Source organism: Diorhabda sublineata, chromosome 3, assembly GCF_026230105.1.
Source record: "Diorhabda sublineata isolate icDioSubl1.1 chromosome 3, icDioSubl1.1, whole genome shotgun sequence".
Lineage (NCBI taxonomy): Eukaryota > Metazoa > Arthropoda > Insecta > Coleoptera > Chrysomelidae > Diorhabda > Diorhabda sublineata.
In genome coordinates this window covers 23,730,623-23,801,549 of record NC_079476.1, presented here as the reverse complement: position 1 = coordinate 23,801,549, position 70,927 = coordinate 23,730,623, and the positions used below count along the sequence as shown (strand labels likewise).

Sequence of the window (70,927 nt, the reverse complement as noted above, 5' to 3'; positions counted from 1 at the left end):
TGGTAATTTTGTGGTGGTATGTTTAACTGGGAATTATTGTTAAAGTTTTGTCTCTGTACAGGTCTAGTCTTAGAATTATCAAAGTTTTGTCTTTGTAAATATCTTATATTATTTTCTGAAATGATTTGTTGTCTGGCTTCGGCTATTGTATTAGGTTTCACAGCACGAATAGTTTACCTTGTCTTTATTGATCTAAATCAAAAAGCAAGCCATTTTCATCACGTTGATCACCAAAATGTGCAACTAATGCTTCTTTAACAGATTTCCAAATTTTATCGATACAAACACTATATACTTCTTTTGCATCACCTACTAATTTTGAATAAATTCCACAAATAAGACTTATATTTTGAACACAAGCAGAATTGACAGGATCCCAATACGTATTTATTAAAGTATTACTAATATCTTTGAAAGAAGATAGTTCCAAAGGATTCCCATCGAATCTTGGAACAATATCCAAAAGTTTAGTATCAAATTTCGGAGTTGACATTATTAAATTACTTATATTACTTGTATTCGATATGAAGGAATTACTAATTGAATCTTCAATAGACAAATTACTGAATTCCTTTTCTGGATCAAAAGATATATCGTTTTCTATATTACTTATATTAAAACTATTCACACTAAGGCGATTTTCTTCTATAGATAGTGCAATAGGTGAGGAGAATGACATAAATTAAAAGGAATGAGCAGCTTACAGAATTGTGGTTATCTTCATTTCTTCTTTTTTTCTTTCTTGTTGCGTAGATTCTTCTTAACACTGAACTAATGGTTGATACCAAAGGGTTATTTACTATAAAATCCCTTTCAGTATCCTACTGACTGCGCCAACTTTATATTTTTGAAATCACAAAATATATTTTTTTAAAAAATTTTATCTAATTTATTTTACCCAGATTTTTATGTTACTACCATGAAGTCTAAAGTCATTCTGCTTAATTTTATTATAGTTAACATTAAAGAAATATCGTATTGCTGACACAGCTGACTAGCAACCTCATACAAATAGAGTCAAATTTGTTATATTTAATAATAAGGAAATGTCGTATTGCTGATACAGCAGACCAACGACCTCATACAAATAAAACATTGATATTGTTGATTATAGGTAAATTTCATTCCATAACTACCCAAGTTGTTGAAAGGTTTATCTTGCAGTGTCCATTTATCAGTATTAACTTCATGTCGTGTAAGCGTATTTTTATCATAAAAAATTACTTCAGTGTACATACTGTTGAATAATTCAAAAGAAATAAAGCTGGAACGTTATAAATAATCCAAAACTCTACACTGAAAGAGCCATGTTGTTTTTGTTTACTTTGGGAATTGAAAAACGTTTGGTATATCACACGACATGAGATTTTGTTGGCTAGAATTCTTCACAAAAATTGACTATCATACTACTACAGTGAAACCTTTAGTAACCAAACTAAAATTGTAGAAAAATATTGGGGAAAAAATAATTGCAAATTTGGAATATTTCGATAAATATAATGTGATACGAGAGCTGTTACTTAAGATTTAAGATAGACAAATAAATAGTACAAGGGACGAAAGTTGAATTTTCAGTGAGATTTCAAATTTCGGCCGATTTTTCATAATTTTATTTTCCTTCTTAAGTTTAAGTTTAAATGTTGATAAGCATGTTTTTGACGCCTGCCCCGAAATAATAGCATTAAAAATATGTTGTAGTGATAGAATAAATAGTCCCTAGTTACGACAAACGGAATTCAGAATTCTCTGACGAATAAAGAAAACTAAGTGTGTGCATTTTTACATAAAAGGCATTGACATTACTCAACATGAGGCTTTTAAGAGAATTAGACGCGAGAGGAGGATGGGACAACCTCCAGATGGATGGCACAACTATTATCTAATAGAACAACAGAAATAAACCTAGGGCAAGACACAATTTCTATTACTGCAAATAGAAGATGTTCACAAAAGGGAGTTGCACCCCCACTTATACACATAAGTTAGCTTAGTAGTAGATGAACTCTTATGGAAACTGACTAACTAATATATGTCATAGTCATCTACGTAAAAGGGGAGCTACAGGTGGAGGCTGGCAGATAATATTTGAGCGAGCATTATCAACAAACCACGTTATTTGTGTCGCGTGATGTAAAAAATGGCTTCTAGACAGAGAAAACTTTTTGTATGCCTGGTGATAGAAGATTTCAAGATGTTAGATTTTCTGGTTATAATACAAAGAATATTCATGCTATCATCTTCAGAATATAATGATTGTGAAGATCGATCTCATTGAGATGATTCCGTTGCATATGAAATTAGTCTCCTAGACTCAATTTGTGAAGAATCAAATGCTTTTGAATACCTAAATAGTATTGTTAGAGTTGAAGCAGGTATTCAGAGTCGGTCTATAAATAAAGAAAATAATACTCAGTGAAGAATTTAGAGAGCTACTAAACGCAGTGATGGCAAGAACAGTGAACAACTTTATCAATTTAAAGAGTTAAATATGCTTAAACGGAAACAAAATATAGTTTGAAGAAACTATAGAAAAATCACGCTTTTATCAATAATTAGCAATTGGCTATTTTAAAAAGCACTGCGACTAGTGTTCTGAAAATTTGCTTGCATGGGTTTTCGGAAATGCTGCTTCATCTAAAATAATTTCAGTCTTCTGAAATTTCCGTTTATACCGGAAGTGGACCCAAACTTCCTTATGCTATGGTTTTTATTAACTTATTGGAATCTACGCAAAATTTCAATATAACTCTATATAAGGCACAGTATAGCCCTCCGCTAAAAAAATATATTTCTAAGTTTAAGTGAGTCACGTCTAATATTTTTGAGATTTGGATAAATAACACTTACAAATTTCGAAATCTGAGAAAACCTTGATAAAAATTTATATAGGGTGTTTTAAAAAAAGATGCCGAATTTCGCTATCTAAAATCTTCGAAAACTTAATTTTTTCAAATGGCAACCCCCATTTTTCTCTTCACCAATGGATTCTACGCTTCAAATTAAAGGGACTTTGTTAGTAAATTTATATATCTCTAATTAACGGTTTTCGTAGAAACTTTTGTAGAAACTAGCGACCATATCAACAAACAAACAATGAAACAGCTTGACGTTTAAACGTTGCAAAAATGTTTCATAAAACTGAAATTATTTTAGCTGAAACGAGCACTTCGGAAAACCCACGCAAGCAAATTTTCAGAACACTAGTCGCAGTACTTTCCCATATACATATCGATTCAGCTCGTCGTGAAGGACCCTGTACAGTTCTGTTGATTGTTGCATGTTGATTTTGTAAAACTGGGAATGCATACTTACGTAGTTCGCTCTCTAGTTCTATCGATCTATCTTATTTAGTTTCATACAAAGGATACAAACAGAAATCTAATCAGGAAAATCGGATATTTTGATCAAATTATTACAAACATTCAACTGATATAAGCGCGTTAAAAATCGTTCTTTGTGCACCTTTTTATGCATTTAGAGACTTATCTGTATTTGTAAATAAAAGTGATTAACATATAAATAGTTTTTTTCTTCATTTGAGATCCTCTTAATATTTAAAAATCCGTTATGATTGCTACAAAATCATTAATATTTCTTTAGTTAAACAGAATTATTCAAAATCAGCTCTACAACATTCAAACTAAAAAAAATTGGTACGGAATCATCGCTTCCTCGTAGATATACGCTGGATGTTATTAATTACCTAAAGTTCCCGTTTATGGAATCCTTTTGATCACGAGGTTGTCGAAGTGGATTCGCCCGAAGCATTTAATGTAGTTAGTTCGCATTTCATGTACACTATTAATACGGGTTACGGTGATTCGTGTATAGCCATCCATTAACTCTAACTCCTATTACTTGTTGTCTCTTCTATTACGTAACAGTATTAAATTTCATGGGAGTTTTATGTAATCGGTATTTTATTACAGAAGCGGTAACAGTTTGAGGTGTACAAGTTGTCCCAGGTAGATATGAACATTTTAAGTTGCTATATACTTTATAATCAAAATTTTTTTATTCAGTTACTCCGCTAACTAAACAACCAACTTTTGAAGGTTAGTTCGTATATGTGTGTACAAGCTTTAAATATTCGTAAAGAGGCTGTACATGATGATTATTCGAAATTTTATCTAGAAATAAATTATAATAAGAAAAGAACAGGTATGAAAGAGCAAAATCTGAGACAGCTGAATAATTATAAATGCTATGAAAAATATGGTGAAGGAATTAATAAAAGAAACTATGAAGTACCAGAATAAGAAAGTATCGAATGAAATTGAGAAAGTATAAAGTATAATAATGCAGCAGAAACAATGGTAGGTTAAAGACAGACATTTCTAATGGTGTTGTGGGTTGAGTACTCGAAATAAAACTGCCTAACAGTTAGAAATTATATCAAGAATGACTTCTTCATCTGGGTTTTTCAAGTCTATCGACAACTCATCTGGCACAGAGATAACTCGAATGTTGAAACCTTGGTGAAGATCAAATAAAAGATGTTGAGTATTTAACTTACAATACCATTTGAAACTTCACACTAGGAAGGACAATATTCATGCGTGAGAAAGAAGAGACTGAGGAAGATTCATAATACGACAATTACACGAAGTCAAGTTAAATATTTCATTTATAAAAAATGTGCGAACTACAGAGAAATAAACCCTTAAAACCCAACGTATTAAAGTTAAAATATTTTGGAAGATTGTACTCGGGGATGTTCTGGTTAATGTGAATTTTTTATGGGGTGTTTTCTGCTTTTCCAACTTTTTTTTCATTTGTACATCGTGTTTTGTTGAAAAGCTGGTGGCATGCAATTTAATATTAATTATTCACACCTTATGAATACTTTAACTGAGACTGTATACCATGAACAGAAAATTTCCAGCCACGGACACAAGATTACAATGTAAATTCAATCGTTTATCGTGGTGGATTAGTCCACAGGGTTTTCCGTTTTTCTTCTTGTTGTAGATCTTGGTGTGCTTTTGCTTTTGTAGCAACTTTCCATTATTTTTTTTATTTTTTCTTTTAAACGTTTCTAGTATTTGATTTTCTTTTTCTCGATTTATCAATGTCTGATTTTCCTTTTTCTTTGCATCTTAGCATGGTGATGTTTTCATAGACCATTTTCCCGAAATAATCATTTTAAAAATTTGTCTAAATGTATTTGTAGACTGGATTGATTAACATAAAGAATGAATAAATTAACTATAGTATTACTATTTATATAGACAAAAAATGAGTTTGTTACAAAAAATTGGATCAAAGTAATTGAAAGTTTCTAAATAAACATATTTAGTCAAAATTAATGGTGTTAACTCATTAGGACCTAGCGTTACATATAAATAAGTTCAAGCTACAAAAATCTTTCTAGAAAAAATTGGTCTCAAATAGGGATGGAGACTTTTTCCAAAAAAGACAGATTTTTAAATCGGTTCGAATCGTAACTTGATGTATCGATTCATAAAAAAATCTAGGACTTAAAAATCGATTTGTAACAAATCAATTTTTTTCAAGTTTTTAAATACAATGAAGATATGAATCCATTTTATTGAAAACAAGGAAGATACCATAATAAACAATCTATGGGATCTTTCATTTGTAAAATCAAGGATTGTTCAATTCAGGGAATTCGATAATAACAACTCTACTGGGATCTAAACATACAGCCATCTCGCGAGTTTTTGAATAATTAACCCTTTAACTGGCAACACTGTAATATGTCGAGTATAATCAGTTAAATATGAATAATGGTTTTTAGCAAAAGAGGAACAATCGAATGTCGATTTTCGGGGGTGAAATATCGATTCACTAAATTGATGTAGTACAACATATCGATATATTTGGTCTCAGGAACCGATTCTTCGATTAATTAAGTCTAGTCCCAATTACAAACTTCATTTTATAGAAAATGAATCTCGATCACAAATAAACTTGATAATATTGATCGTTTACGTCCTACTATGTGTAATGAAATAAATGGGTAGAGATAATAATTTATTGTGTTAATTCTACGATAAAATACTGTTACGTAAACTCGTGTTCCAAAGTCGTTAGAATAAATTTCTGGATATAAAGGATCAGATAAAGATCATCGTTTGAAGGAATGAAATATGAATAAAGCAATAAACAGTGTGGAGTTAGTTGGTGACAGAGGTGTTAATATGATTTTAACTTAAGGGAGTGCCTACACGGAACATGGAATTCTTTTTAACCGATTATAAAACATGATATTTACGATGTTTTTGATAAATTTGTTCCTTCAAGTAAATTGATTAAGCATAATAATAATTTATTTCAGCGAGGTCAAACAACTTCTCGAGCTTTACTAAGTTTGTAAATATGTTTTACTACAAAACAGATATTCATCTTAACAACTACATTTCTGTTATCGATAAATGTAAAAAACAAAATTTTATCTTCTTCTTTGTGAGTATATCCGAGACTTTTCTATAACATGAAACTTGTAGATGGCCTTAATATATAGTGCTTAGTTTCTGAAGAATAAGAACTTTCTTAAGGTAGTTGAATAGAAGACAACTCTTTTTATCTTAAACAAGTTTGATACTGAACACTGCATGACATGTTGTTTAGTGAAACAAAGAACCAAATGACAACAAGGGGTAGTGGAACTCATGAGTATCAGGGTGACAGTGATGGTGTAGCCATGTTCTGTATTGCAAAGCGGAATATTATGTAGCCTCCACAAATTTTTATATTTGAAATTTGCTTAATTAAACAAAGTTTATTGATGACAATAAAAGTTTCCAAATTAAAATAAATTTTGAGGTCATTGATTCCTAATAACTCCCCCTTGTCACGCCAATGGTTGGTGAAATAAAATGTGAGGATTAGGCATCGAATTTTGGCAACCAAATTGGATATTTCATCGATATCAGATAAGTGGTAGGCGTTTGCATGTTTCAGTTTCATAAAAAGTGAAATTATTTATACAATTTGGACTAGAAACTACGATTTTGTAATGTTGAATGCCAATATTTCCTAACGAAATTTAAATACTAGGGAATTTTTTCGTTTGTAAACCATAATAAAAAACTCAAATTTTGATTTTTTCTTTACCAACATTTCCAAAAAGAAGATTTTGTTGATAGACTATGAAATATCTAAAGTTGCCATCCATATCACATAGATCCATCTTAAGTAATAATACGAGGGTGGTTCAAATATAAACTGGATATTAAATTGGTCTGTTACCAATAGCTACTCGAGCTATGAGTGCCTCACCAACCGCAACATATCAGCCAGATGGGTACCAAGACTTCCTGAAGCATAAGCAGAAAATCATACACTGGGAAATTTATTTATTGCACCGACTATTCACCACAGACGAGACTTGTAGACCACTATATTCCAAACACTAAATGCGCGTCTATGGAGCGGAGAAAGAAAGAGAAGGCGCATCAGTTATGTGCGAAAGCGAAAGTTACACTGTCAGCGAAGAAGGTATTGTGTACCGAGGGATAATTGCGGTTGAGATTTTGTTGTAAGACAACGCAAAACCGCATAGAGCTCAGCTTACGATAGAAACGTTGGCCGGAAACACTGAAACACCCTCCTTATTGACTCAATTTAAAAGGCACTTGGCGTAGTGCAATTCGAAAGCAATGCAGAGGTAGAAACTTTTAGCGCGATTGGGTACGTGACAAGTCGAGAGATTTCTACAAAAAAGCATCTGACAGCTTCCGGAGATGTGTAGAGACTATCTAGAAAAACTGTGCAAAATTTTGGCTCTGTAATTTAATAATAAAATTTTTTATAGCGAAATTCCGGTTTGTATTTGAACCACCCTCGTATTTTCCTATTGGATTACAGTATTAGATGTTAAAGGTATATTACCTTTATCCGTTATATTATAACTATTACTTCCCGTAGTAGTAGCTATACGAGTACTTGTAACATTTTCATCATTTTCTGTAGTACAGTAAATCTTGCTTCCATAATTTTTTTCCTTGTTCTTTCGTTATTTATGTTGTCGTCGATGTAACCTACAACAACTGCGGTTTATTTAGACCCTTTTAGTTTTATCTGTGATATCGCCATCCCCGCTTAAAAAAATTGTTACCATCCATAGATGAAATGAAGGATCTGTGTGAAGTTCACGATCGTTCAGCTTTAGAAACATACTAATTTTATGAGTGTTTGTAATTTAAAAATGTAAATTGAAGCTTCTTGTACCAAAATAATGCATTATCATAAGAATAAGTGCTGCCATTACTTGTCAATATTCTTTTATATACATAGATTATGTAATAGTTGAAGATATAATTTCTATAGATTTCTTTTTCTCAGTGTATATGTCATAGACTTTACTCAGTTTCGTATAACTGAGATATTGTAGACTTTACATTGAGCCCGGCTTGTGTCGGTTGTAAAATTTATCATCATCAATTTGACATATTATTTTATGAGTACAATACAACGTTAATATCCACAAAATGACAGTGAATGGGTCTTTGAATTGAGTACGAAATACAGGCGTTTCCGTGAAGTATTACTTACGTTTCGCTGAATGATACCATGATATCATGAGCAAAATATAAACAACGATATTTAGCAGTATCCATTCGATTCTAAGAGAATACTGAAACATTTTTTGAAGAGGACACATTTTGACGATAAGTTTCCAGTTCTTGTATAGCATTTGGACAAAAAATTGGCCATAAAACCCATAAAATTTTATTAGAAAAATATATTAAGGCCGAGATTTTGAAAGAATTGAAAGAATATTTTGTATTTCTTAACATACTTGAACTCGATTTTTGTCCACTTCGAATCAATTTTTAATCTCATATAAAATCGATACCAATACAATAATTTCAATAACTTTAACGGTCGGTTTTATAATCTCACCCTAACTGGTTCCTTCAGATGAACTAGTCAAGACTCCTTTAAAACGTTAAAAGGAATTTGACAAGTTGTGTGCTATTCCAATATGTAGGGTATTAGAGGATGTACAATTTTTAATTCTACGACGTTCCTTGTTGTTATAATAAATTATTGAATGAATTTTCAGTGTTTGTATTCACGTTTTCCAATTTTGTCATGAGGTATCTCTGAATGCGTAATCCGCTGTCGCCCACTAAAATATGTCTTCCTTAAACTGCCTTCTCAAATCACAGTAAATTTTCTAACAATGTGAATTTAATTTATTTAATTGACGTGTTGAAAGAAAATATTTACTTATTCATTGTTATATTTTGCTGTAAAAACAGTATCAAATGTCCTCAACAGTTACAAATATTGAAACGAATGTTCTAAAAATGTAGGTCAGTCAATGATTTGGAATTTTGCCAAGACGTTCGTTGAAAATTAAGATGAGATGATGGAAAAGATATCAATAATGATTTTTTGTTGTGAATCTTAAAGCAGATAGAGCCATATTTCGTGAAGAATTAACACCAAAAATGAGGTTTTTGCTCTGTTTAACGTTATACATTTTAGGCACATTGAATAGCAGTTTATAAAATTTGACGTTTTCCAGAAAGTATTTTCTAATTCCTACTCAATTTTTGTATATAAATTAAGTGCCATTATTATGCTTGCGCTCTTGCCATTTCCCGGCTAGTTTTAGAATATATTTTGTAGTTTAATGGTAAAAAACTTCAATTTTCCACATAACTTTTATTGTCCAATGATTTTCCATAAATAAAGTTTCGCGAAGACAAAAAATTATATTCTTAAGATGTCGTATGATCTGTTGACTAGATTCGGACTCTTACTTTGAATTTTTCCTTATAATCTGGTCAATTGGCAGTATAGAACTATATAAACCGTTTGACATGTTTTTAGAATTCTATATTCTCATTACAGACATGGGTAGTCTGTAGTACTCTTTGCAGTCTTTTGTATCACTTTACAACGCATCTATGACAATAGTTTTAACCATATTTGCATTGAAATATTGATAAAACGCACACTATTTTATTTCTATATTTATTAATATATTTTTCTCAATGATAAGACATCAAAGAATTTCATTTGCTAAGCAACTATCACGAGAAAAATTGTTTTTACTCTACTAAGAGGTTAAAATGGCAAAAATAGGATGTTCATATCAGTTTTAGAAGAGATTTGGTGTAAGTTTTTGTTCCTGAATAGAAAAAAGTAAGCGAGACCAAACAGGTCGATTTATTACATAAAAATATTGGTATCTGGAGCTTAAACCAAACATTTGGTGTTATCAGTGAAAACCATTTGAAAATGTCTTCGAACTAACGAGCTTCTTATAGAGCCTTCAAAACAAAAACTATCAAATAAAACGCTACACAAGATGTTTGAATTCCATTTAAGAGGTGGGACTTTATAATTTAAATTTTGTAAGTGGATATAAACTATGCTAGTTATGTAAAATGGCATATGATTAACGACGTCTAAAACGACCTATTTTTTTATTGGTATGTATATATAATAAAAACTACCAGACTGATTTATTAGACAATTTCGAAGAAAAATCTGTCATAAAAACATGAATATATTATCAATATTGATGCCCTAAAGGGTTAGGTCATATATGGTTTTAAAAATAATTTGCTTCTGTGATTCAATCGGATTCAGAAAATCAATTCTGATCCTATTTTCACTAAAAATAAGAATATGAATACATTTCAAAATAGTTTTAACTGCATACATGATAAAAAGTGATGAAGAGGTGCAGTCTAATCATTTTTTTATATTAAAAGTCTTAAGAATTCTTTGAGAAAATTATTTCTTTCGATTCTCGCAGCGAATTGCAATTTCTTCTATTCGCTTTTCATGTTGATTTTTCATTTATAATGATTGAAAAAGTTTTGCCATTGATAGATTTAAAATTTAATACAGGGTCTTTTCTTTAAATTGACCATTGTGCCAAATCAGACACAAATGTTTCTAAAACAAGTAAACAATTTAAAATTGTTATAATATATATATATATATATATATATATATATATATATATATATATATAATATAAAATAATTCTTCTGAAAAAGTGATATTCTTGAAACGACATATCTTATTACAGATGGAATTAAACACTGTTTCTAGATTATATAAACAATTTCTTGATTACTAAATTATTATTATAATAATTATTTTTGTCAAAATTTCGATAACTATTTTTGGTATTTATAAGAAATACATTTGCAAGAGAGTCAGTTATATAATAAAACCGTTAAAAAGACAAATGAGATTATAATGATGAATTATTTTATTTTTCACCAGCTGATTTACCTCTATTTTTTTCAGAAAAATCTTTAAAAAGAGCTCAAGTCACTCAACACATACTCCAAAAGGACACAGAAAATAATCACACAATAACAAAATAAAAATCAACAAAAAAAGTGAAAGTCAAGTATAGAGAAAATAGACGAGATAGAGAGTTTACTCAAGAGATATTATCGAAAACTTTGGCGCGAAATATACGAACTCAGTTGTCATGTACCAATCAAAATTATCCCATTGTCTGCGTACGTCGTATTTATAGGTTATGTCTTGGATGCGAGACTTGAACACGGTTACTAAACAGTAGTGCTCGAATGCAGTAAGGGGTAGAGCCAGAGTAGATCGATCGGGGGAGAGGACAGGGAGAAAGTTGCTCAATGAGAAAGCGCAACTAAAAACATTTGATATAAATACTACTAAATTTGCTTCTACTTGTACCAATTAGAACCATAAAAATTATTAAAAGTTTCAATATCACACAAAAAATTCAAAAACATATTTTCATATAAGTAAAGAAAGTTGTAGAAAAAACTAGAGCAGCTGTTTTCAGTTTCACAATTTAACAACCAAACCGTTCGAGTGTAACTTTCTTCGTGGACCAAATTGTTTTTTTGTAATATATTGTTAAAAGTATCGTACATAGGGAAACGAAACCTAAGTCCACTTAAAATGTTCCGTAACCACTCGACCTTATTTACTGTAAAGAAAAAAGGGATATCTAATGAGAAAACAAATAGATTTGCTTCGTATTTTGTGGAAATGATCATCCCGGTGAGGAAGAAATAGGTAAAAATGCATTAGAAAAGACTTTTTTCCTTGTAAAACAGTTTTAATAAAACTATGGAAATTCAAGTAGACTCCTATTGTAAGGCTTTCCGTGGACTCCTGGGGGGATGCTTAAAACTCATGAAGAATAAAAGTGCAGGAGATAACAAAATTCCGATAGAGATTTCAAAATATACAAGGATATGGTTGTGGTTTAAAAATATAGATCTCTGAAAATTGGTATAACCAATCCACAAGAAAGATCCCAAGAAATAACGTGTTAACTACCACAGTATATCAGCTCTAGATGTAACTCAGTTTTGATAAAAAAATCTAAAAAAAAGATTAGAAAATACCGCAAAGGAAATTTAGGAGACTAAGGAAGTTTTGAAGCAGGTAAATAGACAATACACCAAATTTTTATTTAGAAATAACATCCAGAGAATCCTTACGAATAAAATCTAAATGTTATTCATCGATTGCAAATACTTATGATATGATACCATCAAGAAAAAAATATATGAGCCAATGGGTTAAATATACCAGATAAATTAAAGAGAAGAGTTGAAATGACGATCCAAATAACCAAAACAAAGCTTTGAAAGTCAGTACTTCTAACAAATTCAAGATAGGAATAGGCCTGAGACATGGAAACCCATTATCAGCAATCTTCTCCAACTATGCACAAGAAATTATACTAAGAGAAAGTTTTATAACAACCTGACGTTTAATTTATGGAAACATTAATGTCTAGTGTATATGGACAACATAAAACCCATGACAAGATTCAGGGAAGAACTTCACGGTGTATTTAAGTTAATGGAATAGAAGACAACAGAATATGGCCTTGTGAGTAATCAAAAGCGATATTGGGTTAAACGACTACTGAAAGGTGGAGAAGGTAGAAAAAAATCAGAAAAAATGGTAAAGGAGATGAGACGAGATTTGATACCAGTGGGGGCTAGAGGCCGAGGATTTGGGGTTGTGGGAGGACTCCTTGTACTTTTCACGTAGTATATTGGTGGTGTTTCTTGCAGCAGGCGTTCCCAATTGTTCACTATACACTTCACTAGAAATGGCCACTACTTTCTAAGTAGTAGGACCTTACTAAGTGACCAAAACTGATTGAAAATAGTTGTTTGGAACAATTTAAAACTGTTGCAAATTCTCTTGTGTTATTTGAGGATATCCAACCAATTAAAATAAATACTAAAAAACTACCTAATTATTAATTTATTAGTAGAACCATTAATTTGAAGCAGACCATAGCACGACTGCTGAAATTGAATAAGCGTTTCAAAGCGATAGAAAAAAAATTATTAATGAAGCTACTGTTAATTCAATTTCAAGAGCAAGCGAATCTAGTCGGACAAGTTGTGAACGAATAAAAATAATTTCACTTCCAGGATATCAATAGGACCGGTCCTGGTGGGGCACCGAATATGGTTCAATGTCAGCAACATGCGGAAAGTCATCCCCTCTCTAAAAAGAGATTAACAAAAAACAGTGGAAACGTGAAATGTACGATAGGACCTCCTCTGACGCATTTCTAGATATGACAAATTTTTAGTTAATTGAGTTAATTTGATATAACAAAATCGACACTTAAGTATTAATAATTGTAGTAAATTTGTTTTTCAAAGTTTTTCTAAAGTCAACATCAAATTGAGAATTATTGTTTTTGATCAATATAACTAATTAACTAACGAATTTAACGACAGTAGATAAGGTTTGAGATAGAACGTATCAAAAAATTATTATTTGGAGTGCGCTGAGCACCACATCTTGAATTAATAGAGATTGTTTAACAGTTAGGATCTATCCAATAAATATGGAACCACAAGCTAAAGAGTAAATATTTGACACAGAAATTTTCATAGGCGGAAGTACAAGTTGCTTTCGAAGCAATTTAGCGATAAAATGGAAGTCTATATCCAGTCTTAGACACTCGAGACGCTTCCTAGGAAACTACGATCGTGAAAAATCAGATAACTACCTACCTAAGTAGGAATAACCTACGGTCTCTGATACTATCACTCAAAGGAACATCTTGAGAAGATATATCAGTGGCGTAGCGTGCTTTGGAGGGGCCCGGTATCAAAATTAGTTGGGGAGCACAAATGAAGGGTAAAATTTTCTCACAAAAGAAACAACAATGATTGCATTAAATGAAAATAACTATTTATTGATTATAAATTATCGCTTCCTCCTAGAAATTCAGCTAGCCAAACAATTCAAATTAAATGTACACTTTTCTTGCCTTTTTTTCGGCAAATTGATGTATTAAATCATCTATAGCTGAAGACGATTTCAGTTTTTTTAACAATTCTGATAGCCGTTCCTGCCCCATCAAAGTCCTTAGGTAATTTTTTATCAGTTTTAATTTTGAAAAACTGGAAGTGTCAAGAATAGAAAGCATGCTGTTACCACTTCTGGACAACTTTATGCAAGGCTATTGAATTTATCAGCAATAATTCCATGAGTACCTTAATGGAATGAATTTTTTGAATTTCAGATTTTTAGCATGTTTTCAGAGCAATTAATTGTCCATAGAGATTAACTGAGATGTCTTTACTGTATTAGGCCGACAGTTTTCCGGAAGCATTTTTTATCACTTCGTTTAAGGAAGATAGGAGTTTCTCCGGTTGTAATACTTCGAACATATTACCCAGTTCACAAAGGCTCTCAAATCTTTATTTAGTTTGAGAAATTAATATAAAACAGCAATAGTATAATTGACTTTGAAATATAATTCCGGGTCTGAAATACTCTCATCTTGTGATAACTCATCAAAAAAAAACGTTTCATTATCTTTCGTCTGCAGGTTTTCTGAAGACGAGGATGATACACCTGAACACAAAATTTGTTCCTGAACTCAAACAGTAGTCAGTCGTGCATTCCAGTTGATAAAGTTGGGAGCTAACCTCCTTGAATCTGTGTCTAATAATAGCAACAGGATGTTTGTTGCAATTAAAGATACTAAATATAAATCCTGGTCATTACATAATTGCATAAATTTAACATTGTCATTGCTATAGTCTTTTTTGTAGAAGAAAGTAATAAAACCTACTTACTATTACAAAACTTTACGGTTATTTTTAATGTTATTATGAATATTGTGAATATTTCCTAAATTTTCATAAATTCACATGAGCAAATACAAGTTTTCGGTCTTTTATAATCATAATTTGTCCCGATTTTGTGTGTTCCTTTCATAAAGAGGAATTAAAAAATATGAAATTGTGATAATAAATTTCACGTGATCTGTAATGTTTAAAGAAAACATATGTTGTAGAAGGTTTGCGTATTTGTTAAATTTCCATTAATTTTATCGGCATCCGTGCTGAAATGGAGTATTGTTGGAACGGTTTCCACACAAGAAGAATTCAATCACCAATCACTTCTTTACGTCCTTCACCGAAGTCTTTACACTGTACTACTTTACTTTTATTGCCTTGAAATAAAATTCACAATGTTTCAGTTTTAAAATGTCACTTCAACTTATCTTAAACACACTTTACACTTTCACTAACTTAATCATGTCAAGAGATTTTATTCGGTATTAAAGACAGAACCTTCGTTGCGATTTTACAGTCTATTTCTTATAAATTCAGTCTTTTTTACGGTTTACAAATTCTGTTATCACCTTGTCACTAAAATTGCCTATTTTAGATGTAAACTTCTTTCAATGGATATAAATGAAAAGAGCTCTTAAACGATATTCGGGTATTGGATTAAGAACAAATGTTTTGTTAAAAATATCTATCAATATATCTGTCAGATGGTTTTTTATTAAAAATTTTAGAAGCTGTAGTGCGTCTTTCAACATTCTGCAATCATTTCTTAAATAAATAACCGACAGTACAGTTATTTATCAACTGTGGGATAATAGGAACATGCAGAAGTGAGTTTATCTTCGGAAATTTGTTGCAATACTGTACTTAAGTTAATCCAAAGCGACTTGAACACCTGGAAGTTCCTAGAAAGCTTTTGATACAACTTGATAATGGAAGATAAAGAGAATTATAGAAGACTCCCTAAAAAAGTTTGGAATGTTATAATGAAGAATACGAGAAAGAGAGTGAAGCGAAAAATGAAAAAAAAATGAAATAGTTGGACAATTTGACGGATAATTTCCGAACTATTCGAATCACAGGATGATGCTTAAAGATAAGAGACAGAATGGAAGTTAATTGTTGAGGAAATTAAGGCCCACACAGGGTTGTAGCGCCTGGTGGTAAGGTAAGATACTCTCCAAATAGAAAAGTGATGCTAATCCTAAGCATAACAGCAAAATTCCTCTAAACAAATTGAAATAAAACTATCACAACCAGTCAGACAGATGTTCTAGATAGTTTATAGACAACAAACTTCTCCGAATAATACGTTTTAAGGCTGTTTTCAATATTTGCCTCGAAATATCGCATCAAAAGAACGCGTTGCGATGAAACGACAATATAAAAACAACCTCGAGTCAGCTTTGTTTGATGATATTCTCTGGTTGTCTTCTGTCTTGAAAAGTTTTAAACGCAAAAGTCACGAAGCTTTTAAACACGGTACAAAAGTGCACAGGAAATATTCAACTGAAATTACTGCAACTAGCGGAAACTGAGATAAAACGTCTCCCGGAAATATATTTTAACTTAAAATGAACGAACTCTACCGGAATATATAAATATTATTCATAATTTTAAATGTTTTAATTTACACGCGAATGTACGTATGTAAAGAATCATAATCCCGCAGATTAGAACAAACCTTTTTTGATCAGTTTTTAATAACTAAAATATTCCAAAAACTTAGCCTTAAATTGAGGTATAAAATATTAAGAATTTATATAAGTTCAATTTTATAAAGCTTAATCAGAAGAGAAAATAGGAAAATTAACAACAAATTGTTGTTGTTAGAAATAGGTATCGTCTAGGGGTTTCTACCAATTTGAAATCTATCACACTGCACATTTCATTAACAACTAAATTAAAATGTTATTTTCTTGTAGTTCATACCTCTACACAGAATAAGTATACATAATCAATATCTGTAGGCTATTCGAATTCACTCAAATAATGTTTTCCAAATAAACCGAAGCAAAGATTTAATTAACAAAAAACAAAACAGTGTCTTTGCTTTTAATCGAGTTCAATAAATCCCTGTAGTCCATGAAGAGTTCACTCTTCTAAATGAAAACGATCTTTTTCCATTTCAAAAATTGAAGTTTTTTAGATAACAATGAGGTTTCAACTAAGACGGGATGAGGTTAGGATTGGGTTATCGTAAATTGGATACAAAAACATTTCACAATGCTTTTGAAAAAGTAAAACTTGATGGATATACATTATTGATTGAAATCACGAAACAAAGGGTCAATTTACTAAAATTTATTAATAATTAGATGAAAAAAAAATTTTCTTTGATTGAATGAAAATTGTTGGCAATATTAATTTAATTAAATAATATACATACCTAAACTAACTTAAAAAAGTATTGGCAAAACAAAATTATGGTTCACTATCCGTAAGGGGGTGTAGCTCAGATGGTAGAGCGCTCGCTTAGCATGCGAGAGGTACCGGGATCGATGCCCGGCACCTCCAAATATTTTTTCGATTTCTCTTATACATGGTAGATAGAAAAATGATAATTTATGTTAAAAAAAGGGATAAAACTTATCATACAAAAAACACACCTGATAATTTTCAATTCTTATTTTTCTTCATTATTATTATATCGCCATCTTGTGTTTAATAAGAAAACTAGCGGATTCAATCAATACACATCTGAATGTCAGCGCCATCTAAGGAGTAAAGAATAACATAAGACGTAGATAACTTCTTATGAATATCAATTCACAGTAGAGTTCGATTATTAAGTAAATTGGCCTATGATAACTGCCTGATTTATAAATAGAATTTATCGTTGAATATTATTTGGAAAAAAATAATTAATGGTTTGGTGCAGTTATTTAACACAATCTCCGAAATTCGTTACATTATTTTTTGAAATCGTAGTTTTATAATATAAAGTTAAAAACGTATAAAATAACTGAATGTTTAAAAGTCATCCTACGAGGTGTGGTCGAAAAATATGTTGAATAATATCGTTGAATAAAATTGTCCGTTCGAGCAGATGATTTAACAAAAAAAAATCGTATTTAAATTTGCATGATATTGAAAGATATATTGGAGATATTGAGAACTCGCACCACATTCAATATTTAGTCAGAGCTTTGCCCCGTCAGTTTACTATTTATTCAGATCCATGACGGAATCCTTGCGAGGGGAAAATTGGAATCCAAAGGACATGTAGCAAATACAGTGCGAAGATTTTCTCCGTCTAATCATCCTAAACATCCTTTATAAGACACTCTTTATAGTATTGTTGCTTTTAAAAATAAGTCAGTTATTTATCTTGAAATAATTTTTCAAATTGAATGACAATAACCGTATTGTCGGTCAAATTCGACTTCGAAGTCGTTGATTTTAAATACACGGGTTTTCACTTTGTTTTGACAAATATTCTGAGCCTAACATTGTTTTATAAAAGGGTGAAATCCGTTAAAACAACATTTTGTTAAAATGACGATATTTTATTACCAATAAACCCTTGGATACTGTAAGAGATCGGTGCGTCTTAAATTGATGTAACGAATCGAATCTAAAAATAATATTTTTTAAAGTTTCACATGGAATCTAATTATCTCTATGGACTTTTGGACCCGATAGATAACGCCGAAAAAAATAGTTATCAAGAACGAACTGAAAATGATAGGATTGTGATTGTTCTGTCCTAAGAGACCGTGTAGCTGAACTCCAACTCTGACAGTCTGTTTTTATAGGAAAAAAAAGTAACGAGTGAACTTTGATTTTCCTTTCTCACGACTTTTCACTTGAAATATGTCAAAATAAGAAGTTTGTAATTTTAATGTACATTTAGATATACAAGGGTGGTTTCTTTTTTCAGCCTCCGATCGCTCCGTGCAGACACTCCGCCATTCTTAACATTCAGGCGTCAGTCGGCGTTGTGCTACAGCCAGGTAAACATGTCCGCCAAGTGTTAGGCTGCACAATTTATATCCGTGCTTCCCAACGTAGGACCCGCGTCTCACAGGGGAGCAATTGTAAAGGAGGGCAATTCGAAAATGGACTCGCAACGAATTTAACAACGCAGTTGCTCACAGCTGATATCATAAGGAGTTGAAGGGCTAAAGGTAGATTCTGAGTTTAAATCTTTATAAAAATTATTTTTAATATCAAAAATTATGTGTTAAATAGGATAGAATGAGAATTTTACACAATATTCGGTAAGGCATGGCACAAAATAGTTTGGAAAACATTAATATGGATGATGCAGATTCGGTAAAAGAGGAGAAGTTTCTAATTGAATGTATCGAATTATAAAGAGAATTAAAGGCTATGTGACAAATAAAAAGTAAAGTTGTGTTTTTTCTCTATCAGAGATTTCTTGAGTTAATTTTAAGACCTTTGAAAGTATTTCGAGAGTTTAGACGGCTCTTTTCTTAACCATTCTTTTTTATCTTGTTTTTAACAACGACACATGCTAAAACTTCGCCGTCAGACATGTTTTCATCACGAAAATATTGACGCGGATGGCTTGTCAATCTTATTGCTAAATATTTTTGAACAAATATTTACAAAAATATTATATAAAATTACGTAGGAATAACAAAATTTATGATTATGTCACAATTAGCCCAGTGGTAGACGCGACCTGCTTCCGAATAAAATAAATTGTCTGAAAGTACTAAATACGTCTCTGTTTTAATATACAAAGGTGGAATCTTATTGGTAAACGGGTTTGTATGCCATTATTCGTATTATAATATGAAATAATGTTATACGTTGATGTTAATATTGACCTGAAGACCTAAAAGATATATTATAATTATCACACGTATTTTTTATTTACTACCGAGTACGTTATTATTTAGATAAGTTATAATAGTGTAGTAATCACAAATTTTCCTAAAAATTATGTTTGTTATCTAAATAAAGTGTGGATAAGTGTAATTAATGTGCTGGTTAAGTGGATATTTATTCATATATTATGTGTTTGGTTGTATATATAAACAGATTTTAATTATTTCAGTTGGTAGAAGATAGTTTGCGTTTCGACTTAACATGAAGATTGCTGCGTATTTATTATTGTTTTGTTTGGTACTTACTGTTATCTATGCTGCACCTAATATATCTGGTAAGCTACAATTTCTTTTAAAAATAAGCTAGAGACCATTTCCTACAATAACTTCCTCATAAGTCAAATTGCCCAAGATAGCAACAAACAGAAATATTTTCTTTTACAGCTGCTCTTCATAGACTTTTGTAGCAATCACATAATTGTCCAATATAAACAGTATTGCTTATTTATTTCTGAAATAAAGATTGACACTTCATCATATATATTTGCACGTTCTCGTTCAAAACAAACTTCATCATTATATTCCAAATTTCCCACCATGTTATGGAATAAAAGTTGTTTGTATGTATATGATTAAGATTATGTGCTCTAAAGCCCAATTGATCTATTGTATCCCCTTTTCTTGCTATGGCACTGGGGATACTCAGTATTTATAGTTGCTCTATTGAAGTTTTCGTAGTCTCTTGAGAGAATTTAGATAGATATTTCATCCTCTACTCAACAGAATCTACACATCCTTTGTTAAACCTAGGGTCTTCGTCCATTAAGGTAGCGATGCCTGGTCTTCCGTTAGTATTCGTAGATTGCCTAGATTGATATATTTAACTAAGCATCTCACGAGTATCTTTGTTTGTATCATCCTATATAGATTATCCTCGTAATTGTTTTTACCCAAAACTGACACATTTACAGTATTTTCTTTATTATTCTGTAGCTGATTCCGTAAAAACATTCAGGTCTTATGAAGAGTATTCGTCTCTATTTTAGCAAGTATGTCAGCTATTTCATTTTTCTCCATTCCAGTGTGTCTCGAAAACTGTGTAGGGTTTGCGAAGCAGGCTATAAACGATAACCCTTAATCCATCGATTAGTTGTGGGGTCTGTTTATAAAAAAGTTTTCAGCTATACCCTAAATATATGTGTCTGAAGATTGAGGCATGAAGAAGGATAATTTTTTAACAATTTTAAACTATGTGAAAGATCTAGGCCGGGGTAATTGTTGATATACATGAATTACATTCGAGAATCAATTCAGGTCTTTCAGAAAGTTCTTTTTAAACCAAGATGGTGTTTCTGCGGGCTTTGCAGCATGTTCCCATCACTTATTTGCCTACCAATATCTCCCAAATTGTCTTGGAAGCAATCCATATGAATTAAAAAGTGATCTTTAGAGCCAATTTTTAAACACTATTGAATTATTGAATCAATTATCTCAATAGAAATCCTTAGATTTGCTAAAACTAAATCTACCTCAAGTTCTGTTTTGTTCACTGTGGTTTCTATTGAAAGAAGATGGTGTATCAGAAGCCAAAGTTAGGAATATCATCTTGACAATTATGTGAAGGAATTCGAGAAAAATGGCGGGATATGACGCCCTCTAAATACCTTATTTATTAAAACTAAGCAGATTTTATTACCAAACAATTCCTTTATGAGTCAAAGAGCACTTTTTTACCAATTCTCCTTTTTTTGGCATGTGTATTTACTTTCGCACAAACTTTTTTACGTTTTACTCTTGACTAATAAGATTGCCTCTTTGCCCATTTTAGGACCATACCGGTGGTTGCAAGTTCAAAGTTTTTATTCCTGCTACAAACGTGTCAATACATTACAAATTGATTTGTCTGTAGATTTCATCAGAATCGATAACAAAGAAACTTTCACAAACTATTTATAAGTGTCGTAATAAACCTTATTATTCGTTTTTTTTTCCAGGTCCTTATCAAAATATGACGTGCGCGGAATCCCACAACGATTGTTTTCCAAAATCGTCTTGTAATCCACGCTTGGTTTTAGGTCAAAAAGAATGCAAGGATGGTGAAGTCTGTTGTCTTTTATTGTTATAAAATATTTTATGAACTTTATATGCAATAAAAATTAGCGAAAAATTTGTGTTATTGATGAAAACAATATTCTCTATTTCAACTTTCAAAAAGTCACCATCGAATACACACTGCAAAACTTGAATGCAAGACAAATTGTAACACTCAATAAAACCACAACTTCGCGTCCTCGGAATGCCAGGAGAGTTGCCACGATAAGTTTTTTGAGTAAAAAAATAACGGCAATTAAACGACGACTTTTACAAACGACAAAAGTCAAAATCGAAATTATAAATTCACAGTTATGTTGAATTAAATTATATTCCAAAATACCAAATTGTGTGTTTCAACCAAGTGATTTCGACCTACAACTTTCGCCTATAACGCCCACGGGCTTTTTAAGTTAGAGGATAAAGAAGTTCAGTAGTAGGTCAAGAGCATTGCGGGCTTTAAGTGGAATATACCTATTAATTCTTGAAATAAAACACCCCTTTATGTACAATTTACCAATTTGTTACAAAAAATGATGTACTCTCGTAACTTGCCTGTAATTATTTTCAAATTACCAAAACCTATGGATTATTAAAGATATTTGGCAACGTCTCGAAACTTCGATAAATGTTATTTATAAATTAATCAATTAGTAATTTATATGCGTAGTGTAACAATAGACGTCAAATAAAATCATTGTGTTCCTTCTTTGTGTTCTCCTTAACCACCTAATTAATTATCTATAACCTTTATGAGGTACGAAAAGGTGATATCGATATTATATTGGCGTCTACTTATTAATTAAATTGAGTATATTCAATTTGAAGGAATTGCAAAATTATTTACGACGTTGTAAACTCATCTGATATATAGAATGAGCCAGTGGCCTATTTTATGTGGTCATTTCAGAAATCACGAAACTTTCCTCAGTCCTTTAAACCTCCTTAGAATTAAAAGTCTCTTTGAGCAACCTCTGTGACCTTAACAAAATTTTAGACCATTATATTGATAATATTTCTGCAAAATATGAACTTAAGTATGAAAAAGATTTTCTTGAATTGGAACCAGTCATAGATCATATTATTAAACTTGTTGAGGATGACATTTGCAATGATAAAAATACACTTAATTCAATATATAAATAATGTTAAACGATTTGAAGAAACTTTCCTTTATTTAATAAAGAAAGAAGTTTTCCCGAAAACTTCTATGATTGTATTATTTTGATGAGGAACATTTTTATAGTGTTAACGTTCGAGAGGGTTTCATTATTTTTCATATCTTGAACATCAAAAATCAACATCCATATATTTTAAGATGAAAACTGGACAACTTTTGACACAAGGAAGGTTTCCGTGGCACTAGGATTTGGTTATACCATTATCTAAATCGATACGAAATAAGTTGAAAATGAAGAATAAAATTATCTCATTTTGTTTTCCAGATATCGATATTTGAAGTCGAAAAAACCTAACCTCATCAAGGCTTCGCCTTTGAAAGCTTTCTTCATTTAATTATCGACAAAACCTTCGAATGATTGTTAAATATTTTTATTATTTTATAAACGGTACTGAACAACAGACAATTATTTCTAAATATGGTTATCTGATATTCCTCTAAACATTCGCAGAGACATGTGGTTCGTTCGGTGTATTGCCACCACGTTTCCCTGAATTAGATACGATGGATTCATTTTTTTTTTGAGATATCTTAATACCTTGGTATATGCGACACAAATAAATTTAAAAAACGATATAATAAACTTACATTGTGAAGCTATAAAACAGAATTTTGGAATGTTCTTCCAAGTTGAAAGAAATATCCTCCGTAGACTCCAGAAGTGCGTAGAAGTTTTTTTCTTTTTATTTAATAAGTTGTAGGCTAACCAACAAAATTTTTCTGTATTTCAATTTTTTCCTGAAACGATGTTCAATTGAAAATGTTTGATTGAGTTCTAATACTTACTAGTCAATCAATCAATTCATTAAAAATTGATAATATATGAATGTATAATTTAAAAAATATACTTAAATATTTTTGCAGCCTATAACTCAGAAACAAGGGGGTCGTTAGAGAAAATTTTTATTTTTGTTTTTTCACGACATCTACTCACTCCCGAATTTTTTGCATCAAGTCTTGGAACACCATGTACGAGTATAATTAAAAATAAATATTTTCATCTAATTTTTGTGTGAATTATGGAGTGTAGAGAAGGAGGAACGTCTCTGGGTTAAAAAATGTGAGCTGATTTTTTATGGGTAAATAGGTGGCGCTGATTATAGAGGGTATTCACTTGAATTTTACGCGCTGATTTGAAAATAACTGTATAGTAATGCTTTAAATAATGCACCGTGATAATGAAATTAGTAGTATTAAAATAATGAAACGATTAACAAAACAGAATCTCGTTAAATTAACTTTATTATTTAGCTATTTATTTGGTTTAGATAATACATATATTCTAATATGAAAAAAAAGTAAAATCATGTAACAATAATGAAATAGTATAAAAAAAACATTTTGGTTCATAGAAATAAAATATTGAACTCTATCCGCAACAAATATAATAATTATAGTTTTGTTAAAATATCATTGGTAATTAGCTTATGCAAGCAGGTACAGAAATATATCAAGTTCTTAATAAAAAATAAAAATCTAATAAGATATTTAGGATTGCGCAGCTTTTCACATGAATATAATCAAACGTCAGTCACAACTTTGATAATTTCTTATACAGTAAGTGTTTAACTTCAGATCTCAATCCCATAGTACAATCAGCGCCATGTATTATCCCTACAGAATTCAGACCATATTTTAAACGTACCGTCCATAAGAGATGTTCCTCCTTCTCTACACTCCATAGTGTGAATATTGGATTTGATAAATTTTCTCCTTTGAGTGTACATACGATTCTACTTCTAGTGCATCCTTCGTTCTATGTGCATCTCACAGATAAAGTTAAATTATAAAGTTCTACTCCTTCTCTCTTGTCGACTCAAATTGCAAATTCAGATCGTTACATCCAATAAGGTACATTGAAAGTGCAATAAGATCAGAACTTGATCTATAGAGATACTGACCTGGTTTTGTAGCCCTGCTAGTAACATATTAATATCACGTAAATCATTCAACCAACTTCAGAAACTATATTCAAAGGCTTTGTCACACATCATTCTGATCAAAATTTAAAATGTCATTGTCAAGTTTCTTTCGATACACAAAATTCAATGTATATGAATGGTTTAATAGAATTGCCAGAAGGTATGAATCTAAAAATTGTAAACACAAAAATGATAAACGCAAAGGGGGTAATTTATCAGCCGTGCTTACTAAGGTCAAAGAGATTAAAATGGAAGACAGGCCGATACCGATACCGAACAGTAATGAGGTTCTTCTGCAAATGGAAGTCGTAGGTAATTAAGTTAAAAAACTCGACGTTATCAGTAGATAAGTACAAAAACATTTAGTTTATAATGAGTTATAATTAACGTCCTTTTCGAAATTAATTCTGGAAACAGCTGTTTTATTATTTTTTTTCCTCTTCTATCGATTCGTATCTAAGCCTATTCAGTATATTTTTGATTGAGAAAGATAAAAAAGTATGTATTAGGTTGTAATTGATTAGAAGATAACGCATTGGGTAAAAGATAATTATCTTGGAAATGAAGGTAGATACATTTTTAAAAAAATTGTACTCTTAGAAAATACAAGAGTTGAATATAACAATAAAAATCTTATATATAATAGGTATATTCACTTTTTAACGAGATATTTAATTTTGATCATCTTCAAATCCGTTTTTTCTGAAAAACTTGATTTCATTGAAATTACTGACTTCCCAAAAAGCAAAATCAAATTCTATTGCATTTTTATCTGTAAATTTCTTTCTTGGATGGCCAGAATATATTCAAAAAAGAAATTTTAGATCTATCTGACGCAAGTCTCGATCAGTGTTACCAACCTAATCTCTCAAAATTCCCTTTCCAGAGCGCGAAATTCGAAATAAAATATAAAAATGCTTAGATATCAATGTATCACTTTTTGTTCTTAAACGGATAGATCAGTTCATGTCATCATTAGTAGTAGTAAAAAGATGAAACATTCTCGAGAGGGCAGCACATTTAGTATTCACACGCCAGCAGCCGATATTATTTTTATCTTCTCCGAAATTAAATTGGAGCCAGTTCCATATTCGAAGATTGCCAAAACTACCAAGACGCAAAGACGTGAATCCCATTGAGTACATGTGGAATTTGGTGAGACGAACGATCTCAGATTCAATCCTTCTATCACTCTTTAAGAACTTACACTCGCGGCCCAAGAATCGAATAACATTGCAATGAATACCATTAACGCCCATTGTTTTCCCACAGTTTCAGATTCACTGTTTTTCATTTTTTACATATTGTGTATTGTCTTTTCCGAATAGCAGTCAACAAATCTACTCACTATGAAACTATTTAATGTTTTAATAAAGATATTTATGAGCAGGTATTTGTGGTTCCGATGTACATTATTGGCAGCATGGAAAGATTGGTCCGTTCGAACTTAAAAAACCGATGGTGCTTGGTCACGAAGGTTCTGGTTCGGTGGTGAAGTTTGGATCTAACGTTTCGAATTTGCAACAAGGTGATCAGGTTGCTATCGAACCAGGTATCCCATGTCGCACATGTGAATATTGTAAAACTGGCAGGTGAGTATAGTGAATTTTGAATAACGCACGAGCTGAAAAAAAAATACCAAGAAGTTTCCGAAATATGAGAATATATCTATGGTGATAATTTAGTGAATTTTAAAACTTTTTTAAAATGGAAATGACTCTGTTAACCACGAAAAACGATTGTGAGAGAGAAGACTTTGCTTATAATAAAATAAAACGTTGTTTTAGCGAATCGATCTTCTTCTAAATATGTATTGGTGATGAACTTAGAAACCGCTTCTCTGTTTTTCGAATCAGTTTCCACTGCATATGAACTGCCGCTCGTTCGCTCTCCAATTAATTATTAAGAGCGAGCTAGAGAGCGAAATATGTCCCATGTGAATAAATGATTTACCTGATTGTTGGGCTTATGACCGTTTTCTTTTTAATAATTGTGAGCAGCCTTAGTTCTTGCCATTGGTTTAAGGTTTTTTCAAAAACAATCGATAATTCCTTAGAACCTTTACTGGATCCCGTGATTTTTCTCAACTCTACAGTCAATTAGTCATGATAACCTCTTCTATATGTTTTTCAAATAACCCTCCTCCTATTCATTGAATGAAAATACTCTCAATTTAGGAAACTTGACAATACTTATAACAAAATTTTTCGAAACTTTTCAGAAATCTTTTCCATCTTCAATGATATTTTTTAGATATAATATTTGTCCGGATATGCGATTTTGTGCAACTCCCCCTTACGATGGAAACTTATGTAGATACTACTGTACAGAAGCTGATTTCTGCTATAAACTACCTTGTGGTGTCAGTCTAGAAGAAGGAGCGTTATGTGAACCGTTAGCTGTAGGTGTTCACGCTAACAAATTAGCCAAAACTAGGCTAGGTTCTATTTGTTTTGTACAAGGTAAATCCCCTATTTATATATGTTTCTATAACTTCTTTCCCCTCCCAAAAAATGTTCCTTATTCTCATACCCACCGGCTCTTATTCCTCTATAGGATCGAAGTTTGATTTAATACAATTTGAAAAGTATAAACATGAGTTCGGATCTGTAGCACTACGAGAACCCTAATAAACCCCATGGAAGAAGGAAGAAAATGGAGGGGCTTTTCGGATGTGTCAGAATAGATAGAGGATAGAGAACGCTGAACTGATGAAAGTGATAAACAGAAAGGTGACAGAGTGATATGATTGGAACTTTCGAAGACGACCGGAAATAAAGAGATTACCAGTATTTGTCTGACTGTGAGGAAGAATACTCGAATGAATACACTGTTTTCTGTTATACGAAGTGGTTACAGCTTCAGGACAATCTTACACAAGTGTGTATTGGGATTGGAAAGATGATTGAGAGTGGAACGAGATTTGTGACTCAACGGATCATACTCATACACAGTAAAGACAACCTGGATTGGATTGGAAATATTAAACTGACATGAGTGAAAAGGATGTAAAGGTAAAATACATCTAGGGAAAAATGAGGTTAGGATTCTGATTGGGGTATCCAGTAGACCAACACTATTCTGAGCTACACTCTGCAGTGTTTAACATTGAATTGTGACGGGTCTTAACTACGACTCATTCTATTGTTATGCTGCAACTGCAGCATCGTTTAATTCACTCCATTGTTGCATTTCAGTTTTTCATTTTTACTTTCGCTACGTCGACTATGACTGTAAATGTTAACTATGACAATTCCTCTTATTTTGGGTAGAGTTTATTATTTACATTCTTCTTTATTTAGGAGCTGGTCCAGTAGGTTTATGTACAGCGGCCGTGGCAAAAGCATTTGGTGCTAGTAAGGTGCTAGTAAGTGACGTCTTTGATTATAGATTAGCTAAAGCGCAAAAACTGGGTGTTGCTGATTTTATACTCAACACTAGCGACATGGAAGAGCTCGATGTGTCTTATAAAGTATTAGAATTGTTGCAGGAAGAGCCCCATTCAACTTTTGAGTGTGCAGGAACAGTATCGTGCGCTCGAATGGGTTTACACGTGACTAGAGCAGGAGGAATTGTAGTTTTGTTAGGTATATCATGGAATAAATAATGAAAACATAGAAATTTATGTCTATAGATACATTATGTATTTTAGGAATGGGTGCAGACGAAATATCTTTACCATTTATAGCATCCTTAGTCAAGGAAATAACTATAATAGGATCGTTTAGATACGTCAATGATTATCCTGATGCAATCGAATTACTCAAATCAAAAAGGGTTGACATCAAAGATATGGTGACGCATCACTATTCTCTCGAACAAGCGATTAAAGCTTTCGAGGCTCAAAGAGACCATATTGGAGAACCAGTCAAAATATTGATTCATTGTAACCCCAATTGGAAGCCGTGTACATAGATAAGCTAGGAAATTTTAAAGTAAACGTATTGACAATATATAATTCTTCAGTAATAGTTTCAAGTTTCTTTTTTCGTAAAGGAGATATATCATTATTTTTGTCGGAATAACTACTATATCTAACTGGGATTATTTCATCTACACTACACGAAAAATTATATTTGATGCTAGAAAAGTTTTCAGTTCACATTTTTTATTGTTCTCGGTGGAATTTATTCTGAAGGATATATAATAGACGAGACAATAGCCGCTGGAAATATGTGTGATGTAGAGCACAAAAGCCATTGCTTGTTAGCAAGATGTCGTGCTGCTTATAACAGCAGAATGTTTTCGTGCGTTTTCTCTGTAGATAATTAATAAAAAAAGTTGATTTCTTGTTGTGTTGACAGTTTTTACGTTAAATATTTCGATAATGGCCAAAATCGAACCGAAACGTCTCCGATTAAAAACACAGATAAATTCTGATATTATTTAAAAATTTGTTTTCGACTGTATAATAATAAGACATCTATTTCGGGACGTATTTTAGGGTGTACTATCATTTATTCATAAATCTTCGAGCCCTTCTCAAAATTATTACAGGGTGTATAGTATTTTTGTATCAGGACAAGTTAGTAAATGACGTGAGCTGCGACTGAAATGGAAGGTTTGTCTACTAAGATAGATATTGCATATAAAGGGTGTCCCAAAACTAACGCAAGATTTTATTTTGTCGCAATTATGCAGTGAAGTCTTAACAATCCTAAAAAACAAATCGACAGCTGACAGGGTTAGTACAAATAGAACGTTATAAGATGCGTCTGTATTATTGAACAATATTTTCAAAATAATAGAATTTTGGTGGCCGCAGCTCGAAAATTTCATAAAAAATATGGTCTGGATAGTGTTTTAACCTTGTCAAAGCAGTGCGTGAGAATGTTGGTGTCAATCCAGGAACCTCAATTCGGCGTCGTGGACAAGAATTTCAAATTTCAAAAAGCTCTACGGCGTATACTCACTAAAGATGTGCGTCTCCGTGCTTACAAAACTCAGTCAAAACCACTACTGAATCATGTATGTCGAAGAGAGTTTGTTGAATGGATTATTGAGCACATTTTCCCCTTGCTGGATTTGTAAATAGCCAAAATTGCCTCTTTTGGGGATCTGGGAGCTCACATATCACTATCGAAAAACAAATGCATTCACAATGTATCAATGCGGATTGTTCAGCAGTATGCTCGATATCGCGACATAATAACACAGTTGTTTCTGCTGAAATTCGATGGTATTGATGTGGTTCATATCTGATTTTTTAAAGACGGTGCAACATGCCATAAAGCCCATGAAACACTTCAATTACTGCATGAGACATTTCCAAGTCGTGTACTCTCTCGTTTCGGTGATCAGAATTGGCCCGCTGGATCGTGTGAATTAACACTATTAGATTTCTTTCAATGGTCTAGGACAACAAGCCAACAACCACGCGTGTATTGAAGGAGGAGATTCAAGGAGATTCATTATGCAGAATGGTCATGGTATGCAAAGCCGTGGAAGCCATTTGTCAGATGTGTTATTAATAATAACCCTATCCTATGTACTTTAAAAATCAATGAAAAAATTACCAAAAGATTAAGAACTTTTTTCTCTACTTAATTCAAATCTCGCGTTAATTTTGGGAGACCATTATAAACCTTACCTATTCTGGTTATCACCACATTATCGTTCTGACAAGTTTTCAGCAAACTTCTTCATCTTGAACAAATAGAAAAATAAGAAGCGTAAATTTGGCACCTCTTCACACAGTTCAATATTTGGATTGTTAACTACTGTAAAGGAAAACTTCGTAATCAGAGTTTTTTCATTGTTTACAACAACGAGGTCATTTTATACACGCAATAAGAAATGCTTCTAGTGTTGATGTTTCGATAAGATTGTATAATTGATTAGATTAGAACTCGCACCCTTCTGTTTGCACCCTAACGTATCTGGTTTACCACTGCATAATTTACAACTTCAATCTCTGAAGACGATAACTTATTTATCAAAACGCGCGTTAGACAGTGTAATTATGAGTGTTGGTGTAGTGGTAGCAGTAATTTTTCTTATATACTATATCACACAAAGCTTCTTTGGAATCTAATGCTTTTAAATATCGTCAGAATATTGTATCAGTCAGCTATAGGTTTCTCTACATAAATCCAGTATTTTTATCTTAAACATAACCTCAATATATTACCTTTCCTTAATCTTGATAATGTTTTCAAAGTAACGTTGTTCAACGTGACTTCATACATGTTTTATGATATATAATGTAAAATACATGTCGGAATAATTTTGTTCATTACTGGACTATAATGCAATATTGATACTATGGAGCATATTGGTTTCAAAGGCTCCAGCATTAACGTTTTAAGCTGGCGACTAATGTGTGGTCATCAATATTTAATTGAACATTAATGTAACTTAATTGGTTGTAATCTGTGTTGAAAGGAACTTGATGAATATTTGCATGAGACAGCAAAAGCTGATGTTTACAAATTGGTCACAAAATTAAAATTAGACAAAGTTTTATTCGTCATCAAAATTTTCTTAATTGAAAAATACGCACATTTGAGTTTGTTAATTGGATGAGGGAGGAGGACCCATTTCAAGAAAGAAATAAACAGTTTATATAGTCGAAATCTCATTTTTTTGAGGAAAAATTATTTGATTTCGTACCACTTTGGTATAAAAAATGTTTTTGACATTTTTATTTTTATAAAATAACGGGATATAATATACAAATATCGTATAAAAGTTGTATAGTATCTTCAGTTATTAGGTTAGTCCACTAATTTCTCTCTTAACCCTTTTATTTTCGTGTCTTTGAATTTTCCTTTACAATTGAATCCTTTTTAAACAAAAACAAGGAAAATATACTACGTAAAATCGTTCCTTTGTTACCTAAAAACGAAATTCCCTCACAAGTTTTCATTTATTTCACGCAGTCACGAAAACGAAATTAAACAAAAAGTAACATGTAAACGATACGCTAATTTTCACAGTTTTTCCAACACATAAACTATTTCTTTTACCATTATAATAGGTGCTTACTTATTTTTGCTTTATACTTCATTGATTCTAATCCAAAGTTTCTCAACCACACTATAGCTCACGGACGATTCAGAAATTCAAATAACAGACTAGATTCGAATAATCTAGAACTATAGAAGCTTGCTAATCATAAGAAAAGACCGAAAAGATCCTCCCTTCAGCTCTAATTCACAAAGACGAAGAAGACGATAACGATCATGACAAAAATCTAAACTATACCATGTCTGAGGTAGTAGCTTATACAATCCTGATCAGCAAAATGAAGAAGACATCCGATAATAGGAACTGTATTGTTAAAATCCATCATTAACGGCGTACTAACGACTAATTATTATCAAGACAAATGAAAGTATAGTCCGAATTCAGAAATTAACGAAATCCTGAAGGTTATAGAATACACCACCCACGGAATCAATCCACTGGAGTCGTTTTCTTGTATATTAGAAAAGCCTACGACGTAGTCGGATGTTCAAGATGAGAGAAGCTTGATTTTCCAGAGTCCTGGAGAAGCTGTACAATTGTATGGGAAATAAAAGATTCAGGATTATGTCAAAAATGACCAATTTCGAACTAGAATTGATAGAGAGCGCGTCTCTCCATGAGTCTCTAGAAAAGCTATGTGTTGAACATCCTCAAAACGGACAACACTTTAATAGCCTCTATGGCGACGATCTTGTCATTGCTACCAGAAATACCTAATTTCGAGGAAATAACTAGACCACAACCAGTGGTAGAGACACCAAAGGAAAAGAACAAATCAAAAAGAGAATCTGCCAATTCGTTTAGTTTAGCAGAATCTCGAATTAAGACAGCTTTAGAGGTGCCTTCTAGATGCTGCGATAATCACACTCAATGAGAACGTCAAACCAAAAGAAAAAGGATAATCCTAAAGAAAAGAAGAGGATAATTTCTCTATACCTATGGAGAGCAGAAAATGAGAAATTCTTCCCAGATAAATTTTATTGTTACTTACTGGATTTGGACTAAAATGCGGACGAATTAGAAATTGAATGCGTGAATAGGTTTTAAAATTTCCGGCAAGATAAAAAGTGCACAACGGAAAGATACATTATGCTCTGCAAACCCATCGAATTTCCGTTTCAGATTATACTTATTCAAAGCTAAACTCAATTTATTTTCAATTAATTCAGACACTTAAAAGATATTGACACTCGACACCATTAATTGTTCTAAGCAATTCTTGAATTAGATGTTTAACCTTTTAAGGACTGCTTTCAGGCTTTTGTGATGGAGAATTACTTCGAATCGTCTCATTATAAGTTTTTGGGTAATAAAGTGTTCTACTCAACTTTATGGACGAAATAAATTTTGTAAATTCGTTTTTTTTTTGTTTCGAATAATATGATTCCTTCAATTAGAATAGCTCTTTTTAACTTTTCAATAATGAAACTTGACATATTTAAAACTAGTAACAGAAAATAAATATCATACATTGTGAAAAAAGGAGAGGACGTTATTTTAATGGTTTCTGCTCCATTCCAGTCAAATCTAATTGCTATTTTGTGAACCCTAATTTAATACTTATAAATCACCAAGACGTCAAGTAATTTATACTGTATTCAAGTGAAAATAATCCGTCACGTTTTTTCATGTAAAAGCCCATAAATCAGTGTTTTCCCATCCGATTTCAACTATTAAAAGGTTGTATAAGTTACGTGATTGGAATAAACTCTGCTAGATTTATTGAAGTGTTTATATATTTTACTTTCATCAAAACATTCTATCAGAAATATAAAAATAGTAATAATAAGTATGAACAAAAAATAAGTATGATTTTAATTTTATAAGACGTGGTCTTATTATATAACTCAAGTCAACCAGGAATTGTTACATGTCAAACTGTTACGGTACGTTTTTCATGTTACGAGTCTAGCTTGCAATATTTACTTAAGCCCTGAAAAAATCCGACGATGTTTCTATAAATACCACGACCAAAACATTGCTCTATTATTTTTGCTGTCAATTTTCCAAAACGAAATAGTTTTATTGCTTTATTGAATATTGATAAACTGGAGCTGAGAATACCATGGACAGCTGATATGACCAATGCAGAAGGTCTGGGAAGAATGGAAAAGAACAGAGAGATCCTTCATGCAGTGAGCCAAGTAATGAGAGGTCCAAATAATGAGATCCTAAAACTCATCATTAAAGGAAAAATTGTAGGAAACGGAGGAAGAAGAAGAATATATTGGCTTAGGAAATGCGGAAATGGTTTAACGTCATATCATCTGATCTATTCAGAGCCGCAGTTTCTAGCCAAAATATAATATTATTCCAAAAGTATCCAATTCGTACATCCAATTTGAAGGAAAATGAAGATGAAATAATTCATATTTTGTTGTTGTTAGGTAAACTTATTTACCAGCGTGTAACGATACGGGTAAAATAACTACTACCATTACAAAAATGTCGTTTTTGGCGCGGTATATTTTAATTTTAACATTGATTAATTGATAATGTAATTAGTACAGTCGCCAACAATAATAATTGGGTAATACTTGTTTTTTCGCAAACAACAATTTGTATGAAAATTAAGTATGTCTGCCCCCGCTTCATAAAAAGGTATAAAAGCACGATGAGTGCTTCCTGCTCTATAGGGGTGCAAAACAACCCCTACTCATAAAAATTAATGAATAAACATTTCAGGAGCTAAATATCGTTCAACTACACTTCAAATATTTCTCAATATTTTTTTATTTTCAACAGATGAACAATTAGAAAATAGAAATAAAGTGGATAATTAGTATGTAATTAATACCAAAAACAAAAATTATTGTTAAAATTTTTATTTCCATCATAATCATAAGAATTAATATTTTGAATCATTTATAGTTTTTATTTCAAGAATTAATACACGTCTCACTTATTTTTGAGAAAAGGCTTTGTAAAAAATGAAACCACGTGTTCACTTTTTTAATTTTGGGAAATATATTAGATCTTAATTATATATAAAGCAAATTACATTACATACATGTATGTATATTTTATACATGTTGAAACGAAGTCTTTGACAACTACTTTATGAGTTTCAATGTTGTGGGGCTGTGGCAACCAAACACCAAAGTGTATTCTTTTTAATATATATTCCAAGCTTTCGATTGCTATGTATTCATCATCAGGGAATTAATTACTCGGGTATAAAAATTTTTCCATGAAATATTAGATAAAACAACGTTCGAAATATTATTAGACATAAATATCTATGTCTATTCTCGAATAATTACTTCCCTGATAATGAATCGATGGTTATGAAAAAGTTTGGAGTATATATTATAAAGAGTACACTTTGATGTGTAGGACTATCTGTTTGTACTATAAAACTAACTTATACTTGGAACATTAATTTTGGTCAAAAATGGAGCTAAATCAATTCAGAATTAATTCGTGCGATGATTTTCTATGACTTTCGACGTGGATTAAACCTACATCAGTATGCTGAGCAACTTGTTTCGACTTCATTTGGTTGCTTTTCCTAAATCAATCGTGGTGCGAGTGGTGCTCACAGGATGAATTCCATGCAAGTCGTCCAAAATCGGATGTTGTGCCAGAAAACATCATGTGACATACCGTGAGATTGAGACATACTTGGGCAATAACTTCACTCGCATGCAATCAATATTGCATGAACATTTGGCTATCAAAAGGATTTGTTTGCAGTGGATACCGCATAATTTGACGATCGTTCAAACAAGTTATTTTGTTTATTGCTAACTAATCTTGGTTTTAGGCCTTTCTAGATTACAAAATAGATTTTAAAGGATGCAAAAAATTGATAAAGATCAAATTAGGTAAGGGTAAAAAAATATGTAGTTTATTTGAAGTGGTTGTAATCATAATTTAAACCCTTATGGCATTCACCATAAAAATAATCAATTTACTAACAAATTGGAAGTTCATGTAAGCTTTTCAAGTTTTGAAAACAAGAGAATAAAACTTCATGACGAGTACCTACACTCTAGCATTTTTCGACATCATAAATTGACTTCAACGCTCATGAAACTTCTTTTATGCTGTATTTTAATAAGATCTAAATAGAGTCGGACTCAGGTTTTATTTTTTGGAGTTTAATAACACAAATTAAACGAAAAACGTTGTATTCATAAATTAATTTAGAACCAGAAAGTAATAGTTTACTCAATATTCATTTCACAGTTGAAAGTATTTGAGAAATATTGGGAAAATTATGTCAATATGTTCATTTCATTTCACTCTAATCAAATAATTCAAAATTTGTGATAACAATTGGTAGTAACATTTTCATCAATATTTTCCCTAGCTATTTGTTTACTGTAAACAGCTTTCTTTATAAAATTAACTTCCTATAAATCCGCATCTGTTTTAGTTTCACAATTCTTGAAAACTCCACATCAACCAACAAGAGTAGTTCTACTTGTAACTCGCCTAAAAGTTTCCTTAAAATTTCTTTACAGCGAGGAAGAATACATCATTGAGGTAATTTTTTTTTTTTAGAAATAGAGCGTTGGAGTGTCATTTTAATGCGAAATTCTCTGCAGATGTATGCAAAAACAATGCTTTTGTTAGTCAGTTTACAGAATACACGAGGTTTGCTTGAAAAGTTTACTACTTTATAAAGCAACATGGCTTTTCTATCCACAATAATTTTTATTTTTTAAAATAGTTTCCTTTCAAGTCAATACACGTTTTTTGTATTCTATTACGTCCTCGTCTGATGAAAATCTTTCCCCTGCAAGTAAAACTCTAAGGTTAGGAAACCATACTTAATGTAACTATCCATTTTGAGAAACATATTCCCAAGTCACTTGTCAAACAGAAACTAAGCGTCCAAAATGGCTGAAATTTTAGTTTGAATCTCTCAACCCATCGGAAACTTTTCAAATAACCCACGTATTTTCCTTAATAATTATTCATATATTCATCTTGTTTACGTTGATTCGAAATGGAAATTGGAATAATAAATCAGAATATAGGAAAGCGTTTTGACGGAAGACGGACTTTTGAGAGGTTGACAACGCTTCGATGATTATTATATTGATAGTTTTCGCCTTGTTTCTGACGTCATCTGTCAGATTATTGAATACCTCTGGTAGATAAATTAGTTTTTATACGCAATGAAAACTATTTTCATCTTGAATTAATATAGAAAAAAAACCATTTCAAGTGTCAAACATTATTTGTTACGTGCTAAAATAAGGAAAGAGAAAAGAAATTTCGTAAATATCAAGTTAATCAGCCACTCCATCGATAATTGAAAGTGTGTTATGGTGATGTATAAAATAAAATAAAATCATATTTTAAATTATACTACCCACAGGCCATATATGCTATAGCGTGGTAACCATTTTTTTCTATTTCTTTTCTTCTTATTCCAGTCTCGAGCTACTCCCATCGTTGGATCATCTTGTGCCACTGTATACCATCTCTTTTATGGTCTTTTTTTCCGTGCTCCTGCCTTTTTCATATAATTTTTGATCCTTTCTAATTATCCCAGCCATCCTAGTCTTCTGAATCTTCGAATTTCGCTAATTTCTTGTTCATTATACAGGTTCTTCATTTCCTGTTTCGACCTTCTTCTCCCTTTGTCCCTTCTAATATCCACCCGAGTAATTCCGTCTCCCATGTATCTACTTTGTTTTCTTTTTTGTTTTATTTAGTATCAGTTTTGATGTAATATGTTTAGTATCTTATCGATCCTATTGAAAACTAAAATTAAATATTCTATTCAATTACCGGTTTAAAATATATAAAGTTTTTTCTTTGGATATTTAAAGTTGTGCTATTGTATTACAAAACACAAAATGGAATTCTCCATTCCATTTTACCGACAGAAGTTCTTCTATCTGGGGACTCTATTCAATATAAACACTTAATTATTCTGGGTACTGATTCGTTAAAAGGGACTAATGACTTCATTCGAAGACCCTTAGAGCCAATATCGATGTCAGCGTGTACAAGCAACATGAAATTAACTACATTAGCTTGAGGAGACATTTTATTTGAGATGCGGAAAAGTAAATTAGATAAAAAAGGATACAGCGAAACTCCAAAATATTTTAGTGATTTATTGGAGGTGGGTAGATTGAAAATGTTGAATCATATCAAATAGATAGAGTATAGGCTAGTTGACAAAATTTGGAAATTAGTTTAAAACTATAGTTTAGCATCTATTTCACCCCAAAAATTTAGTTATTATTCAGTTTTTTGAAATGAACTTGAAATTGACCGCGAAAAAGGACAAGACTGTCATAGCGTCTTGATTAAGATGTATGTTATGACTTAATTAAGTTAAAGTTATTGTAACTTTGTATTCGCTAACCTCAAAATCAGTCAAGTATTTTCATTCCACAGTGGGTAAATGCGACTCTCTGACTGGTAAACGCTAATTAAATAAGACTTTGTTTTTCACAAAATACTTACATATAAGTTTGCGGACTTTCGATGAACAAAAGAAGGTGTTCAATACAAAAAATTTGTCAAGCATAACTGCGTCAATTTTGGGCAAATTACTGCGGTTTGCTTTGTTAAATCCTGATTCCATGGCAAATTATACCTGTCTTTCAAGATTAAACTAAATTCCAACTTTATTAATTTAACAATAATTGCTGAAAACTCGAAATAACCCGGTTACTTTATACGCACATGACAGCTACAACATAGCGTTTCGCGAGGTGTGACGTCACGCTTTTCTAATTGGTGTTTAATGTCACGTGATAAAACGCCTCATTTTGTCAATTTTATTTTCCAAAACTATTATTAATCTTTTATTATTTTTGTAAAAAAGTTGCATTTTTATTTACTAATTATCATGGTTAATCATTGGAAATTCAAAGCCATCCGATTTATTCTTAGTGGAAACAAGCCTGTTGTCCACGTTCATTCCTTTTTTTTAAATAAAGAAGATGGTCGAAAAGGAATAATAGTATTGAAATACTTCATAGAAATAGCTATAAAAGCTATATAAAATTAAGGAATAAAAAAGAAGAACGGTAAATAGAATAGAAATAAAATCAACAATCATTTCTTTTCAATTTTTGTTAGTGATGAATTTCTATTGGCGTGAAACTATTTTAAACTTTTTTCATTTCATGACTAATCTTTTTTTTCGTCATTTTTCGTAACGAAATTTAAGTAATCACAAGAAAATTCGTATTAAACTTAATAAACAAAATCCAAAACCGAAATCCCTAATTTCTTCATTTAAGTAGATCAATGAGTAATTAAAAGTTCTCCAATCCTTCTCAAAGTTACTCAGTTCCGCTTATAAACTGTTGGCAAAGTGGAGATCGTCGTTACATGAAAATAAGGACTTACTAATTTCCCCATTTCACACTCAGTTCAGGATTAAATTTTCCATTCATGGAACAAATTAAAACATTTTTGTGAATATATAGACTTTCTTTAATGTAAATTTAATTTAAAAAGTTGAATCAATAACGAGTTTCATTAACAAAAAAATGGTGAAAATATTTTACGTAAATTATTGATTTAAAATCTCGCTATTCACTGTATTACAACATTCAGTCCAGCAGTTATAACCTAAAGCAAGAAGTGAACTCCCCTATCAATCAAATCAAAAGTACGATACCTCCAAGAGAAAATATAAAGAGGCGAATACCAAAAATTCAACTGGACTTCGTAGAAGAGCCAAAAACAAAGAAAGAAAATAGACTACCAATTGAAAAACCTGCTCATTCATGATTATTGGGAGATTTTCGAACAAAAAAACAAAAAACTTAATCAACTTGTCTCTAACTTGTATGAAATGAGGGGGTAGTAAGACGTTATTTCCAGAATATGCCGTTTTCAAAGGTCTGCATTTTCGTGTCTAGCTTACGAATAAGGATAAAATTTACCTAACAAAGAACCTAATAAAGAACTCAAAAACAAATAAATATAATCAGAGACTAAATAAAAATAGAAGGTATTGTACAATGCACTGGAAAAATAAAACTTTGTAGACAGTTCACAAGATGTCATGTTGTTCTTTTCAAATTCTATCCTAATAAAAGCATGAAGCTAAGTAAACATCTTTTTGCTCTCCCAAAGTATTTCCTCCAAACAAATTATAGTATATCTGATTTTGATTTCATTCAATGTAATTATCTCACGATTCCTAAAATTGTACAAGAACTTTATTTTGCTGAACAAAACTACAAGATTGTCGCTTTCCCATGGATTACCATCCTATATAGGAATCCATGGTAAGAAAAAACAGATAAATACGCCATAGAAACCGCAGAAAGTGACATCAATAGTGCCTGGAAAATTGCGACAACTAAATTAAACGACGTCAACAAAGCTCTGGTCTGTGTTACCTAAAAATTGACGAAAGCAAGTACGGTCATTTCATCAGCAAGGATCCTAAACCAAAATGAAGCCTTCAATGAAATAATTTTGGTTGAACTTTTAATTTATTCATTATTTGCAATGAAAAGTACCAGAGGAATGGAAAGTAAGCATAACGATCCCCGTCTTTAAAAAAGGGGAAAAGAAAGATCCAAATAATTATAGAGGGATCAGCCTCCTAAGCACGACTTCAAAATTACTAACAAAAATTATTGCAGAAGAAATCTCAAGTAGCGGCATGAGCGAAGAACAACAGGGATTTAGAAAAAATAGATCAACCATAGACGCTATATTTATCTTAAGACAGATTGCCGAAAAGGCCATAGAGTACAATAAAACCGCGTTTATGTGCTTCATAGATTTAACAAAAGCATTTGACAGAGTGAGATTACATGACGTCATTGAGCCACTAAAAAAACGAGGCGTAAACCAAAGGACAATAGACATCATTCGGGACATGAACAACGGAAATAGCACATATGTAAGAGTAAACAACGAACTCTCCAGTAAAATGCCAGTATCAACAGGGATCGGACAAGGAGATAGTCTCAGCCCAATACTCTTCAACATTATAATGGACGAAATCATAAAAGAAGTCAAAACGGCAGGCAGAGGATACAGAATGGGAAAACATGAGTTTAAGATAGTTTGCTACGCTGATGACGCGGTTGTGATATCTGAAGATGAGGATAATCTGCAAAAACTGCTACACAGATTTGAAACAGTTGCATTCAATATGCAACATTCAATATGATCATATCGAAACAAAAGACACAATCCTTGACAATAGCGAGAGAACCAAGAAGATGCAAACTGGCAATTTATAATAAAAGTGTAGAGCAGGTTATGTCTTTTAAATATTTAGGGGTTAACATCACGAGCAATAGCAACTTGAAACAAGAAGTCAAAACGCAAACAACAGCAGCATCTAGGATATCAGGATTCCTTCGAACCGTGATATGGAGGAATAAATTTTTAAGTATCGAAAGCAAAACACGGATATATAAAACTTGTGTCAGACCAGTAATGACATACGCCATAGAAATGAGGGCGGAGACTGCAACTACTAAACGGATTCTTAGAACAACCGAGATGAAGACATTACGCTCAATCACAGGGAAAACACTAAGACAGAATAAGGAGCAATGAAATCAGAAGAATGTGTGACGTTCCGGATATAGTGAGATGGGCCAGAACTAGAAGAAGAGCATGGAGAGATCATGTCAATAGAATGAACAACGATCGACTGGCGAAAATCGCAAAGGAAGAGAGACCCAATACAAGTAGACCGCCTGGAAGACCACCAAAGCGCTGGTATGAGAGCTGGTCCTCGCAGTCACAACTTAGGCTGCCTCTTTGAAAACACAAGACACAGTCTTAAAATAAGAAGAAGAAGATTATTTGCAATTATCTATGGGACATATATATTCCAATTAAGTTATGTATAAAACGTTATTTGTAAACCTTAATGATCTACGTGGATGACATATTACATTTTTTTGGTCATTTTTCCTAAGTGTTTAAACAAGTTTGAAAGGAAATCACATTATGTACTTGAAAACTGGAATTTGGGTCTTTCTGTATGAGTGAATACCAACGGATATCAAACTATTTAGAACCCAGTATCCGTGTACAAACTGCTTTAAATACTAAATCTTTTGGTATAAAATAATAACTATAAATAACTATAAAATCAATAGATAACGATATTTATGATCGTTTACAGTGCCACATCAATATAAGATAAAAATAAATAATTGAAGATGATACATTAATTTCGAATTCGAGTCATAAATAAGGGACACTTTGAATCACTTAACTATATTGACTTAGAAATGTTTATTTTTCAAATACGATTCCTAATAAACGAAAAATACCAAATACATGAAACGATAAAACTTTAATATAACGATTACGAACTACTATAATGTACTGATGGATTTTTGATAACATTCATAACATCAATAAAGTGTTCTTCAGTTTTCATTTTATGTAATAGTATTGAAACTACTTTCTAATACAAATTTTAATGTTTCTATCGATGATTGATTGAGAGATATATATTTTGTTATTTAAAAGCGCGGTTGTATCACTGTTTCACCTACTGCTCTTGGAGATTTATGAAATTATAATACTGTATTATCGAACAGAGTAATTTCGGTTATGACACAAGCAGAATAACTGTTCAGGGAATTGATCTTTTGTGTAATTTGTGGTGAAATGGTCCGCCTAATACCAGAAAAGCATATCCGTCATTGTATACTTCTTGATTTCGCACACAGTTGCGTTATTTATCCAAATGCATCATATGTTCGTGAATATTAAAGATAGTTTTTCAAGTTTATATACATTCATTTTAATTTCTCATTTCATACGATTCCTCCGAAAAATTGAGAGCAATACTTGTTTAAATCACATCAGAAATATAACAGACCAATATTAAATACAAAACCTTCAGAGCGATACAAAGAAAAAAATCAACTAAGATGGTTGATGGATTAAAAGAAGAATAAATGAAGCCAGAACAAGAGCGCGACCAAGGAAGACCTGGATGAACGAAATCAACAAAGCGACTAAGATCGGTAGGAAGGAACTACAGGAAAGAAATGGAAATGGAAAGACGTGGGGTTGTCTTACACCTGTAATCGTAGATAGACATAAGGATTGAGTAAGTTAGTGAGTAATTGATTTTTATCTCTTTGACTCCTGTCGATAAGGAAGAACAACAACATTAGACAACTGCATGACCGATCCATCACAGGCTTCAACATCACTATATAGAACCGTTTTTTCAACGCTTGGTTACAAGAGATGAATAATGATAATCCAAAATGGAAAATGTAGTGGCTCTTTCCAAATGAATCGCCAAAACTACCTCGAAACCGACTTTACATCTCAAACAGGCGCTTCTGTGTTTTTAGAAGACTATATGAGGAATTGAATAAATTGTTATTGTAAACGAGTGAAACCATATTTAACGGATTTGGGAAAAATTGATGAACTGAAGTGGAAGGTACTGCCTCACCAAACATACCCGCCCAATTAGCGTCCCCAGATTTTCAATTATTTTCTTAATGGTAACAGATTTTTAAATTTGGATAATGTCTAAAATGTCATCTCGAGATATTTCACGCAGAACCGTTTGGTTTTTATCGGTCCAGCACTGGATGTTTGTACATAAAATGTTATTAACAAAGAAGGTGATTACATCATTGATTAAACATAAAAACTTCCATCCTAATATTATTTAAATTACAATTATTTTTTCCATTGTAACTTTCAAATAACATCAATATTAATAGTTTATTATGACAGTCAATTGAATAAAATATTTCTAGAAAACTGAAGATCTAGCAACAATAATATTGACCACGGTAGAGAGCCGTTCGTCATCATCATCATCGTCACATAGCACTTAGTAGAGCAAATGGCACTTGTCGGTGTTTCAACATAAAATGATGGGATCGCTATCCTCATGTATCCTTTTGTGGATTCCGTCTAATTTTGTTGCGGAAGGTTCTTTATTTACTTTTGTTTTTGGCTATTTCTCTGGCTTCGTTCGATGTTAAGTTTATCTGATGTAGTTCCTTCTGCCTATTGTATTAAAATTTCATACTAATCTGGTTATGTTTGTGACTGCTTCCCATTTTCTATTCTTCAGTTATAGTTCAAAGGTGTTCATTAATTATTTCATTTGACCAAAAAACAACGCGTGGGTATCCGTTTAACGATTGAATTCATTTCAATTTCAATTGAGTTTTACGTATTTAGAACACACTCAGTATAAAACAAAATCTCATTCAGAAAATCCTTTGGGAATAATATTTATGTTCCCATTTGACAGTATCAGCTGAAACACTCCACATTTGATACGTTGAAATACTAAATGCGGCACTGAAATGTTAATCAAATAAAACAGTTACCAATATGTTAGTTAGAATGAACGTTGATATTCGTTTCTAAAGTACTATTATTACCAATTTTGCTTTTAGCTCAATTCATAAATATACATGAATGCTTTAATCAATACACACAAAGAAAAATGTATTTTACGACGATATTAGGAAATATGCATGTTGTACAAATTCGATTGATTATTTTTTCACAATATTTTTATAAAATCATTATTTCAACGCTTAATTTGTTCTTAATTGTATAAAATGTTCTCAAAAAAGTGCAAAATAAGCGAGTAAAATCAAAATTTACAAACGCATTATCATTAATCGAGACGTTAAATGCCAGGTCCTAAAGTTAACGTGGTCAAAACCGTAATGGTTGTGTTTGGAAGTAGTATCCTGTTGTTTTTTGTATTCGCAAAGTGTTTTTTTTATAATCTTATTATTTTTGTGACATTGACATAGTTTTTAACGTCTGAATACCTACAGTTAGCTTTAGTTACTATCGAAAGGAGCCGTTTTCACTTACACCAGAACTTTCTTTTAGATTTTTTCTGGTCAATGATCATTCGCTTTTTCTCCTTTCCAACCAGGATAGCAAGCAACCACGCAACCTCCACAACCCCATCCCAATAATCCTATAAAAAATTTCCTTTGTCCTACTTAAAAATTATCCAAATAATCTCTCTCTTTAGTTAATAAAACTAAACCTACAAATAACATTGAGATATGAAATTTGCTATTGTATTATAATATCTTGTAAGTAATTATAGGTTATGTTGCCATTTCCTTAAGTTTAGTATGTTTTGTATTAATACATTTCCGAGAATTTAGAAACATAAACACTCTTGATAATGAAGTAGACATCGAATATGGACAATCTCTTTTATGTCGTTATTTATTGTAGACCATTTACGCCATTGCATTCTTGTTTTCGCATGTCTCGAAACGTGAAAAAACACTTTATCAGGTGTCCTACCGGAATTTATACACTCTGGTACACCACAATACTTATAAAACGATTTTTTAACTGTTTCCATGACTTTTGTCGTTATTATAACTTAAAATCTCTATAAAGTAACTGTCATACTTAAAGTAAACAAATACTGAAATATCAGGAAATAAGTATGCAGTAACATCCGACTTGATTGCGAAAAAACTGTTCTAATTTAACTAAAAGCTGAATTTAATATTAACATCACGAGAATATCTGGAGAGGCAACAAAAAATGACAGGTTAGACATGGAAAAGCTCCATTGTATACTATAATTTATATAGATTTAGTGGAAAACCAAAATATACGAGGGCTGCCACTTAAGTTTTGAGATAGACAAATAAAAACGAATATTCATAATCTCCAAAACATGTGATTTGAATGCAGCCGCCGCTTCTTCGGGTGTAGAAAATCGTTGACCTAGCAATTTATTTTTGATCTAAGGGAATCATTGGATGCTAAACAAGGTGTATACGGCGCTGACCTACCAATTCGATGTTTTGAATGTTCAAAAACGTTTTATTTGAACTGATCTGTCAGAGCTCGCATTTTCGTGGTGGAGAATGATTTGTTTTCTAAGATTGGTTTCCTTGATATTTTCGAACACTTCTAGCAAACAAATGCTGATGTACCATCAGAATCAACAGTTCTACGTTGTTCTAAACAGTGGCGATTTGTCCATTTGATTCGAAGTGCCTCGTGCGCTAACAACTTCTGTTGGATTTGGCTTGTCTTGAAACACCCTTACAGTCAATTGTTGTTTCAGTTTCATATGCATCGATCCATGATGTTGAAGCCCCACGATTCAGTTTTTTCAACATTTCTTTGCATTAATCGACACGAGCTTTTTTTGAGCGATTGTCAAGTTATGCGGTATCCAATGCAAACAAATCTTTTTGACGTGCAATATTGAATGTGTACGAAAGGAAGACTAGGGAAGTGCTGACGTTACACACCGCCATTGCTTAGCGTAGATCAGGGATCACTTTCCCAATAATGTTTTAGCTGCGTTAAGGATTGTATATGTGCTTAGTGATTTGTGATTTTTTCGTATTTTCTTTGATTAAGTTTGTAAAAAATACCTTTTGGCACGGAACTTTATTTAAAGAACTTTAAAGAACCCTCCTGTTGTCTATTCCATTTTTTGACCAAGTTTCAAGTATCTGTAAACAATTCAAATAACACTCGTATGACAACACGTTTTGAGTACATAGAATGTAATGGCTCTTTAATTTGTTATGTTCATTTAGATCTATAAATTGCTAGAAAACATTCATGTACAAAATTAGATTTCGTGATCAACAACGGCCTCGAAATATGTATTTTATTTTTTTATTATTCGGTATATAGGTTAGACAATCAACATTTTAAAAATACATTCGCCATTATTTGTACAATTCCAAAAGTAAAGTACATTTGTAATTCAAAATGGTTACACTATTTCTATTTTTTGCTTTTTTCCACAAACATAACAGCAACAGTTTTAATAAGTAATAAATTAATCCACTCGTATATTTACAAGTTGAAATAGAATAATATAACATGATCACGTACTTTTCAAAACATTTTATTTACCTCCTGAATTAAAGAATATTCTCTTTGAGAATTGAATAAAACAACTATCGTAACTATAGTATCAGGTAATTAACGATTGCGCTGGTTCTTGGTTACACCCCAATTTTCAGTTACTATTTGTTAAATAATCTTCTGTCTTATTAAAATCTTATATTCAGTCACTTGTGTTTATTCAGAAAAATGTCCGACTACGTGTACTATTTTAAAATTGAGCAGCTTGTGTTTTCTTGGAAAGTCACGATAAAGAGGATGTATGAAAATATAATGTTTTAGGAGAGTGAGATACTGTTTATATAGGATAAGCAAAAACAAATTTTGGCTTTGTTATGTTTTAGTGTGGAATATTTCCAGGAGTAAAAAGTTCTTTTAGTTTGAATCACTACAAAATTGTTAGTTGTGCCTTAAATTTGATGTCGTTATCAAATTGAGTTCTCGGAATATCATCGAACGATGTTTGTGTATAATCTCCTAAGAATCAGAATTCCTACTGAAGGATGAAATGATTATTTCTTTCGTATCTACTACAGTTATTCTTGTAGAATTTATATTAGGATATGTTCATTTGTGCCTATTCCTTCCATTTTTTTCATCTAATATTAATAAGACAAAAATAGTACTTATCAGGATCGTTTCAGTTTACAATATTGGTACATTCAACTTAAAGCATGATTTTTCCTATTATATTTTGTCTCATATGTTTAACAAATACCCCACATATAAAATTATCTCCCAAATTAATATCAAAATAGTCGAAATTCCCTTTTTTTACAAATTGAGAAACAGTTTTCTTGTTACTTTTTAATAAAATATCTTTCATCTTGACCTGACAAAAAAATTGTGATATTTTACACTACATCTGCCTGCGGATGCCATGGTTTTAGTGATTTGGTAGTATATTATAAAACAAAGAAACTTTATATATAATGGATGCACCAAAAAAACTCAATAGGAACCAAGCAGTGTGGGGATGAAGTGGGTAGAAGTCTTAAGCAATTCCAGGAGCTGGTAATTTCTAGCACGAAATTAAATAAGAGCATGACATACTAATTTTGTAAAAACAGTATGTGGATGAAATATTTTAGAGCTTATTTTTTATTTTGTAATCTGAGTATTGTGTTCTCCTCAACAATTCTGTCATTTCAATGTAATAAATGATCGTATATGCTTACTTCTATATCGTCAGCTTGATGCTCTAAATATATTAATCTTCGAGACTCTCTATATAAAGAATTCTCGCATTCAAGCTATGAAAAATTCGATCTAAATGAGTAAAATGAATATTTAATTAAGCATTTTTATGAGATCCGTCGTAATCTGTCAGCTCCAATATGCTTTTAAAATGGTATTAAGCGCTTTTCCCGTCTGCTTTTCGCATTTCTACTATTACTTTATAAACCTCGAGAAGAAAATTCCCACGGATAAAGATAATAGATACTATATTGAAATAATATTCCTTCATAAAAATTCAATTTGTTCAATTACGTAAAGGCAGAAAAAGCGATTCAATTAATTCAATGGTGTACGTAAAATATAACCGAAGGGTTTAATATATTATATTTTTTATATCAAATGTCAATTTTATTCAAATTATTGCCATGCAAAAAATACAATAAGTAGAGAGAAAGAATTGTATTCAGAAATTTTTATAGTTAATTATAGGTTAGGTATGGGCAACCTCGACCTAGATGCATCGTTACTCTTGAACAGGTAAATAGTTTACAATCTCTGAAGACGATAACTTGGTTATCGAAACGCACGTCAGACAGTGTAATTGTGATTGTAGTTGTAGTGGTAACATTATATTGGGTATATTCTGATGTTTGGCTCTGATTTTTCTGTCAATAGCATCTGCAATAAAACTGTAATCATCTATTCGTCTTCTTTGTAAATCTATCTTCATAGTGTACCCCTCAGATGCTTACTTTAGTGCTGCGAATCCGGCAACAGCTCATAACCACTTTTATTTTTGTTTGTTATGTTTCTACGAATACACGCGAAAGGATAACAAGGTTAGGATCTAAAGACTTGTATCAGGCCAATCGTGACATAGGGAATAGAAACCAGAGAGGAAACCAACAAAGCGAAATGCATGCTTCAGGTGCCGAAATGAAAACGCTCAGGGCTATAGTGGGAAAAACAAGAGTAGATCGTATCAAGAACACTGACATCAGGGAATAATGTGGGGTGCAAGACATCGTTAAATGGGGAAGACAAAGAAAAAGATACTGGTACGCCCACGTGAAAAGAATGGAAGAGAAACCAATAGGGAAAAGAAAACCCGGACGACCACCTAAGAGATGGAAGGACAGCTCCACCTCCCAGGAACTGATACAGAGGAACCTGCAAGACTAACAGATCACGAGATCTTAAAAATGAATAAGAAGAAGAAGATGTTTCTCCTATAGTCTCTAGTTTTCCTTCATACTTTGGCAGCCTTCTTTATCGCGTAGATTTCATTTTGTTGAATATTACATCCAGTTTTTTCAAGTAAATACCGGCTATTACTCCATTTTTTTAATGAGCCATATGTGAATTCTTTATTTTTTTCCTCCATCAATGAAAAATTAACGTCAATACCAGTAAATCAGAGCAAATGGTCAGCAATAATATTCCCATTCCGATAAAACCAATATGCAAATACTGGAAGATAAATTTAGATGGAAAACTTACATTGAAAACACATATCAAAAACAAGAGAAAACAGTTAGATTTGAAACTAAAAAATATGCACTGGCTACTCAACCAAAACTGGAATATAAATTCCTCATCTATAATCCTATATTCATACCAATCTGGTCGTATAAAATAGAACTATAAGGCTGCAGTAAACCTTCAAATATGATATACTCCAAACATTTCAATTCAAAATACTCCGTATGTTGAGTAGAGCCCCCTGGTATGTTATTAACCAAACATTTCATTACGATCTAGCATCCCACTCACTAAAGATGTGATAAAGAACTATTCGACAAGATACGAAATTCGATCCAATGAACTGAGCTTGATCTTGACGTCGAAACACCAGCAAAGGACATCACTTCCAATAACAGCATTATTGTTAAAAAACTGCATCTACTGAAATGACTCTATGCTGAAATATATTCCCAGCAATGCTTCGATTCAGATTATTAGAAAATTTGATTGCTTGCCATTTAGAGTTGTTGCTACAACATGAATCTTCTAGCAGATTTAGAATAATCTATAATAACGATTCATTATCAATTAAAAATATCAGGTAGTATTGAAAGGCTGCTATATTTTCATGTGTTTATCGATTATATTTGTGAAAAATGCACGAAAAGAATTCCGTTCCTTAAAGAAACTAAAATGTCAACGCGCCAATTATTGACTACCCTGTTTAGGGAGCATTATGAAAAAGTAGTTTCCAAATTTAATGAATGATAAGAAAAACGAAGGGGAATAATAATGAATATTATCGTTTCGTGAGCATCAGCGGTACAGTCTTTTTATAACACACAAACGATTCTTTGTTCTACGTATGTAAATTACAAATAGTTTTACGTATAAATTCATCTGTAAATTCTTTTATTCATGATATATGGAAATCCTCAGTCCCTTGGATTTATTTTTAATTGGTTCTCTGCTTTTAAAAGTAACTATACGATGCTAAACATCGTTTGATATACCGCTTGACCAATACACTGCTTTTAACCTTACGATTTCCCATTTTAATAGGTTGAGCTGGAATGATTTGCTTTTGACGGTATATTATTTTACATATACTCTCGTGTTAACAGAAGCATAACTTTTTAAAAGCATTGTATGAATCGGAATGTTTTTATTTGGTCGTTACAATGTGTTTTATATAGTTTTAAAAAGTTAAATTGGATTTTGTACTTTACATGTTGATAGGGCGGTACACATAAAACCGATATACCGAAAAAAACATACATAAATTCACAAGAGGACAAATCGGATATCAGGCAGCCAATTGCTTGATGGAAATGAGGGGCTCTGTGAAGTTTCCACAAAACAAACAAAACTAAATTTTGAAACATGTTTACAAACCGGGCCGAAAGAACCATAGACCAATAATTGCAACTAAGGAACACCACCTTGTGACTTTAGGTGAATACAAAGGCGTTTGATGTAATTCCTAAAGATTGGTGGCAACGTAGTAGCAAAAGTTTCTCCGAGAATTGTGGGCACGTTCTGCATACTCGTCAACTTATATGGATGGAATCATAAGTCTTCATGGAGAGCTCTCTTCGCAGAACGATAATTAAATCCAATTGTAGATGCTTGTTTGCGCGCTGAACGCTGTTGTGGTCGCAACATTAAAACTCTCGCTGCCTCAATGTTTTTAGGTAATCTAAGGGACCTAGACACTCCAGTTCTCTCTCACTAGTAATTTTTCTAAACGTAGTAACCAATATAAAAATGCGGGGTTGTGCCGTGGCTACATGAAAAAACTTTAGATTTCCAAAAAATGAAGACTTGGCAAAGTAGTAGATAGGAGCTTGTCCTTGAGAAGATAAAATTAAGTATTAAATATGAATTTTGACATCAAAGAGAACATAGGTCTCGAATAATTAAAATATATTGCAGGATATGTCGTATATAAATTTAAAACTAAATATTCACTCTCCGAACGAAGAATTACGGCAGGTAGTTCAGATATTAGAATCATAATTTTGGATGGGGTCTCTTTGAAAAGAGGAAAACTTATTTTTCATGAATTGCTTAAGAAAACTGTAAGTTTATTACCTAAGCAGAACACGAACATATATGTAAGGCTCAGGTATCTCAACCCAAAAATTAGTTCCAATAGCTGCCAAAGAAAACTTAACAAGAAAATTACCAAATTTACAAATTCCAAAAAATAGTTTCCTTGAATTATGTCCTGATTCTTGCAAAATATATTTTGTAAGTAATATACTTTCTTGTGTCTAAAAGTTCTATTATTCAAGTACCTAAGCCATGAATAAATGAAATAAATTAGATAAATTTTTTTGTAATTTTTTTTTAAATTTATTATCTCTTTAACTCCCTATTATGCAAAGTATCTGGGACTAAAACATTGTTTATTTACCTATATATGATTCGCTCAAAGAAATAAATAAAATACACCCATATTATCAGAAATAATATTAAATGAATCCAAAATTTTACTATTAATATTTTAAAGAGTCTCTTATTCATGGAACAAGCAGATAATTATATACTTTGTAAACAACATTCAGCCTCAAAAACGTAGAATTCAATTGGTAAATTCAATAACAATATATAAATACATATATAGACACGTCTTTGTATCAAATATTATTTTTTAAATTAAAATAAAACTTTATTAGAGGATTACAGCATAGATTATACTTAACATTTTGATTCCAACGTGACGTCACACTTCTCGCACCTCCTACGAGACCACTAGCGAGCCACTACGACATCAACCGAATGAATGGCGAGCATTTAAAAAAAATAATGAGAAATATTTAAAGACATACTCTAAAAACCAATCCAGACATGGTTTCAATTCCAAATTTGTAACAAAACAGTTGATTTCAAGTATATTCCGCTAAAACAAGATTCTGTAATGGTAATGTAGTCGAATATATAAATTTTGAAGCCTTGAAAATAAATATTTGATGTTGAATGCCTGTTATTTCTTGGTATTTGCAATGCTAAATAGTAATGTGGAGAAAATGGCTTCATATATGTATCTCTAAACTGCTGTCAGCGCATAGGGAAATGACAAACATAAATTAAGATTTAATCCAACTTTAGAGTAGTAAATTCGTAGGATAAATTATGCTTAAATGAAAAAAACTTGATGCAATATATCTGCTGTGTTTTACACAAAAAAGATAACAAAGACTCTTAAAAATTAGACGGGTTTTTATTAGAGGCATCTATGTATAAGATTTAAAAAAGTTTTATGAAAGTTTTGAGTACAAATAGGGTAACTGCATACATCTTTAATAAAGATGAACATCACGAAATACGCTTAGTAAACATTTAGAGCTACAATAAATGATATAATCCCAGTTGTTCTGTTTATAACAAAAACAAAGACCATTTGTTTTTACTCTAGTAGTTATATTTTCAATGCAGGCATCTTGCAGGTTAAAATTGCCTTAAATATAGTAATATATACACAGTTTTATCCAATTATTCAGGTGGTATGTTGGGCAGACTAAGAGATCTGTTAATGTCCAATTTAAAGAGCACATAAAATATAGACGAACTGGAAATCATTGAAATTGTTAATTTTAAGAACAGTTTAAATAGGGACAAAGGGCTTATTCTTTACAGCCCACTCTATAGTTTAGTAGTTAAGGAATAAATTTGAGGATACCCGTTAAGGAAGTTCATTAGTAAACGGAATATTTCCAGTTTTTAAGTAGAAAATAATAATTCTATAATGGGAAATATAAATAGGAATACGATCAGGTTTAAAGATCTTATCCATCCATTGCTGAGTGTTGATTGTATAATGCTCAAAGTATGTAATTCCGGGTGGACCATACATTTTTTGTTACCCTTAGAAAGCTCCCTTCTTTAATTGCCGCTTATTGATAAGTATTAACAATTATACAATAAATTTCTAGTGAAAATTTGACAAAATTTGGATGAGAAATTTCAAAGCAAATGTCAAAGTTCTTTACATTCTCTGAAAGAGGCGGTTTGGGCGACAAAATCTTCAAACGACATAATTGGCACGAAGGAATTTTTTCAACCAGTTAAATTATTTATAAAGTTAAAGTTATGGCGTAACATTCAACAAGAGTTTACCCGTGAGATATCTTCCCAAATAGATCAATCTCGCGTAAAAGATCTAATTCAGATCTAATTTCTTTTTTTTTTTAAACCCAAGTTAACGTGAATCAACCAAATACAATACTCCAATTGAAGAACATTTATCGAGAATAGGACCTTTGTCAATATATTTTCGAAAATATAACATTTTGTTTCACTTTTCTCCATATTTATATAGTATAGTGAAAACTTTTGCGAAAACTATCTAGAACTCTAACGAAATTGCTTCTAGTTGTAGTTAAATAACAAATACTTCATTCTGAGCAACTTGTAAGAAAATTCATTTAATGAGGAAGTTTTAAAGAGGAACCGGAATTTTTCTTTACTTGACTAAAGTATTGTCAAAGATTTAATTATAAATTTCATATAACAGCGGAGCTTTTGTGAAAAAGTCAGTTATAAAGAGGCACAGCTGTTCTATCATCCACAAAGAAAACATGTTTTATTATATACAAGAATTTTCATAACCTATACAGAACATACGGGCTGAAACTTGTGGGTGTGTAGTGAGGCAAAATTTGTTTTGCTACACTATAGATAAATAAAATTTTATACACAATTATACATTTAAAAAATATTTGTTCGATACAATCAGTTATGATATCACAAGAACTTTTGTAAGAATCGATTATTTTACGAGACGTTATCGAGACGAAGACTTGACATGTTGAATGTATCAACGGATTCACTACCGCCAAAAAAAGACAATTTAGGTTCTCTAAAAAACCTGAATATCACAAATGAAGGAACTCTTCAGAAGATAAAGAAAACATTTAAGATTAAAAATCCAGTACTAGAATCAGCTGCTTTTCCTCAAAATCATTTCGATTCATATGCTTAGCATAATAAGAATTTTTCGTTTAGAAATTTAGCAAGTGGGATCTTATGCTTGGTGGTTTTTGTTGTACCTGCTATATTTAATAGACTGCGTAATTCATCATTATCTGTCACATACAGATCCAAACCTTTTCCATCATAAGGAATATTTTCCAAAATTAAAACAAACTGATAAGTGAAATCTAAAATTTTTGTTATCCTCTTATTGACTGGAATAACTTACTACTCTAAGACAGAAACTATAACTTCGCATTTAGTCAAGAAAACTTAATGGTTGTTGGTGAAATCTCAAATAATAAAAATTTCTTTCATTTATTATCAGATACAGGTAAATGTATAGACAAAAATTTTTCCTCCTATATTTTGGGAATTTCCAACTCCATTCCCACTGCACAATAAGAGTTAACGAGTAAATACAGTATAATTCATAGTTTTAGGTAATTTAATATTTTCCGTTGCAACATAAATATATTGTGTGAATGTTGAAATTTTGGGTCACATATCGTTGATGAAAAAGTATTTAAATTTTTTGCTCCACATTGTTTTGATTAATCAAAACATTCGTACTCAATGTATATATAATTTTAATAAGATAGGTAACGCAAACTCCAAATTTTAGTCTATAGCGATAATTTACAAACCCTCTTAATCAATACTGATGGCTTTAACGTCTTTTTAAAGTTTAAGTATAAAATAACAATTGATTAAATCGATTATTAGTACATAGTACATAACGATAATGCAGCCAGCTCTTCATCTAATTATTCCCCGATGATTTCGAAAACCAATCTTCCGTTGGATTTCATTCGAGTTCAAATATCAAGAAGATTAAAATAAATGAATTATTCATGTACCTTTCTCCGTCGTCGTTGAATGCCCAGTCTCCAAGTAATAAATCTCGTAGCCTATACCTCGGAGGAAGAGGAAGTGCTGTTACAGTCTCCATATCTTTATTTTCTTTAGCTAAGAGTGCCATACTCCCCTCCTCCTCGGAGGGTTCGTCCTCCAGGATGTTTATGCCCCGAAGGGCTATCCTAAAAACGAAAATATGTATTAACTTTATTGATTAAAACTTTCGAGGCCCGAAGTTTTGAAAAAAGTATACAGTGAGTTGCATTCAATATTCTTTACAGTTCTATCTTACTATAGCCATCTGCGACTCTTTATTTTGAGAAATAAACTCATACCTCGAAAGAACTCATCATAATTACAAAGAATTTATAAACGCGTTTCTAAATGATTTAACTCAGACGATTACCATGGTTGAAGATAATAAAATTTTGTGTGAAACTTTATTGGAATGTTTTTGTTGTCATTTAATACAAAATTATTAAGCTTACAATAATTATAATTTTAATGTTTCCAAAGAAGACATAGTCACAAATAGATCACGTGATAGTATATAGAAGAAAAATTACTTCATGGTTGTGGCGAAAGTAATGGAATTCGAACAAACCACCTACATAATGAAAACACGCGTAAAGAATATGTTGCACATACAGAGAATTTACTATTAGAAAATGAAGACAAAGGGGAAACTATCGAGGAGGAATGGAAAACTACAAAGAAGTGTTTACAAACTGCAGACAACAATAATTTGGGTGGACAAGGTCCTGCAAGAAAAAATAATGGTAATAAGGACAATAAACTGCAGACAACAATCATTTGAGCGGAAAAAGATCCTGCAAGAAAAAATAATGGTAATAAAGACAGTAAACTGGAGACAAAAATCATTTGGGTGGAAAAAGATCCTGCAAGAAAAAATAATGGTAATAAGGACAGTAAACTCCAGACAACAATCATTTGGGTGGAAAAAGATCCTGCAAGAAAAAATAATGGTAATAAAGACAGTAAACTGCAGACAAAAATCATTTGGGTGGGAAAATATCCTGCAATTAAAAATAATGGTAATAAGGACAGTGAACTGCAGACAACAATCATTTGGGTGGAAAAAGATCCTACAAGAAAAAATAATGGTAATAAGGACAATAAACTGCAGACAACAATCATTTGAGCGGAAAAAGATCCTGCAAGAAAAAATAATGGTAATAAAGACAATAAACTGCAGACAACAATCATTTGAGCGGAAAAAGATCCTGCAAGAAAAAATAATGGTAATAAAGACAGTAAACTGGAGACAAAAATCATTTGGGTGGAAAAAGATCCTGCAAGAAAAAATAATGGTAATAAGGACAGTAAACTCCAGACAACAATCATTTGGGTGGAAAAAGATCCTGCAAGAAAAAATAATGGTAATAAAGACAGTAAACTGCAGACAACACTCATTTGGGTGGAAAAAGATCCTGCAAGAAAAAATAATGGTAATAAGGACAGTAAACTGCAGACAAAAATCATTTGGGTGGGAAAATATCCTGCAATTAAAAATAATGGTAATAAGGACAGTGAACTGCAGACAACAATCATTTGGGTGGAAAAAGATCCTACAAGAAAAAATAATGGTAATAAGGACAGTAAACTGCAGACAAAAATCATTTGGGTGGGAAAAGATCCTGCAAGAAAAAATAATGGTAATAAAGACAGTAAACTGCAGACAACAATCATTTGAGCGGAAAAAGATCCTGCAAGAAAAAATAATGGTAATAAGGACAGTAAACTGCAGACAACACTCATTTGGGTGGAAAAAGATCCTGCAAGAAAAAATAATGGTAATAAGGACAGTAAACTGCAGACAAAAATCATTTGGGTGGGAAAATATCCTGCAATTAAAAATAATGGTAATAAGGACAGTGAACTGCAGACAACACTCATTTGGGTGGAAAAAGATCCTACAAGAAAAAATAATGGTAATAAGGACAGTAAACTGCAGACAAAAATCATTTGGGTGGGAAAATATCCTGCAATTAAAAATAATGGTAATAAGGACAGTGAACTGCAGACAACAATCATTTGGGTGGACAAAGATCCTGCAAGAAAAAATAATGGTAATAAGAACAGGTAAACGTGAGTGGATGAATAATATTGTTAGAAAAACAGAACATGAAAGTTCAATTAGAAATACAAATAGTTTCTACAAAAAAGTAAAAGAATATAATAAAACATACAAAGGTAATGTCAGAGGTGTAGATATGAACTATGAGGACTGATCCATCCCAATAAGACGATCTGAAGAGCATGTTTGCGGCGCAACCCCATTAGGGGTGTTAAACCATTATTATATTATTATGTTTCTAAAAATTCGTTGAACTTGAATATAGTTTATTTTTATGTACCGGGTGTCCCAATAAGAATGGCTCTCAGCCATATCTCGGGAATCGTTTATAGTACAGCCTCGGGAAAAAAAATTTATTTCAAAAGTGACCTCGAGAAAAACCTAGAAATTATTTACAGAGTTGTAGGTCCACCGCTAGAGGGCGTATTAAATACCAAAAATTATAAAATTTACAAATTTTGCCTACTTAAGATACATTTAAAATATAATTATCGTATTCTTAAGAAATTCAGCATATATTTGATCTTACAAGATTTAGTCTATCTCTATCAAATAAGAGGGGGGAAGAGGGGACTATTATGAAAAAACGCCTGTAAGTCCAGTTCTACTTAACCTATCTATGCAAACTTAGTCTTTTTGAAGAGAGCTCCTTTCTACCAATGTAAAAGTTATAATTTCGAAACAACCTAATGAGTAACGTATACGCTAGAGGGCGCTATTTATTTATTTTTTTAAATCTAGCTATCATTGAAAAATGTTAAATGGAAACATGCAGTTTTAGTTAAGGAATATAAAAGTAGACCAAATTATCAACAGAATAGCGAAAACGGCATGTCGATATCTTTTTCGTATTACGAGATATCCTAAGAAATGTGTAAATTTTAAGCATTTTCCTTTAAACATAAATTACTCCGGTTTGACTGAACGAATTTTAACATTTTTTGACTCCTCAAAATTGTCTTTCCTTGTTCTATTAATAATAGCTCCAATTATTATGTCAATATTACTTATGCTGTCACCGGGAAACTGCGTTATTTACTATATATTGTACTATAAATGGTTGCCGAGATATGGCCGAGAGCCTTTCTTATTGGGACACCCGGTACAAGAGAGCAATGAAAACTAATTACAATATTATTACACAATATTTTAAATATTTCCTAAATGTACATAAGCTAATACAAGTTTTCGGTCTATTATTGGTTTATTTTTTTCAATCAGTACCTATTAGTCAACAAAGATTACAGCGAAAGACTTTTCAGAAAATCTACTCTAATAGAAGGAATTTTAATATGGAGAAGAAATTATCCAAGGACTATGAATGAATTGAGAAACTAATTAGATGAAGTATATGGATAAATTTTATTGACTTTCGAATCTACTCGTTCCAGTGACTACCATGAGGACATGAACGCTGATATTTTTAAAGAGCTAGATAAAGCAAAATAACACTGGATAATTGGAAAAATTGTCCACAAGCAAGTGGTTGAAAAAAGATTTACAAAATTGACTAAATTCAAAGAACATTAAGGTCCATCCCGGTTCTCTGAGAAAAGAAGTTTATTCTTTGTGGAGCCTGAAAACTGAGGCAGTAAATCATACGATTAGAAAATGTGGGAGCTGTTTAATATTACTGATGAAATGTTCCAACTACTCATTGTAAATTTTGGTTCCGACAGTTCATATTCGGATTTCTTCCTGTTCTAGATACGTAAAAAGCAACTCTACTTATACTGGTGATTTTTTATACAAAAAATTATTATTTATAAACGTAACACTCTTTAAAAGTCAAATTTTGAATCCTTATATCTATATAAGCAGTAAACCAACTGTTCTCAACATACTAAAAAATTTCAGGTTAATTATATAGTTTGTCCACATAAATTGGCGGCATAGGGGAAACTTTTTTATTATTAATTTTACAAAAAAAAGTGATTCTTTATAAAAAGTTCTGCATGGTCCAAAACCTAAAATTCAATCATCAGATGTTAAATTTTTTCAGTTGTATACGAGGTTTGTCAAAAAATGTGATTTTTACTCTATAGTAAAGTGCCTTCCTTTTTGACAATATCGAAAATTGTTATGAAGAAAAGATGTTTAGAATTAAAAATAGCTATCAAATATTCAACATTGTTTATTTACATTAAAAAAATATTTTTTTTCTACATTTTCTCTGTGATTACGTTGGAAATTTAAGTTTGCACATTAATGCATAATTAATCTAGGATGCACTGGCATTTTTAAAACTGATAAATAAAGTAGGCTTTGCGAACTGTCTAAATATCGAACATTCGAAAAAACGTCAACAATCGTATTTCAAAAAGTGCCACGTTATAAACACTTTTTTTAGTCAGTCTAACAGTGTTTTTAATAGTTTTTAGAGATCTGTATTGTACAGTTTTATATTTAACAGGCGTATTTGTTTACGAAAAGTTAGACATGCCACCAACATTAAGTCTGGAAGAGAAAATTGAGATTGTGCTAATAGTGGTTGATAAATATAAAACATTTCGAGAAGCAGCAGACATTTTTAATTTCCGACATCCAGATAAAAATATTCACAATTAAACTGTTAGAAAAATATTTAATAAATTTAAGACTTATGGAGATGTACATAATAAATTTAGCAAAAAACGCCAAAGCATGGTAGAAAATAATGACGTTGCGTTGCAAGTAATGCTCTCTACAACTGAGCATCCTAAATATCCTTTGCGAAAAAGGGCATCTTCATTGCCAATGGATATAAAAAAGTACAGTTTCAAAGGTTCTAAATAAATACAAATATCACGCTTACAAACATCAAAAAACTCATACTTCAAGACCAGGAGATAATGATAGACGATTTGAATTCTGTGTTGACATACAGGGAATCTTATTAGATAACCCATTTATGTCAAGGTGTATTATTTTTACGGATGAAGCAACATTCTCATCAAATAGGACAGTTTCTAGCCAAAACTGTCGTTGGTGGAGTGATACAAATCCACATTTTACGTTGAAAACTCGGGACCAATATTCGTTCAAAACGAACGTGTGGTGCGGAATGTATAAAAATCAAATAATTGGACCTTTTTTTATCTGAGTAACCTTGAATGCTGGTCGTTATTTGTATTTTTAAACAATAAAATAAATGATTTTCTTGACAACCTTCCCTTACTTGAACGTCATCAGATATGGTTCCAGAAGAGTGGTGCTCCATGTCACAGCAGATTAGATGTACGTCGATACATTGAAAATATTTTCAATGGAAGGGTTTTTATTCGTTTTTCGGAAAATCTTTGGCCTCCGCGGTCTCCAGATATAACCCCACTCGATTTTTTCTTGTGAGGGTTACTTAAAGCAAAAAGTTTACCTTTAAAAGCCATTTCAAGATGTTGACCATTTAGAGAGAATAATTGCAGAAGCGGTTCGTAATATAACTCCCCATATGGTTAGCAATGTCTTAAGAGAATTTTGTAATAGAACTGTTACATGTATAAACAGAAATGGAGGATATGTGGCGGCATTACTAAATTGAAGATAGTGATTATTATTCATAAGTATTTATTGTAAATTATGCATACAAACTTCATTTAAATGCATCGTTAGAATGTTACAAACTAGTGATTAAGCAACTTGAAGGTTATCAGTGTTCGATAAAAATTAAGAGACAATTGTTTTTTAAAAGTTTATTTAGAATTGTTTAATCAAATTTATAAGTAATAAATGTAATGCATTAATGTGCAAACGTAATCGCAGAGAAAATGTAGAAAAAAATATTTTTTTGAAGTAAATAAACAATGTTGGATATTTGAAAGCTATTTTTAATTCTAAACATCTTTTCTTTCTAACAATTTTCGATATTGTCAAAAAGAAAGGTACTTTACTCTAGAGCGAAAATCACATTTTTTGTCAAACCTCGTATACGAGTGAAAAAATTTAACATTTGATGATTGAATTTTAGGTTTTGGACCATGCACAACTTTTTATAAAGAATAACTTTTTTTCGTAAAATTAATAACAAAAAAGTTTCCCGCCAACTTACGTGGACACTCTGTATATTCATTATATTGAAAAAATATTTCAACTCTCTACTACAAGAAGTGCTACGCCTATGGATTAAGAATGCTTTATTATTTAAATACTCTCTATTTCATAAAAATGAAATATACCATTCGTTTTCAATTAATTTGAAATGTTTATTGATAACTAAATTATTTTAATTACATAGTTGTGTATCAATTTCCCCAAAATATATTGTTTTTTTATTGGATAAATACATTTTGAATCGTATTCGAATTGTCATCAGGCAAAAATGTAGAATCAAGAGAAGTACAGAAAATCGCGAAAGGCAGTTCTTACGATTTTTTTTTTTGACTCCCTTGATCCTCGATTGTTTGCCATAACAATAAAACTTTCATCCGATTAAATATACAGTGCTTTTCAGATAAAAGTATCCACCTTTAATAACTTTTGTAATACTGGTATTTAGAAAAAATCCAAAAATACGTCAATTTATGTTGGAAGGGGCAAGTATTATGGCTTATTTAAACTTACTGGAAAAGCCACCCCCTCACCCCTAGCAGCATCCCCTTTATTTTTTTAAATTACTTGTCATATTTTTTATGTAAAATTTGGATACTCCTCTTTGAGCTGATTTCAAAAATGTATAATACTTGTAGGTTAAAGTGGTTAGTTTATGAGATAAACAATTTTTCTTTTAAGAGCACAAATTTTACTAATTATTTACTTTCACCTTATTTGCCTGTACTAAAATGGGTTGTACAACAGTTCAAACTCTTTAATCTTTTTAACTGTGCTATTTATTCTACTTAAAAAATCCAAACAACAAAAAACTCTACTTTTTATTAAAGTTTGACATTGTCAACTAGAATTTGTAGTCACTATTGATAGTGTAATTTGATACATTATTTATTTTGTTTCTCTGAAATGGTTTACTCTTTGCAAGAAAGAATTGAAATTGTAGGTTTATACTACCAAAATAATAATTGTGCAAGAGCTGCTGCTAGAATATTTAACGAATTACATGACGGAAGACATGCAAGTTAGCAGGTTAGTTTATGAGATAAACAATTTTTCTTTTAAGAGCACAAATTTTACTTATTATTTACTTTCACCTTATTTGCCTGTACTAAAATGGGTTGTACAACAGTTCAAACTCTTTAATCTTTTTAACTGTGCTATTTATTATGAAGTTACAATAAGTGTTCAAAATGAGTACCATTCACTTCCATACAATGGTATAATCTATTTTGAAATGCCTCTCTGACATTGCTTAATACTGCTGGATTTAATTGTCGACATTCATTTTCTATCCTCTCTCGTAAATCATCCAGAGATTCTGGTTGGGTAGCATAAACTTTTGTTTTTAAATACCCCCATAAAAAGAAGTCTAGTGGTGTTAAATCCGGTGACCTAGGTGGCCACTCCATCATCTGCCCCCTTCTACCTATCCAATGAGCGAGGAATGTTTCGTTTAAAAATTGTCGGACAGGCATAGCATAGTGTGGGGGAGCTCCGTCTTGTTGAAATACCAGTAAATCCTCGGAAAGGTTATCATCATTTTCTATTATTGTTGTAATACGTGGGTCAACCCCTTCCCTGAGTAACTCAAGATATGATTCACCATTTAAATTTCCGTTGATGAAGAAAGGTCCGACAATGTGGTCACCTAGGATACCACACCAAACGTTTAACTTTTGGGGATGTTGTGTATGGAATTCACGCATAATATGTGGATCACTTTCAGCCCAATATCTACAATTATGCCTACTTACTAAGCCATTTAATGACCATGAGCATTCATCAGAAAAGCAAATATTGTTTAACAATTGTGGATTGTTATTGATAATTTGCGTCATTGATTCGCAAAACTCTAGACGACGATCAAAATCATCTTCATTCAACTCGTGCACCAACTTAACTTTGTATGGGTGCTACTTGAATTTATGTAGAACTCGGAAAACTGTAGAAGATGAAACACCGATCGCTCTACTTATTGTTGACAACGATTGGGGTTGCTGAGCCTCTAAGCTGACTTGCCCTAAAATTGCCACTTGGATTGCTTCGTTATTTACGAGTCCCTCTCGCTTATGCACTTTATTGCAAACAGACCCTGTTGTGGTAAATTTCTCCATCAGTTGAATTACATACTTATGAGTTGCATGTCTTCCGTCATGTAATTCGTTAAATATTCTAGCAGCAGCTCTTGCACAATTATTATTTTGGTAGTATAAACCTACAATTTCAATTCTTTCTTGCAAAGAGTAAACCATTTCAGAGAAACAAAATAAATAATGTATCAAATTACACTATCGATAGTGACTACAAATTCTAGTTGACAATGTCAAACTTTAATAAAAAGTAGAGTTTATTGTTGTTTGGATTTTTTAAGTAGAATAAATAGCACAGTTAAAAAGATTAAAGAGTTTGAACTGTTGTACAACCCATTTTAGTACAGGCAAATAAGGTGAAAGTAAATAATAAGTAAAATTTGTGCTCTTAAAAGAAAAATTGTTCATCTCATAAACTAACCACTTTAACCTACAAGTATTATACATTTTTGAAATCAGCTCAAAGAGGAGTATCCAAATTTTACATAAAAAATATGACAAGTAATTTAAAAAAATAAAGGGGATGCTGCTAGGGGTGAGGGGGTGGCTTTTCCAGTAAGTTCAAATAAGCCATAATGCTTGCCCCTTCCAACATAAATTGACGTATTTTTGGATTTTTTCTAAATACCAGTATTACAAAAGTTATTAAAGGTGGATACTTTTATCTGAAAAGCACTGTATATTTATCGATGAAAAAAATTATCTCTTATGTATTTAATTCCAAAAAAACGTAACCTACAATTTTTTCATTCGTTTTTTGGGAAATTAAAGAAGACATATCAAATTATAATCTTCAACTTCCATTATATTCCATGGAATTTTAACGTTAAGAGCTCGTTATATCCTTACACAAAATTATTGACCTAAACATAACTTTGTTGGGATTTACATACTTAATACCATGAAGATGAAATAGTGAATACTGAATACAGGCAGAATATTCATTAACCTTCATTTACTTAAACCTATAGCGTTTATAACTTTATAGTCACCGCATAATATAGAAATTTCATTTATCATTTTATTTTATCGTTATAAATCATAAAATAATATTATTGTTTTGGTATTGTACGCCATTTTGTGAATATATATCTTTGTTTGGCTTATTTCGCTTAGAACAAACTGCGACTAAGTTCTTCTCCTATACATACAAGAATTTTGTGGTATGGCATTCGTGTATTTTGCTGTATTAAAAAAGAAGTCGTTTTCACTATGGAGTTGTTAAAAAGCACCCTGAATGCATGTCTAGAATGATTCGAAGCTGGAAGCGTTTCTAAATGTCAATCCGAAGGTCATCTGTCAAAAAAAGTCAAGCTATTTCTCACGTGAGGTAATGTATCATTTAACCACTGTCTAACTTCGACATAAGCGAACTTTTCAGAAGAAAGTTCAGGTAAAACAAAGAATTATGTAGGCCAGTCAAAATGCTACAATGGTAAGACGTTAGTTAGAAGTTACGAAAACTGATTATTTTTTAGAAGAGGATGTTAGCGTATGCAACAAAGTTATGCCTGACCTTCTAAAAGTTGTTCGTAATCTGGTAGAAATTAGAATGAGCTTGTAGCTACCATGCCATGTGACCTTGCAATTAAATTCTTAATTCCTAATTCTTAATACAGGTAAATATTTCTCCGAACAAATTCCCTCAATGAAACGATACTTGACCCAGGGAATTCCAAGTAACTTTCTTAATGCCCAAATAGCCTAGAATTAAATTAATCCTTCCCAAAATACCTGACTTTGGGAAAAACCAGAAACCTTCTACCTGATTTTTGTTCCATACTCACACAAACCCAGGCGAGGAGTTAAGAATCGTGAGACTTAGATCGCGACGTAGTTTTATCTTTCGATTTTTGCCAGATTTAAGAGAATGTAATCATCGCAATTATCTTCTGAACGTAAGATTCCAGGTTTGGGAAACTCGATTTTGTTAGAGCCATGTAGAATTCGAGAGAAATAATTGCTTCAATTCTCAGAGGTATTTTGCGACTCAATCAGCTCGAGCTGCAATTCTGGTTTGACAGATTCTTTTAAGAACGGCCAACATCCGTGTTTTTACTGGGTTTATTTAAAACCCTGGAGCGTGTCGAATTAGACTGACTCTCGGACCGTACTTTGACCATAACAGGTCTGGAAGAAGTGTAGCTCTACCTGGCGGAAAGTGAATAAGTTTTCCTTGCAAAATGACATTGATTTTCCATAATGGTTGTTATTTCCAAATTTTCAGATCTTTGGAAACTATGTACCGGAAACTTCATCTATTTCATCAAATTTTGATTGTTGACGTACCGAAGACACATATACTCAAGAAAACAATCATAAAATCTGACAATCTCTCAGTCAAAAAACTATTGTCGCATTTTACGAGGACGCTTTTATGGAACACTGACTTTTCAGAGTTTGATTAGATTTTAGTTTTACACTTTCTGGGGACCGTCTAGATGGCCACAGTAACCTCAAAAAACACTGCATGTCTACCATTCGATTGAAAGAAAGTGATTTGAGGTTCACTGAAGACGCAGAGTTTTTTCGTGAGCTCATTAATTAAACAATTAATCACTTCCAGAAACTATTCTAGAATGTACTTTTATTGTAAAAATGGAAAAAATAAGATACAGAGGGTGGTTTAGTAATATTTTGGGCAGGTATTCATTTTGATTCATCTTGTGATTGACAGCACGACGAAATTTGCATAATTTTTTGCTTATAAAGCATATTCATTGTTCGCTGTTCAAATATTCAATTAATAGAATTGAACTTTTTACTACAGTTTATTTATAGAAAATTATCGATAATTTTTCCTTCATTCCTCAATTCTTATTCAGTGTAAGATAAAAAAAACTAGGTAACAGACGTATAACCGATCGATACAGATGACATATTCTTTTGAAGCAATTCAAAGGGAAATAATGAAAGATGTATAACCACAAATAAGCACTTTTGTGATATAATATCAAATATTTCTATATTATTGTACGGCACTGAATAAATTGGATATCTAGTAAATAAATTACCTCGGTAGTTTCGTGGATTACATTAACCAACCAGTCTATTTAACATATATCGCCGAGAAAGTGAACATTATTGAGTTTATTCGCTCTTAATATTCCACGAAACCAACACAGACAGTTTTACTCCCAAATCAATTAACTTAAAGAATGTCTCTTTTTGAAACTGCATCTTATATTTCCATTAGTTTCCGTTGTGAAAAGTTGCACGAAAAATATCAAAATACTAAGAAGATATAATTATAATACGGAAAATCTGATTCTTAAAATTAATAAAATGATTTATAGAATAAACTTGTGACGCATTGCATTGGAAGTCAGAATCTTGGAAAACTCTTCCAAATTGACTGAGATATCCTCCGTAGTCTTCAGAAGTGTGTTTTTTTTTGTTTTTATTTGATAAGTTGTAGGCTAACTAACTAAATTTTTTGATATTTAGTTATGTGACACAATGTTCGACAGGAGACAGTACAATTAGGAATTTTTGATTGTGTTTTAATATGTGATTATAATTTATGATAGTTTTTTTCAGAATGTCTCTTTATGGCGAACAGTTTCCTTGGCAAGTACAACGATTAAAAAATCTATACAAGGTTGTCGTACGACGAGTTCTACCGGAAGTCGACTGTAACTTTGTTATTTTAAATAGAAATAGAAAAAACTGGGTAGTTCCATTTAAAAAAATTAAAAAAAATATATTTATGAAGTTAAACTTTGAACACTTTTTATTCGCACCCTGTATGAAATGAAAAATAGATTCAAATACGTCTGACCTTGCTAAAAGCAACCGATCAAAAACCATTCTCATATCTTTAAGGATGTCCTCGTGAAAAAATAATTTATAAGGGTCTGCAATGGTTAAATTTTTTACAAAAAAAGTATGCATTTTACGGAAAAAGTTTTCATACAAAAGTATACCAAAATTTTACGTAGATTTAAAAAATTTATTAATATACAGGATGTTCTATTTAAAATAACAAAGTTACAGCCGACTTCCGGTAGAACCAGAAATCTACCGTCTTTGAACATAATTTAGTTAAAAATATCGTATCCGAAAACCTAAACGTAGAAATTTTTATGATTTTACTATAAGTATTGTGCCATACACAGATAGTTTTAACTCGTCCTGTATATCTCCAAAACTAACTGAATTAAAAGTTACGGATTTTTGACTATTGGGCACGAACCACCCCTGGCCTTCATATGATAGTGTAGAATTATTCATTTCGTCAAATACACTACTTGGACATACGTAATCATCGATTAAAAATTCATAATATAAATTCTGATTTCGCAGCTTTAAAGGTCTATAACTCAGAAATGTGGCCTTATAACATCAATGGTCACAGTCAAAGAATGAAATTGAGGAGAAATATCAAGTGAAAGGGATTTAATAGAGGAAACTCGAAGTCAAGCCATAAAAGTATTAAGTTTCAGCGGATATTTGAGAGGAAGACTATGGAAAAGAAAGAAAAATTTGAAGAATTAAAAATTTGATGAGGTTAGAGAACAGAAAAGAGGTTTGAGAGGTCTTGTAGAAGTAATTCCCAAAAATAGATAGACAAAATGAGTAAAAATCAGAGACCAAATAGACGGAAACCACTAGACAGACCAACAAAAAGATGAAGCTGAAGCTCTTCGTCTGAAGAATGCCTTGTTGTTAAATTTGCGTTTCCTGTAATTTTCACCTTCCCTATTCCTTTCTGTTGGGAAACATTATCAAAATAATGAGAAAGTTCTATAAGACCTGGTGAATAAAACGAATCACAATTTTCTTACGATTCAAAATATCTTTTATTTTTAATGTGAGTATCTTTTAGTAGAAAAATTACTTTCCATGTATCTTTTTTAATATTCCTACACGCTCATATAGTGCATATTCATTCCTTTGGCATATTTCCACTCGAATATGTATGTATGTATAGGTTTTAGTACATGATTTCGATAACGAGAACGATATATATCACGTTTTCTCCCTGGAATGAGGCTCTCCGCGAATTCTGATTATGTAAGCAAAGAATGGAATACATCATTTTTGTTCTCTTGAAATGAAATTTCTACAATGGATAAACGATAATTGAATATAATATGAATATGAAATAAAGTCTTATAATTATCTTGGCTCACATAAATGATTCATTTTACAAAAATTTAGTATAATACATGTAAAATTGTGTTAGCTTATTAAAAATCCATTTATAGAATAAAAAACACAAAATAGAACATTCTATACAATATAAAAATTAATAAATTGATTAATTCACGCGATATTATTAAATATTTGGCCGATTTTTTCATAGAATTCAGACAAATAAACAAACTAAACAAGGAAATTGAATAAAGCGTGGCAATGAAAATTGATAATCTCATCAACATCAATTTTACTTTCATACATCAAAAAACATATAGCCTCGACAACATCGCTCTCATATATAAAATTTCACTGCCTTACGGATGAAATTTCCCATTTAATTGATGCAATTATCAAATTTTCTCACCTTCTTGTGCAATCACGACGTTTGAATTGAAATTTTCAATCGATCCAATTACGCGATTCTTTCCTTAAAAGAGAGCAGATGAAGTAGAAATTGTAGGAAAAATTAATTCAATTGAAAACAATATTGATCTACTGATTTCCACTCACCAATACTAAATGTCAAATTAAATGATAAATAATCTGCAAAAATCCGGAATTTTTAAGAATTACAATAACTTTTGATTTTTATTACATTTTTGTGTGTTAATTCTTCCATGATATTTATTTAATATATTCTAAATGTTCAATAATTGTTATTGAGCAGTAATTTTGTACTAAATTTTAATACTAATAAACTATTTTTCTCTTGATATGGCGAAAAATATAAAAACCGCAAAACTCAGTAAATAAATAAAGTTCAAAAAACCATAGACAAATGAAACAATCCGTCAGATAACCCACCGCCACGGATCTACCAGGGTAGAAAGGATCTTTCATATGACTACGACCCGAGTAACTCGATCAGTTTCCGAACAACATTGAACGTGATCCGGGTAAGTTTCCGAACATTCAGATCATGATCCGGTTAACCCGATCATACTTTCCGAAAAGTTCTACAGTAACAGTATATAATACATTAGCAACATTGCTTACAAGATTAATATTCGCCTCATTTTATTATTGTTATAGAAGAATATGATAGAAGTCCACTACAGGATCGGCAACTACACCTGCAAACATTAGATTTTTAAGACTACAAGCTTTACGAAGAAGACATGTTATGACAAGACAGAACAAGAGTTAGCTGAAGGCCGAAATGTAAGAGTAACTTCCAAAACTGTGTCCTTATACCCCTTTTATAGGCAATAACTTTGTTTTAATATATGATAACGCACAAACCCATGTTGCTAAAAGACACCTTCCAAAGCTAAATATTGTGGTTTAAACTGACCTGCACTAAGCCTGGATTCAAACCCTATTGAGCATGTGTGGGACAATATTCACAAAAGTGTGAGATCCACAGATTTGATACCAGCTAATCTTCAACAAATGCAGGTTTTAATGATTGAGGACCAAATGTACTTCAAAATTACTTGGAGGACTTAAGACTGCCTCAAAACATTCTTATAAATACTGATAGTTATTCTTATTGCAATGATCAGGAAACTTAATGCCTGAAGAATAATATCATGGATAAAAGCGTGTTGCCAGTATTTACTTACGAAGCAGACACCTCCACGATCAATGCTGGACCTTTCTTTTAAAGATGAAGTTCCGAATAACCAACTGTGACAAATTTAGGATATTACTGTTACAATTGAGTGAAGTACAAAGTTAAAATTGAAAATTTTGGATTGGATACCTCGTCAATACGTAAACCGTAGTAGAGGACGTCCACCGACGAGATGGTTTAAGGAAATTGAGAGTATTTCAAACAAAGCCAATACAAATGGATTCAATCACGAGAGGTTTATGTCCAGCATTGGACTGAATCAAATGGAATAACAATATGATTCACAAAGTTGATAAAGCAAAATGAGAATCAACAAAACATGAGTAAAGCGGATTCTCAAGCATGCAACGATACGTTAACAACAATTAAAGAAGATAATACAATATTAGAACAGAACTAGGAATTCAGGATATAGTGAGATGGGTTTAAGACCAAAATAAAAGAATACCACAATACAGATGTGAAAAAACGGATTAAAAACTATAAACCAAAACACCATTGAGCACACCACCAAAAAGAGAATTAAATAGTACTGTGTACTATTAAAAGAAACAGAAGATGTAGTAAATATTAGACCAATAGTTATGATAAAAATTATAATAGAAATTAACTGTTTTTATAGTGTCACTTACCTTTGTTTTGGTAACAGTATATTCAATATACCTACTAGCACCCTA

General features: G+C 31.6%; 1 protein-coding gene, 1 long non-coding RNA gene and 1 other non-coding gene across 4 annotated transcripts; all 3 read left to right on the top strand.

Annotated features, from left to right (window-relative positions):
- Nucleotides 1-17,506: 17,506 nt before the first annotated feature.
- Trnaa-agc (transfer RNA alanine (anticodon AGC)) lies at nt 17,507-17,579 on the top strand. The gene has a single exon. It is a non-coding gene; the product is annotated as a tRNA-Ala (tRNA).
- A 2,200-nt stretch (nt 17,580-19,779) lies between these two features.
- Nucleotides 19,780-22,042, top strand: LOC130441611 (uncharacterized). Of its 2 annotated transcripts, none has more exons than XR_008909631.1 (3): nt 19,780-19,798; nt 20,092-20,196; nt 21,856-22,042. It is a non-coding gene; the product is annotated as an uncharacterized LOC130441611 (long non-coding RNA). The 2 variants fall into 2 exon arrangements; XR_008909630.1 differs by lacking the exon at nt 19,780-19,798 and adding an exon at nt 19,809-19,917.
- A 3,101-nt stretch (nt 22,043-25,143) lies between these two features.
- Nucleotides 25,144-28,969, top strand: LOC130441724 (sorbitol dehydrogenase-like). Its single transcript, XM_056775506.1, has 5 exons — nt 25,144-25,366; nt 26,445-26,646; nt 27,308-27,516; nt 28,357-28,641; nt 28,707-28,969. The coding sequence occupies exons 1-5, from the start codon at nt 25,144-25,146 to the stop codon at nt 28,967-28,969; spliced, it is 1,182 nt and encodes a 393-aa protein (XP_056631484.1).
- Nucleotides 28,970-70,927: the final 41,958 nt, after the last annotated feature.

Bases quoted from the DNA above. Each gene is read 5' to 3' on its own strand.
- LOC130441724 (XM_056775506.1), top strand. From the start codon at position 25,144: ATGTCATTGTCAAGTTTCTTTCGATACACAAAATTCAATGTATATGAA. The intron at 27,517-28,356 runs GTAAATCCCCTA...TTCTTTATTTAG, and splicing joins TTCTATTTGTTTTGTACAAG to GAGCTGGTCCAGTAGGTTTA. The intron at 28,642-28,706 runs GTATATCATGGA...TATGTATTTTAG, and splicing joins AGGAATTGTAGTTTTGTTAG to GAATGGGTGCAGACGAAATA.